Raw genomic sequence first — 54,436 nt, forward strand, 5'->3', positions numbered from 1 at the left:
TCCAGGGCTGCATTATCCGAAGGTCCTGGTGGCTGCAGGGGCAGCTCCCAGGATGGCTCACTCATTCGGCTGGCGAGTTGGTGTTGGCTGTTGGAAGGTGTTGCAGCTCTTCTCCATGGGCCTCTTCATGGATCGCTTCAGTGTCCTCAAGACATGGCAGCTGCCTTCCCCAGGGGTGGGTCAAGACACGAAGGTGAAAGCCACAGGGCCATTTATGACTTCCAGTGTGGCCTCTACCAGACTCTGTGTGGGCAGAGGCTACACGAAGGTTTGAAGACAAGGGGGCGAGAATCACTGGGGGCCCCCTGGGAGGCTGTCCACCACCACCAGTAGCTCTAACACTAACCAGTTTCCAAAAGACTTCTGTGATCTTCCAGTTTCTTCCAAACATTCCTTTGTTCCATTTTCATAACACCCAACTGCATTTATCACCTGACTAAAGGATTCTGCCTTCAGGTACAGATGCACAGAAATTCAGAGCTAAATAGCACTGTAGCAACCACCTACCCCAAGTCCAAATGCCTCTTGAGATTACTTACTAAAATGATAGGTTTAGGTGTTCTCTCCTCTCCAGACTGTAAACTCCTCGAGGAGAGGAACATGCCTTATTTTGATGCATTCCCAGTGCCCAGCACAAAGCCTGTAATGTAGGGGTACCCCTCGAACGTTGACCCCAGTGTTTTGACTCACCTCAGTTGAATCATTTCATTCTCTGGAGCTGCTCCCATTTGTATTGGACTGGTGATTTTTTTTTAATTTTTTATTTTTTATAAACATATATTTTTATCCCCAGGGGTACAGGTCTGTGAATCACCAGGTTTACACACTTCACAGCACTCACCAAAGCACATACCCTCCCCAATGTCCATAATCCCACCCCCTTCTCCCAAGCCCCCTCCCCCCAGCAACCCTCAGTTTGTTTTGTGAGATCAACTGGTGATTTTTAAGCAAGCCACTTGCCACTTTGTCGATGTGAAGAGCCTTTTCCCCCAGAGGAACGTGGTCATGTGGCTTGATAGCTTTTCATCCCTGCCTGGAAGCATATCCTTTTGGTTTGGGATAGAGACAGTCCATGGGCTCATGTACCATAGAAGCAGACCAGCCTGTAGTAGACCCTTGAAAGACAATGGTGGAATAAACTGTCATTCTGGGTCCTGTCTTTGAGCCAAGACCTGTTCAAGTATGCTTCCCAGCCATGCTGTGGGAAGGGAAAAGAGAGAGGACAATTGAACACAAAGAGACCCCTGACTCTGTGAATTAAATCTGAGCATTACTCCCTTGCTCAAAAGCCCCTTTCGTCCCCCACTTCCGACAGAACAAAACCCAAATTCCTTAGTCTGCATCCAGGACACTTTCCCTTTCATGGACTCCTTGCACCAGATAGGCATGCTGGCTCTATCCTGTCCAGAGCTGTTTTCTTTGCCCCTCACAATCCTTGGCCCCTTTGTGGCCTGTTTCAAGCAAACTCTAAGCCAGCACCCTCCAAAGACCTCTCACACTGAGTGTAAGTTGTTTCGGAAGTTGTATTCCAAAGAAACACTTGAAATTAAAACTATTTACCAAGATCCATTTTAACAAATTATGCTGGGTAATTTTTCTTAAAACATTTCCTCTAGTAGAGAATGGGAAATAGATGGTAAATGAATTAGTTGTGCCTTCTTGGGGTTTTATGTGATGTGCTAAATCACACTAGAGAGAAAACTGAGCCCAGGAGAAAGAGAGAGCTATCTGGTTGTCCTGTCAACGATTCCAACTACACCTTAAGTCTCACGTATCACTGTTCCTACTTCTCTGGAGCATAGAGACTGCACTGGGAGCCTCATTAAAATTCAGTCCTGTCTATCCAATCAGCCCCTTTCATGGTTAAAAGATGGGCCATAAAGGGAAAGTGCTAATACTGCTTTTCCAGAGGCACCTGTCTGATGCGGATCCAAGCAGGCAGTGTTTTCCCAGGTTGACTCCTTTGTTTGGAAAATGTTCGGAGACTTTGCTGAGAGCAGTCAATCACCCAGGAAGTACAGACAAGCCCATTCCTACCAAGTTACTCCTAAGTACACTGACCTCATTATTTGCCCATAAATGTGAACTGATATTTATTTAACGTGTCTATTTGTAGAGAGATTGCCGATTGGTCTGTGTGCCTGTCATCTCTCTGTCTACATTGTTATTGTCTGTTTCTTAAAAAAAGAGGGTGAAGGCTGAATGGTACAATATTACCTAACAGGCGCTGGGATACAGAGTGGGAGGTGACAGAAAGTGCAGGGAAAACCTACAGATCTCACCTGGCCAGGCCTGATTAACCAGACCCTGAGAGGCAGCAGGCTAGAATACCCCCAGCCCCTGCATCGTCCATCACAGCCACCCAGAGCTGTCACTTCCACGATGTTGCCTCCTGTTAGGTAGGCATTTTTCCCCCCTGCTTTACAGATTACAAGAGCCCTGGCTTGGAGTGGGAGGAGGGTCTTGGTCACATCAGAACTTTATAGAAAAATCATTTATTCCTAGTGGAGCTCAACTGCAGGGCCTGCTCTAGGTAAAGCCTGAAGTTGGTGGAGGTGAGTTCTGATCTCCTGCTCAGGACATGCGCAAACAGGGGTAAATATCCCTGAAACCAGCTGATCTCCAGGGTAGGTACTGAAAAGAGCACTGTCCCTCTAGTAGTGGCACTCTATGTGAGCAACAAGTGAGTATGGGTGACAACGCTGAATGCTCCCTTGGCTCTCCCCATCACATCGGACAGGCCACCCACCTGCTGTGTATGTGACAGACGCTGACCCTTCTACACATTGGGGACCAGGATTTGAAAAGAGCCCCCCTCGAGAAATCAAGCAGCACACCGGGGCTTCCCTCTAAGCTCTCTCTTAGGTACCTCCTTTGTAACCTTCATTCTCTCCCACCATATTGGCCATAAAGGAAGCCAAGCCTGAGACAGAAGCCAGCCCTCCCATTCCTACAAAACCCCTATCCCACAGGCCCTGGCCCAGCCCTCCCAGACCTCTCTCACTGACATGATTTATTGCTTTCATTAAACAGGATGCTCAGCTCAGTTCAACGGATTTCATGTCTTCCCTATGAGGAAACCCCCTTAGGAATCAAGCTGACATGGCGTCTGAAAGAAGAAAGAAGCTATGAATGAAAGCAAACTGCACGGTTTACCTTTCCCCTCCGGGGCCTTCTCTAACTTGACTGAGCTGGGCCAAGACCCAAAGGCATTTCTTTTTAACTTAATTATTTCCAGGGAACCATAGCTAGAAATCAGGCACACACATGTCTGCCCCCCATGGCAGGTACACTCTTGTTGGACGGCTGGGGTCCTGGGGGATCAGAAGTCTTATGGGTGATGGCAGCTCTCTTCCCCACACACAGATGCTTTTAGACAGCCAGTGATGAAAGGTCTCTTAGGTGGAGCCCACCGTGGGGGCTGAAGCAGACTCCCCTGCTGGCCCTGCTGGTATGTGGGGCAGAGGGGGGATGCTGCCAGCTTGGCCATGCTTCCCCAGGGCTGGCAGTCAGATTCCATCTCTGTCTGCCTCCAAGGATTTAGGCACTTTGATGACAGATAATTTCACCCTGCCCCAAATGATCAGAGCCTTTGTCAACAGCATCAGCATGGGAAGCCGGGTGGCCTTCGGCTCAGCTGTTTCCAGAACTGCTTCGTCATAGGCTTTTCTGGTTATTCACAAATTACTACACATGGTCTTCTCAGGCTAGAATCTTTCATGCGATTTAAAGGTGCGTGATAAAGATGCATTTGTCTCCCATGCCTCCAATACTTCTTTCCCCTGAGTCTCCCGCAGTCCTAGCACAATCAGACAAACATCCCATAGTCTCTTACTACTTGATGGGCAGAGAAAAGGGCCCTGGGTCCCTGTGTTGTCTCTTCCAGGTGTTTATAACTATGTGTTGCCTCACTCATTTGTTCATTTCCCACCTAAAAATAAGGCCATTCACATATTTTATGCCTGGGGGCATATGCAATAATGTAAGTGAAACTATCTAGAATTCCTCAGAAGGTAGAAGCTTTTATTCACTCACCCAATACTAACTGGGTGACCCTAGAGGCCGATGAAGGATTTGGAGTGACTGAAGGCCACTACTGTAACGATATTTCAGCAAAGTTCTGATGCTCGCCTCGGGTTCTGTGGCTCAGCTCTCAGATCTGTTAAGTGTGTTGGGTAGGAGGATACAGACAAGCATCCAGCCTGCTGAGTCTCCCAGGACAGGCCCGGAAGGCTCAGCCACCAGCCCAAGTGCCACAGGAGCCTGGGCGGAGGGTCATTCCTGTCCCAGAGCTGGAAAGGGAGGCTCCTGGCTGAGATGCTACCAGCTCATGCTCAGACGCAGTCTCTCCCTCCCTCACGCTCTGTCAGGATGCCTTTTGTGGAGAACATGTACAAACACTAGATGTAACATTTGAGACTCCATGGTCTTAATCCCTGAAGAAGAAGGACTGCATGGGTAGTTTAGAATCTTAAAAAGAACACTAATACCCTTTGCTCAGCACAGCAACTTTCTCAAAGCAACAGAAAAGGAGAGGCCATTACTAAATTGGTTCTCCCCACATCCCGCAGGCTCCCTCGGGGAGCACAGGGCTGGCCTAGCACGCACACCTATAAATATACTTGAGGTGCTCCAGGCTCAAAACCCCAAATCCACACCCTCCCACTCTGCGCCACTCCTTAGTTTCGACTTTCTTTTTCTTTGTTCTTCCCACCCCAGCTAAACTTCTCTAGAAAGGGCCGTCTACACTACACGGTCCTGCTAACACAACACACACTCCCACTTGCCCTTGAAAGTGCTCTCCCCCAGGCCACTAGCTGCCTCCCAATCGTCCAACGCAATGGCTGTTCAGTCCTGCTCACAGCCCTTTCTCCCCAAAGCTTCTGCAACACTGCACCCTCTTACTTTTCTCAATCTCCTTTTAGCTTTGGGTTCTTCCTTCTTGGTTTCCTTCACTGACTTTTTACCTCTTCTTCTTTAAATAATGATTTTCCCCAGGCATGTGATCTGAGCTCTGGCAAATAGATGTCCTCGGAACCTACCTTTGAGAAGGGAGCCAGGCTCAGAAAGGCATGGTCTTGTGGGCCCCATTCTGCTGAGGACAGATGTTGCTATGTCTAAGTCCTAGAGGTCATGCATAGGGTTCAGTAGTTCAAGCTGTGGTCCTCTGCCCAGTCGGAGACTGCCCTCTGCTTTCCACAACAATCCTTCTCTTGAGTTGCTCTTGAGTTGTATTATATCATCACACGTGCCAGCCTTGCCACGATCTTCACCCTGTATCTTGACTGAGCCTCCTAAATACCCCTCATTTTTGTCTCCTGCTGTGTTCCAGAACCACCGCATGAGCATAGGATCTCATTAGCTCTCATCTGCACCATGAAAACAGCCTCCAAATGAGTTTCTCTGCCTCTTACCTCATCCCTTCCAATAGAATTCATATGGCTGCCAGGGTGGTCTTTCCCAGATATAAGCTAACTCTGTTGTGCCCATATTTAAAACCTTCCAGTAGTTCCTTACTGCTTTCAGGATAAAATCCAAACCCTGTTACAAGACATCCAGGTTCCATCCCCCACTGCCACCCCACAGACCCATGCTCCAGCCATGCCCAGCTGCTGTGTCTCCTGCCCCTGCCATGCTGAGTTGTACATTGAGGCACCTGCTCACTGCCATCCCGGACTGCCCACTGCCATCCCGGAAGCTCCTGCCTGCTCCAGTCTCCCCCCCCCACCCCGCACCAGCAGTGATGACCCATCAGATGCCTGGTGGTCACTGGAAGGCATTCACACCTTAAGAGAATGCAAATGCCTGTTTCGCTGAGTCCTCCATCCAGTGTCCTGGAACAAAAGGAACTTGGGAACTTCCTTTTCCTCCTCCCTTCCTAACCCATTCGTTTATTTCCCCAGCACATAGGACCACTCAATGTTAGCTACCGTGCTAGGTGCCAGGGAGGAAGAGTCGACCATCCTCATGGAGCACAGGGCCAGCTGAACCCCCACTGTCTTAGGCTGGCCTACTTGCCTGGGTTTTCTGCACCATCTCCTGAATTCCCCTCCTGTCCCCCTCCTCACCCTTAATGGCCAGCTCCCACCTCCATCTTTCCTCTCTGCTCACAGAGGGTGGCATCCTAACTTCCCCTCTTTTCCTCTACCTGGCTTACTTCCATTTCTAACTCTGTCTTCCACCCATCTCTGAAAACTGCCTCCTCCTAGAGCCCTTTGGTGCTGTGCCCAACTCCATTCCTTGGACCAGAGGCCTTGACTATCAATGCCATTCTAGGCTGACCTGGAGTTGGCCACACTCAATGACCTCCTGTCTTTAATTTTTGGCTCTTCTGTATGGGGAAGAGTAGCTCCTTGGATCACCACCACTCTCAACCCCTCATTTACACCCCACTGTTGTTCACTTCTCTCTTCATTGGGTTACTACAAGCCTTGCTAGTTATAATTCCCCCTTCCCTCATGGTTTCCATGTCTGGAAAATTGTACTCTTCTTTCAGACTGTGGAAAAGTTGTCTCCTTTGAAATACCCTACCTTGCCCCTACATTTCCTGTACATTGTCTTTGAGGTATGCTCAAAGTTGGCTAACCCAACTCAACTGTACTTCTGACTTCCCACTCAACTGCAAACTCCAGGATTCTGGGTCTATGTCTTAAAGCATTACTGTACCCTTGTGCCTGGCCCACTATGTGACATAGAAGAGGATGTAAATATAAATGCAGTGAATATAAGGAGAAAATTCCAACCCCACATTGAATTCATGTCTCTAAATTAGATGACCTTCCCCATGTTCCCATGACTATCAACGGCATGTAAGTATTTATGCAAGGAGCAGGGAAAGCAAACAGCAATGCTAGCCTTCTCAGTCCTAGCTTCTAAACCTTACCCACCTTCCATTTCTCCTTTCCCCTTCACTCAGTAGCAAAATCGAATAACTGGCTCTTTGGGAGAAAAGCCCTGTTTTGTCATGTCGTCCATTTTTCCATGGTGTAAATACTCCCATCCTCGCTGACAGCAGCCTGCCCACCTGATGGCGCTAATCGTAGAGCTGGGAAGAGACGTGCATAATGACTCACAGGAAGTAGCACTAGGAGCCAGCTCCAGCCACCACCACCTGCCCTCCTCACCCCAATCAGTTCCCAGACCAGTGATCCCTCCCTGTGCCCCAACCTCAAGATACTTCCTCATCATCTCTTCATGCCTTCTTCCCACACCACACCTTTTCTCCAGGGGAATCTGTCTTCCCAGTGGTATAGTTTCCATTGCACGGGTTTTCCTGTGGCTGTTCTAACAAACTGCCATAGACCTCGTGGCTTAAAACAACACAAATGTATTCTCTCATATTCTGGAGGCTGGAAGTCTGAGATCGGTTTCACAGTATGAAATCAAGGTGTTGGCAGGGCCATATTCTTTCTGGGAGAATCTGTTCCTTGTCTCTTCCTGCTTCCGGTGATTGCCAGCATTCCTTGGCTTGTGGTTATACCACTCCAATCCTTGTGTCCCTGTGGCCATACTGCCTTTTCCTCTTCTGTCTGTGTCAAATCTCCCCCTGCCTCTAATATAGACACTTGTGATTGCATTTAAGGCCCTTTCAGATAATACAGGATAATGTCCCCATCTCACAATCCTTAATCATATCCACAAAGACCCTTTCCTTATAAGGTATCCCAACAGGTTCCAGAGATCTTTGGGAACCATTATTTAACATACCATATTCATTATTCTTAAAATGGCTGTGCCTTAAGAATATGCAATGGGAAAAGGACAGTCTCTTCAACAAAAGGTGTTTGGAAAACTGGATGGCGACTTGCAAAAGAATGATACTGGACCACTTTCTTACACCATACATAAAAATAAGGTCAAAATGGATAAGACCCCTAAATGTGAGCCTGGAAATCATAAAAATCCTTGAAGAGAACACAGGTAGAAATGTCTCTATCATTGATCATAGCAATATCCTTCTAGAAATGTCTCCTGAGGCAAGGGAAACAAAAGCAAAAATAAACTACTGGGACTACATCAAAATGAAAAGCTTCTGCACAGCAAAGGAAATGACCAACAAAACTAAAACACAATCTACTGAATGGGAGAAGATATTACAAATGATGCATCCTATAAAGGGTTAGTATCCAAAATATATAAAGAAATTCTACAACTTAACACCAAAAAACCAAATAACCCAATTTAAAAATGGGCAGAAGACATGAACAGACATTTCTCCAAAGAAGACATCCAGATGACCAACAGACATATGAGAAGATGCTTAGCATCACTTATTATCAAGGAAATGCAAACTGAAACCATAATGAGATATCACCTCACACCTGTCAGAATAACTAACATCAGCAACACAAGAAACAACAGGTATTGGCAAGAATGTGGAGAAAAAGTAACCCTTGTACACTGTTGGTAAGAATGTTAACTAGTGCAGCCACTTTGGAAAACAGTATGGAGGTTCCTCAACAAATTAGAAATAGAAACACCATACTATTCAGTAATGTCACTGCTGGGTATTTATCCAAAGAATAGGAAAACACTAATTGGAAAAGATATACACACACCTATGTTTATTGCAACATTATTTACAATAGTCAAATTGTGGAAGCAGCCACAGTGTCATCGATAGCTGAATGCATACAGAAGATGCGGATCATAAACATACAATGGAGTATGACTCAGCCATAAAAGGAATGAAATATTGCCATTCACAATAACATGGTTGGATCTCAAGGATATAAGTCTAAGTGAAATAAATCAGTCAAGGACAAATACCATACGGTTTCACTTATATGTGGAATTTAAGAACCAAAACAAAAGAACAAAGGGAAAAAAGAGGGAGAGACACAAACCAAAAAAGTAGACTTTTAAGTATAGAGAAAAGACAGGTGGTTACCAGAGGGGAGTTTGGGCAGGAGACGGGGTGGGGGTGGGAGGAGAAATGGGTGAAATAGGTGAAGGAGATTAAGAATACCCTTATCATGGGGCGCCTGGATGGCTCAGTGGGTTAAAGCCTCTGCTTTCGGCTCAGGTCATGATCCCAGGGTCCTGGGATCAAGCCCCTGGGTCGGGCTCTCTGCTCAGCAGGGAGCCTGCTTTCCTTCTTCTCTCTCTGCCTGCCTCTCTGCCTGTCAAATAAATTAAAAAAAAAAAAAAGAGTACCCTTATCATGATGAACACTGAGTAATACATGGAACTGTTAAATCACTATATTGTACACCTGCAACTAATGAAAACTGTATATTAACTACGTTGAAATTAAAAAAAAAAAAAAAAAAAAAAAGACGGGCACCTGGGTGGGTCAGTCAGTTAAGCATATGTGTTCAGCTCAGGTCATGATCCCAGGACCCTGGGATGGAGCCCGTATCAAGTTCCCTGCTCAGTGGGGAACCTGTTTCTCTCTTTCTCTCTCCCTTTGCCCCTCCCCACCCCCGCTTATGCACTCCTCCCTTCCCTCCCTCTCTCTGTCTCAAATAAATAAAATATTAAAAAAAGAAAAAAGGGGTGGGCACCTGGGTGCCTCAGTGGGTTAAGCCTCTGCCTTCGGCTCAGGTCATAATCTTAGGGTCCTGGGATAGAGCCCAGCATCGGGCTCTCCTCGGCAGGGAGCCTGCTTCCCCCTCTCTCTCTGCCTGCATCTCTGCCTACTTGTGATTTCTCTATCAAATAAATAAATAAAATCTGGAAAAAAAAAAAAGAAAAAAACTACCAAACAAATACCTAGGCCTTCCTCTACCAGTGTTGCGCATAGTACTTACTGAGCCAGAATGGAGAGCAAGCCTCAGCTTTCACTCTCACCAGTGTGCCTGTGCATTCTCCCATGCTTTCTCCCACTCACCTGGCCTTTTCCAGTCTGTTTGGTGTTCACCTCTGATGGCCCCTCAGCCATTAATAATCTCAATTTCCTGATGACAGTTTTTTGACTCACAACAAGTAACAGGTTAGCTTTCCAAAGAAAAACAAATGTGGAGTTATTTTAATGGTTAGATAACTCACTGAATATTAGCTTGTGAGTGCACTGTGTCTACACTGGTGTGTGTGTGTGTGGGGGGGCCTATGTCCTTCATCAGAACAGTTCTACAGAATGTGGAGAAGATAAAGACATGGCTCAATCAATCCCAAGGAAATGCTGATCAATGGCAGTAAATTATGTCAAGAACATATCTCTTTGGGGACTAGATATAATGGTCTCATAAGTGGCTCACTCATAAATGTTCTAGAATGTGTCATCACTAAAGTAACAGGAAACAAAGTAGGTTAATGGAATCTCCAAAGTGGACATTTCAATAATAGAAAACCAAAAATTTCTAAAAATCAGATTCCTTAACAGTGACTTGGAAACCACATGATATAGGTTGGCCACACCTTAAGAAAATCCAATTTCTAGAAACCCAAATTTATAAGAATGAAATTAGGAAGTACATTTTCACAGGAGTCTTACCAGGAAATGCTTCATTCCTATAAAACTCCTGAGTCAATTAAAATAGACCACGCAAAAATGTTTAATTTTCACTCACCAAATCAGGACCACGAGTATTGAGCAAAGTAAACTGCACCTGCACAAAAGGACTAATTTTATACTCATGAAAATCTTCGTTTTTGGTATTTACTTGTTCAGTGAGTCATCTGTTTAAAGGTGATCTTGATTTTATGCTTCTGCTTTGGTTAGAATGTTTCAGCTTAAAAGATATGTAATAAATGGGGTTTGCTTATCTTAAGATGAGACACCAGAATTGGTCTCAATTGAAAGAATTTGTACTCCAATTGAGCAAAGATTTTTCTTTCAACTCTCCTTTGATGCTTGGCACTGAAACAAGAAATCTAAAATTAGCTGCTTTCGGAAGCCAGGTGTGGGTTAAGTGGAAGCAATTCAGTTTGCCCCAGGAAGTCATAGAAATTGTTGCAATAGCAAATAGAGGTCTGGTCAAACTCCTTCCTTTATTAAAGCCAACTTTTCAGGATTCCTCCCTCTGTAAGGAACAGAAAACCACATTGTAGAGCTGAAAGGGACCAGAAAGAGCATCTCAGAAAATAATAAATGACTGGCCTCTCTGAGCCTATTATCTGCAAAATGGAGTCAAAGTACTTGCCAGCCTTAGAAGTTCTGAGAGGTTTAAGTGAGTGGGGTGTTTGTTTGTTTTTAAGATTTATTTATTTATTTTGAGAGAGTGAGCACATGAGTGCATTAGTGGGGGGAGGGGCAGAGGGAGAGCATCTTCAGGCAAACTGCCCTCTGAGTGTGGATACTGACCAGGGGCTCAATCCCACAATCCATGAGATCATGAAATCAAAAGTCAGACATGTAACTGAGGGAGCCACCCGAGCACTCCCAAGTGAGTGGGGTTTTTTGAACTATACACATGAGGCATGCTTTTTTCTTTTCTACTGTCATTTTGTTGGTTTTAAATCATGTCTACGTATTCTTCAATACTCTTCCCATCCATAAATCCCCTCCTTCTGAATATAGACAGGCAACCTTAGAGGCTTGCTTGTAACCAACAGAATATAGCCTGCTTCTGAGGCCCGGTCAGAAAAGGCAACTCAGCTTCCACCTGGTTCTCCTGAGACACTCACCCAAGGAGAAGCTGGGTGCCATATTACAAGTCCAACTATCCTGAGACCATCATGCCAGAGGGGAGCCATATATTGGCAATCCCAATCTTCAAGTCCATCCTAGGTCAGGCACCAGACATGTGACGGAGTGAGCCTTCAGATGATTCTAGCCTTCAGCCCTTGAGACACCCTAGATTTCAAACCTTCCCAGTTGATGTTCCAGACATCATGCAATAGGGATGAGCCCTCCTTGTCGTGCCCTTTCGGAATCCCTGACCCAGAGAATCCATAAGTGTAATAAAATGGTTGGTTCTGTTTTGCAACTAAATCTGTGCTATTTGTTACACAGCAATGGTAAAATGAACCACCATCCCAGGTAACAATGATCATAACAACCACAGGAACACCACCAAGCAGTAAAGACTCTGAGCCACGTACACTTGCAAGCACGGTCTACGTTTCCCTTACTTCATCCTGACCAGAACCGGGTGAGGAAGTCCTGAGTTTCCCATCTCACCACAAGGAAACAGATGATCAGAGAGGCTAATGATTTAGCTGAGCTCCATAGGGACTAGGTGGTGGGGCCAGGCCAGACACTCAGGTCTGGCCTGACTGCAAAGCCTACCACTGAGCTCTGGCCGGGTCTTCCCATGTGGTGGGTGACAGCCACACTGTCAAGGCAAACCTTTGGACTTCCACCACAAGAGTCTTCCCCTTATGCCCCATCTCTTTGGTTCCTCTAGTTCCTCTCTATTCCCCTTTGTCACCTACAACCCCCTTCTTTCGAGAGATGGAATAAAACTTCTTTATCTTTTTAACTTGGTCAACTTTCAGACTGGCCTGGCAGGGAGGTTTCTAGCATTTTGCTGGCAGCCATTATGCCTATCCTTAATGCTGAAACAGCCTTGTAGCCTTATCTCTGTGTGTGTGTGTGTGTGTGTGTGTGTGTGTGTGTGTGTGTGTGTGTGTTTTGCCTTATAAGCCAAGCCCATCAGATCTAGTTTTTCTGAGCTGCTGAGAGAAAATAACAATTTACAGAGCAACCTGTTCACACATCCTAATCTTAAAAACATGTTGTGTGACCTATTTGCTCTTGGCCCCCTGAGCCATTAGCACACTTGAGACAAATTATCTAGAGGGTTCTCCACACATTGGTGCCAGCTCTTCTGGCCGTCAGCCTCCAGACTGCTCCCACACAAGGGTGTGTGGCTCAGGCGGCTGCTCTGGCAGGCCTTCCCCAGCGAGAAGGGAAAACCCACACCAGCTTTGGCCTCGATACCCACAGATTCCTTGAATCTGCAGATCCGCCCAAAGGCCCTAGGGGAAAACATTTGTCTTTGAATGTCTTTAGGAACAGCACCCAGAATGCACCTCTTTGCCATGTATTTAAAGATCTACTCTGGCTTTTCACAGGTATTCTTGGAACACTACCCCCTGCATGCTCAGTTGGGTCAGCCCTCCCCAAGCACAAACCTTAGGCACCTCTCGCTGGCAAGAGGCCACCCTCTCTTCAAAGGCAGACATGAAAGAAGGTAGGCACTCACTTTTCCACTTCAAACGGTCAGTCCCGTGGAGTGTGAAGGGAGCTGGCTCATTTGTTCTAGCAGAAAAATCCCCTGTAGAGGTCACATGACTGCCGTGCTCCTAAAAAAGGCCATGCCCAACCAGCTAGCGCCTTGGAATGCAGAATGGCCCCAGAGCTCGTGTGTGGAGAGCTGGGAGCCTCGAGCATCTACCATGTGTCGGACATTGGCATTACTAAGTGAGACACATACGACAAATTCCTGCCCTCACTCATGGATGAGGACATTGGTCCTCAGTTGACATCTAGGTATACCAGTTAGCTGATGTCACAGGTATTTCGTTATTGATCATAGGAAGTACCAAAGATTTGAATGAAGAGCGGAGCTGTGGTTATAGATGGAAGATTGTTACTTTCACTTGTCTCAAAAGGAAAAAACCCTGGAAAGGGGCAAAATGGTGAATGTCACACTTGGAGTGTCATCTGTTTTATGTCTTGAGGGGAAAGGCTGACAACTGCCCTGAGTCCAATGATGGCAGGTTGTGGGCCTGCTACACATGCAGCCACACTCTGCACAACCAACAAACTAGCCTCCTCTATCCTTTCCCATAGAGAATGGACCACTAGCCATAGATTCAGAAGTGGTCAAAGCAAAAGAAATGGTTATCTTCTGACTCCGGCAAGATTTTGTTCACTTGTAGTTTGTTTAGGAAAAGACTAGTTAGTGTACTAGTTGTGGCTGTGGTGATTTGTTACTATGACCACCACCTCTCTAGTTGATCTCTTACAGGTGACCCCTGACCAGCCAGGTGGTAAATCTGTGCTAAGTCAATCTCTTCAGTAAGAATGATGCTGTTTATTTCCATAGTGCTTTAAACTTACAGAACATTTTCAGGTCCATTGGCTCTGGTCAGTTCAAGTTGAAGATACTCTGAAGTAGGTGTTATCTATACATGAAGAAATAATCTTGGAGAGGTCTTGCTCCAAGTCCATGGTAGTTGAGTGACAGCTGAGATTCAAACCCAGATCTATTTCCATACTGTGTTTCACGTATTTACCCCAGTTACATTACCCCCAGCCTCAGGCGCGTGAGGAACGGAGGTGCAGCTATGTCTTTGCTAAAACATCTACAATGAACAGCTGCTGGTTTCATAGTGTCAGATGGAGGTTTTACCAGCTCCTGGAGGCCTGTTTCTCCATAGTGGGGATACATCAACCTCTCTCTGCCTGGCCTATCTTCTTAGTTTCATCTGGTGAGGCAGCCCTCCCATAGAATTTCCTCCGCTTTAGGGACACATACACCTCCCCCCATACCCGCACATTCACGACTATTCCAGACATGGCAGAGGGGAGGGGAGAGTACTTCCCCCTTAGAGCTTTAACAGGCCATTCAAATCACAGGTCCAAGAGCCTGAGAGCCTACAAGGCTTACTTCCAGCTCCTGGAAGGCCAGACCCCTGCCAGCTGACATGCTCGCCTACTACTGGGGGAGGCGGCATTTGGGCTCTTCTGCATGCGAACTTAAGGGGACTTTACTATGACTTTAGTCCCAGAAGATTTTGCAGAGAAAGAATAAAAAACTCTCCCACAGTTTTGCCCCTTCCTACACACACACGTACACACACGCCCCTACCCTAGATCCGGCATCCACTCTGTGACTGAGGTGTTCCACCCAGGGAGTCACCTTCAGCAGGGGAGAATGTGGGGCCTATAACATGACATGGGAACTGCTCATCATGGGCCATTTAAAGCCAAGGACTTTTCACCCCTCAGTCAAAGTGTTTCTCAATCAAAGTGCTTATTGAACTTCAAACTGAATGGCCATTTAGAGGCTGACTGCAGCACTCCCACAGTCAAAGAAATGAAACTTTTGGCTTTGTTAATGCTGAGTCTTGGCTCAAGGTTTGAAGGCTGCATGGAATTTTGCCCTGTACTTGCAAACATTTGGAGAACTGCTCAGTCAGCCTTCCGGGAAAAACATGCCCTTGTCCTCCTGTAGGCCTTCAGCTTGGGTCTTGTCAACACAGGGATCATTGAGAACCCAGCTCTAAAGCTCCGCCTTCCTTTGTTCTCTGAACATGAAGGGCAAGATGCAGAGTAATCAGAAAACAAATGACGGACTCATGGTTATTGGTGGGGTTGCCTTCCATGTTTATAGAACTTCACCTTTCTGGAGGTCCTGCAGGAGATCACTGGGCCCACAATACATCTCAGAGGCCAATCTGAGCCAGACTTTTATCCCCATTATGTGGATGAAGAGTAAGAAATTTATAAATATATAATGATGTATGGAGCGAAAGTGTGTATGTGTGAATGGGCACGCGAGGTCATGTATGCATGCTCGGAAAGGAGGAAATATTTCATCATGTACAATTATCCAAGATGACATCTGATGATAGGGGCTTTTGTATCATTTTAATTTTTTGTTTCATATTCCATATCAGGGTTATCTGGGGTGATACTGACTCCAGGGCTCAGACCAAACAGAGCGGGAACCCCCACAAGCAGGAGCCAGCCTGCAGCTGAAGTTCACTGCCCTTGACAAATAAGCAAGGGGAGAATATATCCCTTGTCATGGTGGCTCTCCTATCTAGAGCCTCTGATAACTTGTGTGGGTGGTGGAGAACCATCAACGGCACAGACAGAATGCAAAGGATTAATGATCAGAATTTTAGCTATGTGTAACATTAAAGGACCAAATGAAGAGGATTTTTAACTGCATCCAGTTTCTAGAATTGAGGATTTTTCCCACCCTGTGTGTTAGTGTCCTTACTAGCATGAGTTTCCACTCTTCCAGAAAACAATGTCTGGCCCAGGTCATCCAAGGGTTATTCTTGGAGAACCCACTCTCAACATTCTCCCCTCTATCTCTGCAATACCAGTCCTCCAACTAGTACAGAGCGTTCCTTCCCTATATGCTTGAACCAGTCCCCTGGCCAACCTGGAGAGTGGTCATTTACTTCATATTACACACGTTATTGTAAACCTTGCATTTTCCTTTTCCTACTGCCTGGAAGCTCCTAGGTTTGGTAAAATAGGTGACGAAGCAGATTAGTATCTTATGCTTATTTTCCAACTTGAACTGAAAGTATTCTAAAATATATATTTTAATATACATTTTATTTTTAAACAAAACATTTAACAGAAACTGAAGAGGCCTAGGTTGGTTCCTCAGAGGTAATAAATCATTTGGACAGAAGTGTGTCTGTGCCCACTGACCCTCCTCCATAAAGCACACCCCAGGGAACGCCCAGCTGCAGCTTCTGGAAAGGACTAGAATCATCTTTGGCACGAACAACACTCAGAGAGTCCCATGGCATCTGTAACTCTTGCCCTGCATTCCCAGGGCTGCCATGCCAGGCTCTATGTAAAAGTTAGCCTCAAATGTAGGGCTGCCTGGCCTTAGAAAATTTGCACTCTAGGCTTGGGGGGTCTCCTAGAAAAGGAGAGGGAGAGATGCTGAGCTGTACAGGGAGGGGCATGAGGAAATGAGGCATATACAGTGGTGGGCTATGGTTTCAGCTCAGCTCCCAGGTCAGAAAATCAGTATGGTAGGGGGAGTGAGGGAAGAAGGCTCAAATAGGTTCAGTCCAGTTGTAACAGAGGCCTCAGATAACCCCACAGGCAGCTCTGAAGCTGGGTGGGCCCTTCAGAAAGATCCCGAATGGAGGAGAAAGCCCCAGAGCCTGGAACCCCTGCATCATCCAGTCACTGGATATAGTTATCCCTGGCCTGGGGGGTAAGGCAGGGCCCTTTGGCTAAGGGCAATGTCTAGGCAGGGACTCAGCTGCCCCCTCTCAATGGAGGACACTCCTGGCAGTCAGGAGGATGAGTGCCTCTGTTCTGAAGAGAAATCTGGGCAGCACTTTTCTGCCAGGGACCAGAGAAAGAGGAGAATGAAGCAGTGGCCTCTAGTTCCCACTGTTTCAGGTCAACCCCTTGACCTGACCTGTCAGCAGATGAAGCTAAGGGAGTAGATCAAAGTTTCCCGGGAGCCCCACAAGTGGCTGGAAAAAGAACAAGCATCAGCTGGTTGCTGCTGGGCAGGCCTGGCCTGCAGAAGATGAACAGGCTGCCATCTTGGGGAGGAAGACCTGCCTTACTTAAGTGGAGAGTCCAACACAGCCAAATAATTCATCTGAGAGAGTCCCTAATTGGGAGCTAGTTCTAGGATGGTCTAAATCTACACCACTGTGGGCAGCTCAGTTAAGCACCAACTCTTGATTTGGCTCAGGTCCTAATCTTAGGGCTGTGGGATAAAGGTCCAAGTGGGGCTCCGTGCTCAGGGTGGAGTCTGCTTGGGATTCTCTCCCCGTTTCCCTCTGCCTTGCTCTCTTTCTAAAATAAATAAATAAATCATCACTCAACCAATCATCAATCAATAGATCTACACCACTTCACCAGATTCCCAAAAGTTATTGTACCCAATTCTGCTTTAAGCTTCCCGACGTATGTCACTTTTAAAGCATGACAGACTTACAGGGAACCTGGGAGGAAAACATATAAGAAATGTTTTGAGAAATACCAACCAAAGCCAGGAGCAATGTCTGCTTATCTTTTTTTTTTTTCCCCAAGATATATTATTTATTTATTTATGTATTTAATAAAGACAGAGTGAGCACATGAGTCGGAGGAAGGGCAGAGGGAGAGAGAATCTAAAGCGGACTCCCTGCGGAGCACAGAGCCCAACAGAGGGCTCCATTCCATCACCCTGAGATCCTGACCTGAGTCAAAACCAAGAGTCAGATGCCCAAATGACTGAGCCATCCAGGCACCCCTCTGCCTATCTTTTTATCTTTCTTAAATGTATTTCTCTTCTTCCTCCAAATAAGCTGAATTCACCAAGTCACTTAATCTGGCCCAATTTGGCTCCCCCTCTCTGTTCACCCACTTGGCACCTTTGCCACATCTTTATTTTTCCATCTCATTTGGCAGAGACAGAGGATGGTGGCTGAGGAGAAGATGTGTGAGAACAGAAAGGGAGAGAAATCCTGCCCTTTGCCACTGCCAACCTGTCTCCCGGACAGTAGGAGAGTGGTTGGCTAGGGCAGGTGAACTGCGGAAGCTTCTGGGCCTGCATACCCCAGTTGAGAGCACACCCCATTCTCTATCCCCTACGCAACTCTGCAGAATTGGCTCTAATACCAGCTTATCATTGTCCCCCAAACTAATCTCACAAGAGGACAGGCTGATGCAACATGAAGCCTGTGACACAGTTAAACTAGTCCCTGGCAACAGCATTCAAAGTGTGGCAAGGGTGAAATATTGCCCTACTGCTTGAAAGAGACTTTGTCACCAACAAAGGGCCACCGTGACAACAGGAAGGCCCCAAAAGCTGGGTGCAGTGTAGACAGAAGAGAGCTCTCTCCCCCTTGTGAAAGACCATGAGGTTTAACCCTCCAGTGCTTGGCTCATGCCTAAGCCCCACCCCCACATGGGCACCCATGAGGGGCAAGCGGCTCTTGGCTGGAAGGCTGCATGCTGGGCAGGTCAGGGATGGTGCCTGGGCCTTTCACTGAGTGACTTCTGGTGCAGTCACTGAAGGTACAAGTGACTGGTACAAGTGACTAGAGGTGCAGAGTGCCACAGGAACCTTACAGGTAATTTGCTCTTTCCAAGCCTACTGCATTTTCTTCAGTTTTCATTCCAGCTGCATCAATTAAAATTTTAAAAATCAAATGACAAATATTTATCGAAAACCCATGAATGCCAACAGTCTCTGAAAAACCCTGGGTCTGTTCTCACACTGCTTCCACCCATCAGGTCCTCCTCCCTCTTCTCTGCTGAGATACCCCCTCAGGACCCAGCCTGACATCCACCCCTTTCTCCAACTCAACTTCCCTTCCTCTCTCTTTACCTTCTGCAACACGTTACCATCTCACTTGTGTGGCCCCAAATGTCTTATCTTCTCTCGACCTTTTCAGGCTCCCACCACCCCTGGTCTAATGGCAGCTCCTTTCCTGCTCTTCCTACATTTTGTTTTGCCTCTTCCAATCTGTTCTCCACACTGAAGTGTTTGTTCCAAAACACAGACACAAAAGACAGATACGATCATCTGGTCCATACTGGTCCATATGTTTCTATAATAGCTGACACTGAATGCTCCCTGTGTGCCAAGCTCTGTTCTAAGTGCTCTACCTGGAGAACTTGTGTAAAGCTCACAGTAACTCTATGAAGCAGATATTATTTCTCCCATTTCACAGAAGAGGAAACCATGCCCAGAGAGGGTAAGTAATCTGCCCAAGATCCAGTAAGTGGCACACAACCACTAAGCAGTAGAGCCAGCCTGCCAACCCAAGCAAATAGGGTTACGAACACCACCCCCTCAAGCAATGCACTGTAATTACACCACTTCCTGATGGCTCTCCACAGCTCTCTGGATAAAGTCCAAACTCCTCAGTACTCCTGGCCCCTCATTTTAAACTCACCCCTTTCACTTGTTGGTGGGTGCTTTACTTCTCTAGCCCCCAGTTGTGTGCTGCTAAAGGGTCAGCACTGATGACTAACATCTGCCCTTCAGTGTCTGTAGTGTCAGTCCTCCCACCATGGCCCATTTTGGGATGTGAAAATGGCATCCCTGAATGCAGAGCTGGGGAGAGATGGGCACAACGAGCTCGCAGGAGTAGCCCCGGACTGAGGCACACTACATACTCCACCCATCTCTAATGCCCACTGTGACTCTGCCTGCCAAGGATGGTCCCCTGGACCACACACCACCCATCCCCCGATCACTGACCTATGGTTCACATGTAGATCTGGAAAGTTCCACCAGAAGTCCACATTCATTTCCTCCTGCTCACCACCCACCGCTGACAGTCTGAGGGCAGGGCTGAGAACACTGACAAGGCCATGAAGGCTGCTGACCACGCTTCAGCAGGCATTTGTCCCCTGCATCGCTCCCACAGCACCTGCCCTCCACCCAGAACACCCAACCTGCTGCAGTTATGTCTTCACTCCTCAGACATAGGCGCAAGCCCCAGAGCATCACTACTACTCTAGCTACCCATAGAAGTCCTGGCCTCTTATTTATGAACAGCTACCTGGGGCTCATCTGGGGCTCATCCCAAGCCTTTCTTCTTCTCAATCCATCCACACCACCACGCTCCCATGTCTTCTTGTTTCCTGACGGGATGATTTCCAAATATGGATGCTGTTGGTCCTCCACTCCGACATGCCCCAGGCACCTCACACTCAGCACCATTCAGGCCTCATCCATCCTCTTTATCCACAGACCCGGTCTTTCTTCTACAGTCCCAACCTCTGGGACCACCCCCCACCCCGAGTGTCCTTCCCGCGGCAGCCCACTTGTGTTGTTGTATCTCCTGTCTCCAAGGGACTCACCCATAAACTGGGCAGCTCCAGGGTGGTCCTGCTCAGAGGCTGGACAATCTCCCTAACGTCAGGCATGAGCTAGAATGGACACCCCAAGAGCAAGTCCTTAGGGAAGGGATCCCTGCTGCCTCGTCCCAGCTCCTAATTAGAGACCAGGTAATTTAACCCAAGTCAAGTACTTGCGTTCCCTTCATGTGTCCCAGATGCAAAGGGAAATAATCCACTTCCACTGAGCATGGCTTGGGAATGACATTTCCTTATTAAATATTTAATATGATATGGTGTAAACCCTATACACCATTTAAGAATGCCAGTTTTTACAGGTTCGTGAATGAAAGTTAATGCTTCCATGAGGCCCCAGCAATTTTCCCTGTTCTTGGTCATTCTGAATCTTGTGGTACCTGGGACCACGTCTGTGATCACCAGGCAGCATTCTTGAAAAAAGCACCGGGTCAGAGATCTGTGGGGCAGACCCAGAGAATATTACCCAGAGGTGTCCCTGGCTTCACAACCGAGCCATCAAACTTGCATGGGTGACTCCCCCCAACCAATGCACAGCCATGTGGAACCACACCAGGCAGTGACTTATAAGCACTTCAGAGAAGTGACAAGCTGGGACAAATGTATTAGGTGGCACTAAGAGGGTGTGTGCGTGGGAGGGAGGGACTGCCCTGGGCTGTGTCAGAGATGGTCCCGATAATGACAGGGCTGCCCTTCCAGCCACACCCAGACAGGAGTGTGCCAGGAAGTGGGCGGCCCTAACTCTCTGAAGGTTTATCAGCACTCTCTTTCTGACTGTAGGAATGTTGGCCACTTCTGCTGCCTGGTCCGCTGACCTCTGCCTATGGCAGCCCAGCCCAGGCTTTGGAGCACACCCCGATGGGTGGCTGGGTGGCCAAGCACATCCGCCCCCCCACCCCCTGACACTTCCCTTGGGGCTCCCCTCCTTCTCAAAGCCCTCTTCAGGTTATTTAGGTAACCGCAGGGTCTTATTCCTTTGGATGGTGTCAGCTGGAATCCTGTCATGATAAACCAATTGTGCTGGATCTTTCATGTCTCTCTGTTGGAGATTTCCAGGGAATTTCTCTAGTGCTTATCTGATTAACTGGGGGCCAATTCACTAAGCTCCCAAGTCATGGAATCTGCTTTAAGCTTTGAGGCACTGAAACAAAGATGCTTAGACAAAGATGGCGGAGATAAGAATTCATAGTCCTACAAAGGCTAGGCTGTAGAGATAGAGAAAGAGAAAGACCTTAGGACAGAATTCATACAGCTATGCCGCTAGGGAGGGGCGGGTACTCAATCCTAAATGGCAAATGGGTGACAGAGTGAAAGAGGCCTCCTTTTCTATTTAACTAGCCACATCATTAAATAGCCACATCACAGCAGTTGAATGATTACCAATCTGGTTCAAGATTATCCACAACCAACAAGAACTAAGATCTACAAGAAACCAAGCACTCAGGGTGGAAACTGGGAAGAAGCACAAGGCCGGAAGAAAAAATTTTTGTGTATGAGGGTTGCTACTTTGGGGGATTTGAACCATGTGAATGCGTTACTCCTTAAAGAAATTAAATGCAAAAGATCTACAGAAAGTTTGATTTACGCCACTAGTTTGAAAAAAAAAATACATAACATCCAATTCAACATTTCAATTAGGCAGATCTCTCGAAATTAGAGGTTACAAAAGTACCTGTTTCAAAGTATGTAAACCACCACCTGTCAAGGAGTCCCGAGCCCTTTTGCGCTCTTAGTCTGGGGACAGGGACGTTGAGGGGCTCAGGCCTTTTAGGGTGCTCAGTGACCATCTCCATGCCTGGTAGGACTAGGTGGTGAGCAAGTCACTTCCTACAAGGCCATAATATCAGAGTCAGTGGCCAGGGTAGTGATTAATGATCTTATTTGCAGAGAGAAACCCTCAGGGAGAAGCCAAGTGCCAAGAAGAGAGGCTGGCGAGGCCCTGCCCAACAGACTGAGAGAGGCAGGAGGGATGTGGAAGGCTGCCAAAAAAGCAGGTATGCAGATAGGAGGCAACCCGTAGTGGAATCCATGCCAAAAGGATGAGATAAGTGAAGAAAGAAAATTGCACCCTGATGGGTTTTAGCTGAGAAGTGTGGTGTACAAAACTAACACAGTCCACGGGGGGCAAATCAGACAGGCGCTGGCCACTTCAAGCCGGGTTGGACAAGTATCTCTGGGAGAATGCCAGGAAAAACACTATTGCCTGCCCCCCCACCCCGCCCCATGTTATTTACAGAGAGAGATGTGCCAAACTTTGATAAAGTGGAGAAGTTAAAACTAGAGCCAAAATTGTGATCTGGTCACCCCAAGGAAGAACGCATGCACAAAATAAGAGGGGACTGTGTTTAAAAAGTCAGCAGCTATGACAGATTTGCTTTCAGCCATGCGCCATCCCAGAGCCCCCGTGGGGATGTTCAGTTAGGGCAGCCTCAGAGGGAGGAAGGCCAGAAGGGCTCTTTGGAGCCTCTCCTTTCATGGAGATAAGGTGTCTGGCAGCCTCCAGAATGGGGCCCTTTAGGGAAGAGATGCAGGTTCCCCTCAAGCCGTAAAATCTTTCCTCTGGTTCCCAGGGCAGTTATAGTAGGTCACCCATGGGGACTGAACAGCCACAGAGGAAAACCAGCTCTTTTAGCTCAAAGGCCATCCTCTCCTGACCTGCTCATGGCCAGCAGGCTGCAAGACGTGAGATCTGAGAGTTACCACAGGTCCCCAAGGGCCTTGAGCACTGGCTCAGAAAGGCCCTGGAGCATCCCGAGCTCTGTGGGATAAGGGCAACACACACACTTCCAAGACAAGCAAAGAGAGCTGGCTCTATAATTTCCTAACACCAGGGGAGGAGGCAGAGGAGTGCAGACCATGTAACTTCCCGAAAAGCGCAGCTGGCCAGCTCACCCACACTGTGAGGTTACAACTCCCTAAACTAATTAAAAGGCAGAGCATGAGAATGTCTGGATCGCTGCATAAGCATCTCTTGGGGAAAATATGTCTATGGTGTTGCATACCCAGTGCTCCCTCTGCACTTCCAGGAGCCAAGCTGGACACAGGTGATTATGGCTTCAAACAAAATAGGTGTGTAGGGGTGAGTGAGTATTAACGTGTGTGTGTGGTGGGGGGATAGATGGGGGGTAGAGAAAGAGGACGATGGGTGGATAAGAACCCAGGCAGAAAGAATTACAGTGATGGGCAACACTGAAAGCAGGCTACCATCTTCCCTCCAACTCTCCTCAAGGATGCCACAGGCAACAGACTCACAGGGCATCACAAATCAGTGTGGCCATTAGAGAAAAAAACCAACCAACCAACAGACACACAACAAAAACAGAAACCAGAAAAAATTTAAAACCAAAAAACCCTACAACCTATAAGGGGGTGTTTTAGCATTTTAGTTGGTGTTTTTGCTTGCTTCCTTTCTTTCTTTCTAAGCAAAAACTATCGTTTGAGTTTAACCCTGCCAGGAGCCAGAATGGGCTAAATCAACATTGAGAGTTTCTTCTGCTTTGTGAATTATGAAAAGGAAAATTCTAATTCTTTCCTTGTAATCACACTCTCTCAGGTTTGGAGAAATCCCATGGTGCAGGGGGACCGAAGCAATTGTGTATCTGTGAATTAAGGGTGCCTGTCAGCAGGGTGCCCCCTCAGGAGCCCTGCCCACCTAGAGGGCCACCAAGAGTTATTTCATGAGAGTGTCCGGAATACAGCTGAGCTGCAGGATGTCAGATAAAACTCCCACACCAAGAAAGAAGCAGAGGTAGCGTGCCTCCCATCTCTTCCCTGGGGAGGGCCCTGGAGAAGGCTGGACTTTATCCGAGACCGTGATGAATTACACTATCTGGGTTTATGAGAAAGAAAGGACAAAGGCTTTTGGGCAAGATATTGGGGTGTGTGTGTGTGCATGTGTGAGTGTTAACTGTCCCTTGGCGCTGGTCCACTGGGAATCCATCCCAAATCCTTGACAAAGAAGATTCTGAGCTGAAACAGCAAGAACCCCTTGAGTCATCTAATAGCCCTGACCTTAGTCACAGGTGTGGAGTACCAGAAAGGAAGTGTGGCTCCAGCAATGGCAGAGGCAGTTGGGGCTGACACAGGCCACCCAGAGGCAGAGAGTCAAGTAGGGCTCTGACTCCAGCCTCCGGAAAACTTGGATGGTGGCTAAACACTGCGGAAGGCTCCTAGACTCTTTTGTCAGGCAAAAGCTGGGCTGTGCCATCAGTGGTCTTGGACTTCCGCGGACTTTCTGAGGAGGAAGATCAGAGCCAAATGTATTTTTGCTGCCACCTTGATGCCCCTCCCTCAGCCAGGCATCAGGTGGACCGTGCTCTACACATAGGACAACATTGTGTGTCCTGGTAAATCAGAGGGTCAGAAGCACATCAGAGGGTCAGAACTCAGAGAACAAGAAACTGCAGAAAAAGAAACCTGTCTTCTGAGGAAAAGAAACTACGGATTCAAAAGCTTACCATCGATGCATCCAACTTCCACTTGGTGGGGAGACTACCCATAAGCAGGGAATTATTGAGGAGGGAGGGAGGACAGGAGGCTGTGGGAACATCCCCCCCACACACACAGGCCCACCCTGCCCTCAGGTTTCAAGAGAATTAACAAGCTGTTTCAGGACCCCCAAAGGCAAGATGTCCATGTCATCTGGTACACACACACCCCCTTTGGCTCTTCTGTGTCAACGGTTGTCCTCTCCTGCCCCTTCCACCCAGGCCCGGCTTTCAGGGGAAGCTCTGAAAAACTTGTGAGCTGTTCAGAGATCAGCTGGAGACTCTGTAGGCAGACTCTGTGTCCCCAGGTCCTGCCCTCACCCAGTATGAACAAAACTAGGCAGTGTTTGAGTACTTCATATACTCGTGTACTGTATTTCCAGCCTATCTTTACAAGGCTAATTCTGCTTCTATGTCTACTTTAGAGATGAGGAAACCAAGTTAGTCATGAAAAGAGGAAGTGACTTACTTGTCTGAGGTCACACAGACAATCTAGTCCCATGGCCATCCCCACAGCCATGCATGTCTTCAAATCCATGCTCTGAAGGACCTTTCGTATTATCAGGATGAACATCTCACCCAACCCAAGAATCCTTTTAATCATACTCCTGGGATGGTGCTGGGGCTCTTCTTGGCCAGGGAACTCTCTAGGCCCCCAGGGAGCTAGCCCTTCTCTGTAAAGGCATCCACACTTGGCATGCCACAGTATTCTCCAAAGCTGCTTTGAAGACTACACTGTGTCTGTGTCCCTCCTGCCAGAGGCTAATTCTCCCCTCCAGACAGGGTAGAGTAAACCGTGTCCCACATGCCCATGGAAGCCCTTGACAGAAAGGTGGGTTATCAGGCCACCCCTGATGCTCTCTTCTCCTGGCAGTCAACCTTACCTCCACAGCCCACACCATCCTTGTTCCTATTCTCCGAATGTACTTGTTTCCCTAGCCTTCCACGGGTTTTGTAAGTATTTACTTAGTGCCTACCAGAAATATGGTACATGTGGGGTGTGCACAGGCAAAGCACAATTCCTGTCTTGAGGCGCCATCTTGAAATGGGAGGGTGGATGGAGTGCCCGCAGGTGGCTGCTCTATGGTTGGGGTCAGCATAGATGGGGGCAGGGGGTGTGCTCTGAGCTCAGGGGATGGAGACACTGACAGGTGGCAGGGCACACACTCATGTGGGTGTATGCACATGCTGTATGAGTGTGTGTGAGTGTTCAAAACTGCATTCTAGAGGAAGGAGGAAGCCCAGGTTTGGGAACTACTAGAGTCCAGGTTGTGGAGGACCGGAAGTAGGTTTGAGAGATCAACAGGGGCCAGATCATGAAGGCCGATGTATGAGACTATTCTGAGGGTGTTAAGGGAGCTATTGAAGGCCAGTAAGCCAGGAGAGCAAAACAATCAAATTTAAATTTTAAGAATAATTACCCTGATTGTAGATTGGAGAGAAGCCCGGAATGCAGACAGGACTGGAGGCAGGAGACACCATAGCCCTTTCAAGCAGAGCACAGGACTCTAACCTCCCTTACACGGAAAACTGAGCTCCTATCAATGGGCCTGGGATGACAAGCTAACCAGCATTCACAGCTCACTCCTGTTTCATAGCCACGGACGACTGAAAAATTCCCTATACGTACAGCAATGTCGGCTCTCTCCCAGCATCTACCTCTACCACCGACTGTTTCAAATTTAATCTTGGCAATTTCGGTTCTTTCTTTCGGGCTATTAAAAATCTGTGTGCATCTTGATTCAACCTCTTCATTTTTACTTAAGGGGAGTTACTGAAGGATTTGCCAAAGGACACGTGGTTAATCAGTGGTGGCAGGAATGCCAGAAATCTGAGCCCGGGTTTTCTGACCCCTACGCCAGGCAGCCTGTTACTCTGCGTCTCCAGGAAATTGATCTGTTAAGAGGAACTGGAATCAAGATGAACTAGAAGCAGCTTACTCGGAAGAACAGGTCTCAGTTTACAGACCCCCCGAGGCAGGAAGGGAGGACCCCGTATCCCTTTCTAGTATTTCCTCCTGCTGACTGAAAGGATCCCCCGGTTTGAATCTAGGATCAACAGGGATGGCGTTACATGTCCCGAGGCAGCTGAAGGTCACAGTTGTTCAAAGCCAATCACTGAGGCACTTGACAATGTCAGAAGGCTGAAAGAATTTCATAGGGTGAAAAAAACTCTCACAAGCGAATGAATGCTTAACAAAAGCTCCTCTATGGGACTGAACTAGTTCAGGACGTAAAAGCTGTTCAGGGAGACTGGACAGGTGATGGGAAAGAGGACACCCATGGGGGTGGGGGCGGGGAAGGGAGCTGCAAACAGAAACTTCTCTAGATGAATGCCCAGAGAATCAGGGTCCTTCTTAGTTGGGATCTAATGCATTTCTGTCTCTGGACAGAATTTCTTCAGTGACTGGTTTCCCCTGGGCCCTGCTCACTCATCTCTGACCCTCAGTACCACATATGAGCAGTAGACTATATGCAGAGCCCTGTGCCCAGACTAACCAGCGTCCTAGGTCTATCCATCCCCCCACCACGCAGGCCACACCATTAGCTCTTTTCCTCTTGATGTCAATGCCTTCTTTCCTTCCTTCTTTCTAAAAACACAACAGACTTCTGCTTCTAACCAGCTCATACTGCATGCACTCTGTGAACTCATAGGAACCCCACCCCTTCCCAGGACCCAATTCTTTCCCTATAAGCCATCCCCTCGTTCTGCACTTGAATCCCGACCTCAAGTTTCTCAAGTGCAAGGCTCTTTCTGTTCTTAAGCCAAATGCCATTACGGAAAATCAAACCTGTCAGACAAGCACGGATTTTATTGATCCCTTCAAAAAAAGCATATGCTCATTCCTCTAGTAATACCTTTTCATTGGCCCCATTTCATAAAGGGACCTGAAAGCAATGAGGAGTAATTCCAAAATATGCTCGTCAGGTGGACACGATCAATGCGAACAAACCTGCACCTACTTTTCAAATACCAGGCACCACAAGCATTTTCAGAAGCAGCAGATCAAGTCCGTGCATTTTGCTCCGAGCCCCGAAGCTGGAAGAGCCCCACACAGTCTGGACCGAGTCCTTGACCTCTCCCAAATCCTTTCCCCGTGGTCTAACAAAACTTTCCTCCGTGAAGCGCTGGCCTGAACTTATCCAGTTCAGGAGATCAGGCAGCAAGAGCTTCACTAAAGCCATTGACCAGAGAATACTTTTTTCAAGAGAATTTTCTATAGCTGGCTATCTGGTTTCTCACACATCTTCAGTGACACCTGAAAAGCTCTGTTGAAGTGAGATGTATTTGTCTGTGTCTGGGTTACTCAAATTGCTTCTCTTACTTGCCAGGAAATTCTGATTTCTGGCAAGAGATGCCCACACATGAGGTCCCACACAGTGGAAAAGAAAAGCCTCACTGACAGAGGTTTCCAAAGGATTAAACACAAACCATGTTTAAAGGAAGGAAGGAAGGGAAAAGAAAAAAAGAAAAAACTAAAATAAAAGCTTCCTCAGCTTACCCACCCAGCACGCCACCTTTCACAGAGATGCTCGGCACTGAGCTGCTCTTGACCATCAGCTACTGGTCCACACCATTCTGGTGCCTTAACTTCTAACATCACTGGCAGAGTCAGCGCGGCATCCAGGTGAATGTGAGGCGCCGCACACCGCTCAGCCCCAGCCTCCTCCCAAGCCCGCGGAGCGTACCTGACGGCGCCATGCTGACGCCTTCCCTGTCCCCGCCTGGGGCAGCACACACGGCTGGCTCGGAGGGGCTCGGCCACCCTCAACCCCTCTCGGCTGTCCGCTCTCGGCTGCACACCCACCTCAGGAGCCACATACGCGCCCTCCTGCGCAGCTTCTAGCTGCCCAGTAGCTGGAGAACCAGCGGGCGAGTCAGTCAGGTCTGGGCGGTTTGCTGTGATTGCTTCGCGCCGCAGGCCGCTTCCTGTCCTGAACCGGAAGAATGAAGGAGGGTTTGGGGCTTTTTGGGTTTTGCTTTTTAGGACAGAGAGATTTTCAACAAGGTTCCTTTTCTATGTGTGTACAAGAAGGTGCACTGCGCTGTTAACTGTAAGAGGAAATAACTGAGGAAACCTACCGGCCAAATGGCGACTGAAATAAATTCTGGAGCTGTAGGCCCCTCCCACTCCCGTGTGCCGGGCACGTGTTCCCAGACCTCCCGTGGATGCCGGAAACCATGGTTGGTACCAAACCCGATTTATACTACATGGGTATACGTACCTGTGATAGAGTCTATAAATTAGGCCCGGCAAGAGATTAATAGTGAAGTAATAATTATTTATTAATAATAAAATAGAACAATTATACCGATAGAGTGTATAGTGTATATAGCTTACTTTTAGAAATGTTATGTGAAGGTGGTCTCTCTCAAAATACCTTATTGTACTGCCTTACGGTTCTTCTGGTGATGATGTGAGATGATAAACACCCACCTCAGACGATGAAGTGAGGTGAAGGATGTAGGCATTGTGACGCAGTGTTCACTACCTGTGACCCTCGGGCCATAGGATCATCTGCTTCCTTCCAGATGGCAGGTGACCCCAGGGAACTGAAACTGGGGGCCCTACTGTGTTTCCATATAGCGGAATGGAAAAGAAAAGAATCTAGGTTTGCTAGGTTTGCTGTAAAAAGGTTTCTAAGATATACTGCTGGGTGGTGGCAAAAAAGCAAGTTGCAGGTATTATTTGCAATATGGTCCAAATTGTGTTTTTGTTTATGCTGAGAAAAATGTCTAGAGTGATTCACAAGAAATTTGGAACAATGGAGGCTCTGGGGAGAAGAATTGGGGTAGAGGAGTAATCTTACTTTGGGGGCACTTTTTGGATTTTCTTCCCTCCCTTTCATTCTTTCTTCCTTCCTTCCTTTCTTTCTTTTTAAATTTTTGGAAGGGGGAGGGAGAGGATGGGCAGAAGGAGTGGGAGAGAGAATCTTAAGCCAGCTCCACATCCAGCACAGAGTCTGACTCCGGGCTTGTTCTCACAACCCTGAGATCATGACCTGAGCCAAAACCAAGAGTCAGACACTTAACTGACTGAGCCACCCAGGGGTCTAATAAAAGTAGTTTTATAATAAAAGAAGTTTTTAAAAATTCCTTTCTTGTCTAATGAAAAATATCTTTGTCACCTGGCCAGGAGCTTCTGACAAACAAAATTTGTCCATTAGCAATCAAACTGCAGTGGGTGATTTTGAAAAGAGAAACCCACATCCCATAAAAGTATATTGAATAGTAGAGCTCAGGGAGATTGGGGCAGAGAGGTGTCTTCAGGAGACAGATTCTGATACTGCCCCAAATTGAGAAACACTAATTGAACATAGTGGATTTTTATTTTGATAATTTTATAAACTAGAAAATTTCAGCAGATAGAGAAGACAGTACAATGAACCCTCTCTCATGCACCCAACACCAAGTCTCATGAAATAAGATGGTTAATCCTGTTTCATACCTAAACAACCCCCACCTTTTTTCCACCTTCTAAACATCATGTCACCTTAGCTGAAGGTATGTGTTCTAATAAATTAACAATTCTTTTTTAAACATTTTTAAAATTTTTAAAAATTATCAATAATCCCTTTATATCATTAAATATCAATTAAGTATTCAAATTTTCAAAGTCTATACATTGTATTGGGTTGCTATGTCTGTTATGTCCATTTTAATTTACAAGTTTCTCTCCCTCGGTTTTGTTCTTGCAACCTATTTGTTGAAGAAGCCAAGTCATTTGTCCTACAGAATTTCCCACGTACCAGACTTTGCTGATTATATGCCTGTGGTATTTCTGAGTATGCTCTTCTGCCTTTCAGTTTCCTATAAATTGGTAGTTAGATCTCTACTTGTCTGATTAGAGTCTAATTCTTTGGCAATAATATATAATGTCTTGTGTCTTTCTGTGATACTAACTGCTCTTGAGGATTATTATTGTTTGAATTGTGTCCCCCTAAAAGACATGTTGGAGAACTAACCCCCATGCCTGTGTATATAATCAGGTTAAAATGAGGCCCACCCTAATCCAGCCCTTGTGAGGAGGAACACTTGAACACAAACAGACTTAAGAAGACAACCATGTAACCAGAGAGGTAGATATTGGAGTGTTGCATCTGCAAGCCAAGGAATGCCAAGGTTTGCCAGAAAACACCAGAAGCTCAAAGAGGAACAGAAGGTCCCTTCCCTTCAGAGGGAAGGTAGTACTGCCAACACCTTGATTTTGGACTTCTCCAGAACTGTGAGCCAAGAGATTTCTGTTTGAAGCCACCAGTTTGTGGTACCAGTTTGTGGTACTAGTGTGGCCACCCTAGGAAACTAGTATGACTGTCATTGTCCATTATTTCTTTAAAGGTTTGCAAAATGATGACATTCCTTCTAGATACTCTTGTAAAAAGAAACATCCCCTCTTCTACTATTTGGTTACCTTGAAGTTTAACTTATGTGGCAAAAGTAAATTCTTTCTCTTTACTCAACTGTTCTCTGAAAAAATGAGTTGGTTTTTCATCGTCTATAGGTGAACGATGGCATTATTTTCCTATCCTTATGAACTTGTGAATTTTCAACATGACTCATGTGTTCGATCCTTTTTGGTTTTTCTTATTCGTGTTTAAATTGTCCCATTTGTGACCACTGAAAGCTTTGACAAGTGGACTTCTGAGTCCTTTTGGCGTGATCCCAGAAATTTCGGGTACATGTGGTGCTCCAGACCCATCATGTGTATTCCTGCCTCTGACTAGAACCACTCATTTCCCCAAGGAGCCCTGATTCCATTTAGTGGGAAATACTATTCAGAGACTATGATCTTGCACCAGCGGCATGCATTGTATTTGATTGGTCATTTTTTTCTGAGCCTTTTTAGGGAACAGAACTATGAAATAGAGTTTTCAAAATAAGAAAATGTATCATCAGTTCATACTAATATATATATTTTTTATTTGATGGAGAGAGAGAGCAAGCACAAGTAACGGGAGCAGCAGGCAGAGAGGGAGAAGCAGGCCTCCTGCCAAGCAGGAGCCCAATGCGGGGCTCGATCCCAGGACCCTGGGATCATGACCTGAGCTAAAGGCAGACAGTCAACGACTGAGCCACCCAGGTGCCCTCCTACTAATATTTTTCCAAATTTAAGATTATAAAATGTTTACTAAATTTTTAAAATATGTATTTTTAATTGAAGTATAATAAACCTAGCGTTATATTAGTTTCAGGTATATAATATAGTGATTCAACAAATCTATACATTACTCAGTAATATTACTCAGCTTATCACAATAAATGTATTCTTGATGCCCTTCACCTATTTCACCCATCCCTCCACCTTCCTCCCTCTGACAACTATCAGTTTGTTTTCTGTACTTGAGTCTGTTTTTTTTATTTATCTCTTTTTTTCCCCTAAGATTTTATTTATTTATTTGACAGAGAGAGAGAGATCATAAGTAGACAGAGAGGCAGGCAGAGAGAGAGGGGGAAGCAGGCTCCCCACTGAGCAGAGAGCCTGATGCGGGGCTTGATCCCAGGACCCTGAGATCATGACCTAAGCCAAAGGCAGAGGCTTAACCCACTGAGCCACCCAGTTACCCCTGTTTATCTGTTTTTCTTGGTTTTGCTTCTTAAATTCCACATGAGTGAAATCATGTGGTATTTGTCTTTCTCTGTTTGACCTATTTTACTTACCATTATACACTCTAGGTCCATCCATGTTGTTGCAAATGACAGGATCTCATTCTCTTTTAAGGCTGAGTAATATTCCATTGTATATACAGCACATCTTCTTTATCCATTCATCTATAGATGGACACTTGTGTTTCTTTCATATCTTGGCTCTTATAATGCTTCAATAAACATGGGGGGGTATATATCTTTTCGAATTAGTGGGGTTTTTTTGTTTTTTTTTTTTTTTAAGATTTTACTTATTTATTTGTCAGAGAGAGAGAGAGCACAGGCAGAGTGGCAGGCAGAGTCAGAGGGAGAGGCAGGCTCCCTGTGGGGCAAGGAGCCCGATGTGGGACTCGATCCCAGGACTCTGGGATCATGACCTGAGCCGAAGGCAGCTGCTTAACCAACTGAGCCACCCAGGCGTCCCTCAAATTAGTGTTTTTATTTTCTCTGGGTAAATACCCGTCAGTGGCATTACTGGATATTACAGTATTTCTAATCTTAATTTAAAAAATATATATATTTGGGGCGCCTGGGTGGCTCAGTGGGTTAAAGCCTCTGCCTTCGGCTCAGGTCATGATCCCGGGGTCCTGGGATCGAGCCCCGCATCGGGCTCTCTGCTCAGCAGAGAGCCTGCTTCCTCCTCTCTCTCTGCCTGCCTCTCTGCCTACTTGTGACCTCTGTCTGTCAAATAAATAAATAAATCTTAAAAAAAAAAAAAAAAAAAATATATATATATATATATATATATATATATATATATATATATTTAATTTGGGGTTCCTGGGTGGCTCAGTCATTAAGTGTCTGCCTTCGGCTCGGGTCATGATCCCAGGGTCCTGGGATCAAGCCTCACATTAGTCTCCCTGCTCAGTGGGAAGCCTGCTTCTCCCTTTCCCACTTTCCCTTACTTGTGTTCCCTCTCTCACTGTGTCTCTCTGTCAAATAAATAAATAAAATCTTTAAAAAATATATTTAATTTATCTATTTGACAGAGAGAGAAAAATCACGTAGGCAGAGAGGCAGGCAAAGAGAGAGGGGGAAGTAGGCTCCCTGCTGAGCAGAGAACTTGATGTGGGGCTTGATCCTAGGACCCTAAGATCATGACCTGAGCGGAAGGCAGAGGCCCAACCCACAGAGCCACCCAGGCGCCTAATCTTAGTTTTTGGAGCAACCTCAATACTTATTTCCATAGAGGCTGCACCAGTTTGCATTCCCACCAACAGGGCACAGAGGATTCCTTTTTCTCTACATCTATCCAACACTGGTTACTCGTCTTTTTTAGTCTAGCCATTCTGACAGGTGTGAGATGGTATCTCATGGTTTTGATTTGCATTTCCCTAATGATTAGTGATGTTGAGCATGTTTTCATGTATCTGTTGGCCATTCATATGTCTTCTTTGAAAAGATGACTATTCAGGTCCTCTGCCCATTTTTAATCAGATTATTGGGGTTTGTTTTATTTTTGTGTGTGGGTTTTTGTGTGTGTGTGTGTGTTGAGCTGTGTAAGTTATGTATTTTGGACACTTATCAGATATATCATTTGCAAATATCTTCTCCCATTCACTGGGCTGCCTTGTCATCTTATTGATGGTTTCCTTCACTGTACAAAGGTATTTAAATTTGTAGTCCTAATAGTTGATTTTTTATTTAGTTTCCATTGCCTCAGGAGACATATCTAGGAAAATGTTGCTGCAGCCAGTGTCAAAGAAATTACTGCCTATAGTTTCTTCTAGGAGTTTTATGTTTCAGATCTTCAACCCATTTTGACCTTATTTTTGCATGTGGTATAATAAAGTGATCCAGTTTTATTCTTTTTTTTTTTTTTTTTTAAAGAGAGAGAGAGAGAGCGCACACACACAAGTAGGGGGAGCAGCAGGCAGAGGGAGAAGCAGGCCTTCTGCTGAGCAGGGAGCCTGATGCGGGGCTTGATCCTAGGACCCTGGAATCATGACCTGAGCCGAAAGCAGACACTTAACGACTGAGCCACCCAGGCGCCCTCCAGTTTTATTCTTTTGCATGTGGCTGTACTGTTTTCCCAACACCATTTGTTGAAGAGACTGTCTTTTCCCCAGTGTGTGCTCTTGCCCCCTTTGTCATAGAATAATTGACCATGCAAGTGTGGGTTTATTTCTGTGCTCTCTATTCTGTTCCATTGATTTGCATGTCTATTTTTGTGCTAGTACCATTCTTTTTTGATTACTATAGCTTTGTAGTATATCTTGAAATCTGGAATTGTGATACTTCCAGCTTTTTTCTTCTTTCTAAAGATTGCTTTAGCTATTGGGAATAGCTCCATGCAAATTTTAGGATTATTTGTTCTAACTCTGTGAAAAATGTTCTTGGTATTTTGATAGGGATTGCATTAAATCCGTATATTGCATTGGGTAGTATGGACATTTTATTTTACTTTATTTTTAAGATTTTATTTATTTAACAGAGAGAGAGAGATCATAAGTAGGCAGAGAGGCAGGCAGAGGGACAGGGGGAAGCAGGCTCTCCACTGAGCAGAGAGCTCAATGTGGGGCTTCATCCCAGGACCCCGAGATCATGACTCAAGCAGAACGCAGAGCCTCAACCCACTGGGCCACCCAGGTGCCCCAATATGGACATTTTAACAATATTTGTTCTCCTAATCCATGAGTATGGAATAGAATGTCTTGTCATTTGTGTCATCTTGCATTTCTTTCATCAGTGTTTTATAGTTTTCAAACTACAGACCTTTCACCTCCTTGGTTAAGTTTATTCCCAGGTATTTTACTCTTTTTGGTGCAATTATAAATGAGATTATTTTCTGAATTTCTCTTTCCACTACTTCATTATGTACATAGAGAAATGCAACAGATTTCTGCATATTAGTTTTGTATCCTGCAACTTCACTGAATTCATTTATTAGTCTTAGTAATGTTTTTGGTGGAGTGTTTAGTGTTTTCTATATTTAGTATCTTGTCATCTGCCAATAATGAAAGATTTACTTCTTCCTTACCAATTTGGATGCCTTTTATTCCTTTTTCCTTTATGATGGCTACAGATTGACTTCTAGTACTGTGTTGAATAAAAGTAGTGGGAGTGGACATCCTTGTCTTATTCCTAATCTCAGGGGAAAAGTTATCAGTTTTTCACCATTGAGTATGATGGATTCTTCATATATGGACTTTATTATGGTTATTATTTTAAGGTATGTTCCCTCTAAACCTACTTTGTTGAAAGTTTTTATCATGAATGTTGTACTTCATCAGATCTTTTTCGGTTTCTATTGAGATAATCATGTAGTTTTTCTCCTTTCTCTTATTAATAAGATGTATCTTTTTTTAAAAAAGATTTTATTCATCTATTTGACAGAGATCACAAGTAGGCAGAGAGGCAGGCAGAGAGAGAGAGAGAGAGGAGGAAGCAGGCTCCCCACTGAGCAGAGAGCCTGATGCGCGGTGCAATCCCAGGATCCTGGGATCATGACCCAAGCTGAAGGCAGAGGCTCCAACCCACTGCGTCACCCAGGTGCCCCGTCTTATTAATGAGATGTATCTTGTTGGTTGATTTGTAAATCTCATATCACCCTTGTAGCTCTGGAATAAATCCCACTTGATTGTTGTAAGTGATTTTTAAAAATTTATTATTGGATTCAGTTTACCAATATTTTGTTGAGGATTTTTACGTCTGTGTTCATGAGGAATATTGGCTTATAGTTTGTTTTGTTTTGTTTTGTTTGTAGTTTCTGGTTTTGGTATCGGGGTAATACAGGCCTCATAGAATGACTTTGGAAGCTTTCCTTCCTTTTCTATTTTTTTGAATAGTTTAAGAAGAATAGGTATTGACGCTTCTTTAAGTGCTTGGTAGAATTCACCTGTGAAGCCATCTTGTTTGGGACTTCTGTGTGTTGGGATTTTGATTTCTGGTTCAAATTCATTGCTGGTAATAGGTCTGTTCAAATTTTCTTCCTGATTCAGTTTTGGGAAGTTATACACTTCTAGGAATTTATCCATTTCTTCTAGGTTGTCCAGTTTGCTAGCATATAGTTTTTCATAGTATTCTTTTATAATCCTTTGTATTTTTCTGGTGTCAGCTGTTATTTCTCCTCCTTTGTTCTCATTTTGAGTCCTCTTTTTTGTGTGTGTGTTTGAGGAGTCTGGTTAAAGTTTTATCAGTTTTATTTATCTTTTCAAAGTAACAGCTCCTGGCTTCATTGATCGTTTCTATTTTTTTGTCTCTTTCATTTACTTCTTGTCTAATCTTTATTTTTTCCTCCCCTCTACCAGCTTTGAGCTTTGTTTGTTCTTTTTTAGCTCCTTAAAATAAACTTTTCAAAATAACAAAATGTATCATAGGTTTACACTAATATTTTCCATTCAAATTTAGGATTATAGAATGTTTATGAATTTTTTTATTCTATATATCTCATCTCTTATCATAAAACTCTTGGTTTCTATTAACATTAACATAATTACTTATTGGATTTATTCTGTAATATACAGCTAAGTTTCAAAATAGTAATATCAATATTCTTACTAACAACATGAATATTGAAAACCCTAAGATTTTTCAAGTTCTTTTTGCCTTAGGATATCTCCCACTAGGGTGTATTACAACTTACTCGGTTAAAAGTCTCTTGAAATAATTCCTGTGTGTGTGATTAGCCACCAACTAAAGATACTGTTGTGCCTCATTTTATTATTTTATTGAACTTTGCTTTATTGTGCTTCACAGATACTGCCTTTTTTTTTTAACAAGTTGAATCAAACAAGTCTGTTGGCACCATTTTTTTAATAAAGATTTTATTTATTTATTTGACAGAGAGAAATCACAAGTAGATGGAGAGGAAGGCAGAGAGAGAGAGGGAAGCAGGCTCTCTGCTGAGCAGAGAGCCCGATGCGGACCTTGATCCCAGGACCCTGAGATCATGACCTGAGCCGAAGGCAGCGGCTTAACCCACTGAGCCACCCAGGCGCCCAGTTGGCACCATTTTTTCCGACAACATTTGCTCACTTCATGTCTCTGTGTCACATTTTGATCTTTCTCACAATATTTCCAATTTTTTCATTATTATTATATCTGAATGCGCTATCTCATGGTAAAACTTTCATGGATGAGGAGTTGCTTCTGGTGCATGAGCAAGGACAGTGGTACTTAAAGATGGACTCTACTCCTGGTGAAGATGCTGTGAAGACAGTTGAAATGACAACAGAGGATTTAGAATATGACACACACTTAGTTGATAAAGCAGCAGCAGGGTTTGAGAGGACAGACTTCAATTGTGAATGAAGTTCTACTGTGGGTAAAATGTTATCAAACAGCATCACATGCTACAGAGAAATCGTTCATGAAAGGAAGATTTAATCGATGTGGCCAACTTCATTGTTGTCATAGTCTAAGAAATTGTCACAGCCACACCAGCCTCCAGCACCCACTGCCCTGGTCAGTCAGCAGCCATCAACATTGAGGCAAGACCCTCCACCAGCAAAAAGATTACAACTCTCCAAAAACTTCAATGATGGTTAGTGTTTTTTAGTAATAATCTTGGTTGGCTGGATGCAACTCAGAAAGGATTCTGTGTCCAGTATGATGACCCAGCTTCCCCTGAGCACCCTGAAAGCAGATGGAGCCATAAAGCTGTTGAAGTTTTAAATGAAAACAACCTTTGGACCAGCAACTTCACCTGTATGAGTTTACCAAATCACCAAAAAATACACCATAAATATGTTCAAGGATGTTTATTACAACATAATTTATGATAGTGGTGGAAAAAAGAAAACCTGGTAATAACTCAAATATCCATCACTAGAAGATGGATCAAATCATGGAACATCCAGATAATGGAAAACTACACACATGTTCAGAAGAAAAACAATCTGGATATATTATCGTAGCACATCCTTTAAAATAAAGTAACAAAGCAAGGTGAAAAATAATGGCTAGAATACAATCATATGGGTATAAACCTGAAAAGGAGTTAGGTGATGCAAAAACAGATCTATATGTCATTATACATGCAAGTAAAGGCACCTTAGTTTTCTAGAGGAATACACTGGTAACAGATTCCAATGTGTATTTTTAGGGGACGGCCTGGCAGGGAGAAGGAAATGGAGAATTTTAAATTTTGCATCTTTCTAAAGTCCTAAAGTTGTTTCATTGTGCACATATTACTATTATTTTTCATGAACCAAATAATTTTTTAAAAAATAATGGCTGGCTAGAATCTACTTAGGAGAACACAATCAGACAGATCTTGAATGTGAGATATCCAAGGAGAGAAAAAATTCAATGTCATGAAAAACAAGAGTAAGGAACTATATTAGGTTAAAATGGACTTGAGAGACAGAACTATCCAATATAATGTATATACCTTAATTATATTTGGGGTGAAAAATAACTATAAAAGACATTTGGGGAACAAGTACAAAATTTCAGTATGAACTGTGTATAAGATGATGCTATTGGATTCTTGATTTCCCTAGGTGTGATAATGGAGTGGCGGTGATATGATGGAATATCTTCATTCTCAGGTAATACACACTGATTTTAGGGCAAGTCAACATATCTGCAACTTGCTGTCAACAAAAGAAATTACTCAGCCAAAAGAAATCAGAGAATGTGTGCACAAATGTCACAAAATATTAACAATTAATGAATCTATGTGGAGGGCTATACGTGTTCATTGTTTTATGAACCTACAAAAAACTTGAAGGCTTTCTGTAGACTGAATTTTTGTCTTAGGAAAGGTTCAGGGGAAAAGTAATGCTGCTGTTGCCAGGAGACCCATAAATGACTGGTGATTATGAGCTTATTGATCTTAGCCCAGGTTAAACCATGAGGAAAAAACCATGAAGCCACCAGAACTCTGGGGAGGCTAGATTCACCTGGGTTCTGGGACAGCTCTCACCTCCAGAAATCGAGGCCCCCTGGTATCTCTCCACCCTCACTGTGCACCCAGAGCAGGGCTCAAGCTCTTGGTTTGACCCATCCATCCAGTTTCACAGTTACTGCAAGAGCTTACCTCAAACACCACCTCAGGTGGCTGCAGTGGGGACAAGTTCCAGTGGGTCAACCTGCCTGGTATGACTCCGCCTCTAGCAAGCAGAGTGGGTTTCTTGGTGGCAAAGAGGTGGTTGGCTGGGGACAGAGCCTCGAGGGGCTACAGTTAATCCACACATCTGTTGGACCCCCACTGGGGCTGGACACTGCACTGCTACTGGTTAGGATAAGATGTAAATACAATGAATGGTGCTGTGAGGCACGCACTTTCCTGAGCATCTTAGCCATCCACATGGCTAAGCCAGCCTAGATACTACAACTCTCTTTCCCAATAAAGAAACAGATCCTCAAATGGGCTAATTGGCTTGCCCAGGGACACACAGCTTATGGTGTTGGAGCTGGGACTCCAACTTGGTTGTCTCTGGTCACAACCTTAACCTCTTTTCCCTGTTCCTGTCTGGTTTCCAGCCACCTGGGCCTTCTGGTTCCTCAAGCAAGCCCCATTCCTCAAGTCTCAGGAACATTCCCTGATATATTCTTTTCCCCAACCCTTCTTTGTCCAGCTAAATCCTTCCCATTGCTCAGCTTACACTCAGCTATCATTCCTCAAGGGAAGCTTTTCTGAAAGTGGCTCTTCCCCTATTGTCCATATCCTACTCTCATATAATCGCATTAATTATCAATCCTCCCACAAACTCTGAATGTCTTTTTAATAAAAAAAACTTCCAGCCTTGGTATGGAATCATGGTAGGGTCCCAATTTTCTGACTCAGACCCTAGGTTCTGATATCTTGGCCAACATCCGAGAAAGCAGGTTAGGAGGAAGGGCAAGATGGGGGAAGGGAGTGGTTAAGGCAAATAGCAGAGTTTCCAGCAATCAGATTTAATTGTATAAAACTTTGAGAGAGACCCTGTGGGCCCACAACTTTTGGGCGATTCACTTTTTTTTGGAGGCGTGGTGGCGGTTAACAGAGGCATTGTAGCAACAACTGAGAGATCAGGTTCCCGAGGGCCACACATGTGCCTGTAGACAAGTGTGCTGTGCTCTCCCCCTTCGTCACCCCAGGCATTCATGCATCTGTTCACAAATATTTTCTGCACCCTGCTGGTGTCAGGCACTGCTCTAGGCTCAGGGGAATAAGGCAAAGAACAAAAGGAAGCTCCTGACCTCCTGGGGCTTACATCCTAGTAGGGATGACAGTTAACTGATAAATACAGAATGTGTCAGTGGGGGGTGGGGAGGGGTGGAGATAGACGTGGAATGACACAGATCAATCAGAGTAAGAGGAGAGCAAGTGAGAGGAAGGGCTGTGTGGGTACAGGGCTCAGAGCAGGCCCCTCTCGGAGAGGAACCTGTTGACAAAGGCGAGCTGAACAGACTAGGGTGTTTCTGGGATTGGATTAGTCATGCCAACAGAATGTCATTGGAAACCTGAGCCTCTTCCTTCAGCACTGTTAAGTAACTGCTAGTATTTAAGTCGTCCCAGAAAGGAGGACAAACCTCCCATTGCCCATACATGCACTTCACTGAAGCTTTTTACACCAAGGCAATGGTGTGTGGCAGCTACAGTTTCCACCTACCCCACACCCACAGTGCCACCAGGCTTCTCAATGCAGGCCCCTCTTCCTCCTCCCTTAGCCCCAGGGCAGGAACAACCCTACCCCAGCATCTCATTCAGAATTGAGGCCAACTCATCCTAGCGGTGACGGTGATGCAGGTTCCTGTTGCCCTTGGTCTCCACCCAAAAGGCAAACCCCTCAGGGTAATGCCTCCTCTGCTCTCAGCTCCACACTGTTTTCACCATCCTACCCACTAACCTCTGGTCCCCATTGCTCCTGAACTCCCCCCGACCCCTTCCCTGAAAGTCCCCTGGGGCCCACACCCAAGACTGTCCCCACAGTGCTCCTCTGCATCTCTGGGAGGACCCCTACCAGCCTCCCTTCACCATCTTCTCCAGGGAAGCCTGAGCATTCCACCACATCTGGGGGACCCCAAGAGGACCAGCCATCCTAGCTCTCCTGGTGCTTTGCTTGTCCCCTCCTTCATAAAAACATCTGCTGATTCTCATGCCTTTTCTCCCCTCTGCTTTTCCTCATCGATCCCCCTGTCAAATTCTGGGTCCCCCATAACGGTTATTGAGAAATTGGCTCCTACTGTGCCCAACCACTCCAGCACTTCCAACCACCTCAGAGAATGTGAAAATCTAGCTGATGAATCTCTTAAAACTCCCTGGCTTCTTCCAATGCAATGACCTGTATCTATTTTCTACTCAGCCACCCACAGCAATTAAGTGGTCCCAAGCACAGAAACTGGAAAAGAAAATAAAGATGGGCCAACAGGAAGCAGCAGAAGCAAAAACAAAATGGCGGAGGAGACAGGATTTTTCCCTAGAAATGGCTGGGCAGCTCAGAACTCCCTTTTCAGGGTGGGGTCAACAGGCTTTATGGGTGATTTCACTTGGTTTAAAAATGTACTGCACTGGTCAGAAATGAGAGCATTCTAGTTAATAGAACATGTTTGTATAAAGACAATGAATCACGCATACATTATTAAACATACAAAGATGAATAAATTATATTGAAACTTCAGGGACTATCACTTAACCCTTATTTGCTGAACAACAACATCCCTCACATTTACAGAATCCTTTTACGAATTTTATTTCATGTGATCTGAAAATGGGCCTGTCCTGCCATGCCCCCCCACCCCCGCCCCGACCACCACCCAGTAGGATCCTGCAATGACTCAGGCTCACTGTTCAGGACTCCAGACATCAGTGCATTGTGTTAGCTGAGACTGGCTTGACCGAAACATCACCTAGTTCTAAACATGAATGAACGTCTGCCAACAACAAAAATTACTCCCATAAATGTTGGGGGGAATAAAGTTGTAGAAGAATAGATTCAATATGAACATTTCTATAAAATTTAAAACACATGAAATTGATGGGATACCTGGGTGGCTCTGTTGGTTAAGTGGCTGCCTTGGCTCAGGTCATGAGTCCCACATGGGGGGTCCCTGCTAGTGAGGAGCCTGCTTCTCCCTCTCCCTCTGTCTGCTGCTCCCCTGCTTATGCCATCTCTTTCTCTCTGACAAATGCTCTCTGACAAAAGAATAAAATCTTCCCCAAAAATCTTCTTTGACAAAAAATAAAACACATGAAGTTGAATAGTATATTATCTAGGGACACCTATACAGATGCTGTGGTAGATTATACTTCCCAGACATGGCCACAACAAGATGTCTGGTTCCATCTGTTCTTATAGAACCCTGCCACTCCTCCCGCAGGAGGCATAGTCAGTGTCCCCTCCCCTCAAACTCAGGTGGGAATTTGTGACTACTTCAACCAAGAGACACTATGTAACTTCTGAGCCTAGGTCTGGTTTTGTCTCCTGGGATGCTCACCCTTGGGACTCAGCCACCATGTTGCAAGGAAGCCTGGGCCACATGGAGAGGGCCATGTGGAGAAAACTAAAACCCCAGGCCTCAGCCCAGTTCCAGCAGTGAGCTGGTGAGTCACTTGGAAGTAGATCCAAGAGCCCTCCATCAAGCAGGTCCAGCTGATGCTATGTGAAGCAGAGAGGAGCTTTCCCTATAGCGTCCTGCCCAAATTACAGATTGGAGGCTGGGGGGGGTGGGGTTTGTTCCTGTTGTATGCCACTAATCTTTGAGGTAAGCAGCAACAGATATCTCGAATAGATGGTAAAAACTCTAACAAACAACAAGAATGAGAACACAAAAGGAGCCCAGACTAATGGGAGAGGTTGGGGAATGTGACTGAGCAGGGGCATGTGGGGGACTGCCTGCCATAGAACGTTCCAGCCTGGCGACCGAGTCTACCCTCATGCCTGAGTGAGACCACAGACCTCTCCTATTCCTAAGCACCTGCTGTGTAGACGGTGAGCAGTTCTGTGGGGGCATGAAAGAGCTGAAGGAGAAGCTCCAAGGGCAAGAAGCGGGCACACCAGGCCCCTCCTGCCTGCTGCCCTCTCCGTGCAGGTCCTGTGCGTCCTGAGGGGCTAGACAGAAGCTGCGCAGTGAGGGATCTCCTTGGGCTATGCTCTTCTGGTTGTTGAATCAACACTTAGAGTTATCTGTTGACATTTTGGAAACAAAACCAAGAACCCTTGAAAGGACAAAGTGAACACTGTGCCTCTGAGCCATTAGGAATATTCAGAACTGATCCTGAACAGGGCTGTGAACACTGGATACTTATCTTCCGAAGAGAAGGTCTTTGTGCAGACTTGGCTCTCCACAAGATCATGGTGGGGGCACAAGCCAACAGTGACGCTCCCCACATGAGCTTCTCCTGCTCCTACTGAGAATTCCATGTTATGTGGATCGGGAGGTTGTCAGGCAGTGAAGATAGCAAACGCGAGCTCTCAAGAGGAAGTCTGCTCCATGGGGGTTGGGGGGTGGGGAGGATTCCTGGAAGGGCCAGTCTGGGGTGTGTGTGTGTGTGTGTGTGTGTGTGTGTGTGTGTGTGGCAGGTGACTCTAGAACTCAGCAGCAGGATCACTGTGAAAACTGGGGCACATCATTCATTCCTGTTCTTCAAATGAGCAGACAGCTGAAGCAGCCCTTCGAACAAGCAACAGTGACCTATTGATCTCTACCAAAGAGAGAGCAGATTTTAAAAGAAAACAAGGCCAAAAGGTAGCTTTCTATAAAAAGTGCTTTGAAAATTTCAAAAAGGAAAAGATATCACTATTATTTGTTATTTTTCTATGGTAGAATCTGGGTCCTTTTTAAAAAAAAAAAAAAATATTTATTTATGTATTTTAGAGAGAAAGAGAACTGCCAGGGAAGCAGGAAGAGACAGGGGGAAAGGGAGAGGGAGAATCTCTCAAGCAGACTCAGAGCTGAGCACGGAGGCCCACAGCAGAGCCAAGCTTAAGGCTCAATCCCATGACCCTGAGATCATGACCTGAGCGGAAATCAAGAGTTAGATGCTTGGCAGCCCTGTGTGTCTTGTTGTTAAGCGTCTGCCTTCCACTCAGTTCATGATCCCAAGATCCTGGGATCGAGTCCTGCATCAAGCTCCCTGCTCAGTGGGAAGCCTGCTTCTCTCTCTCCGACTCCCCATGCTTGTGTTCCCTCTCTTCTTGTCAAATAAATAAATAAAATGTAAAAAAAAAAAAAAAAAAAAGAGTTAGATGCTTAACTAAACCATCCAGGTACCCCTAAGGTTGGTTTGTTTGGTTTTTTTGTTTGTTTGTTTTTTTAGCAGAAAGCCTCAAAGTCTTAAAATGCTTGTGAGACATAAAATGTAATGAGTGAAGGGTGATAGGGAGTGGTGGGGACTATAGCAAATAGACTGAGGACAAGCCTTTTACTGAGGCTGCCACCACCACTCCACCTCAGCCTCTTGCTGAGATGAGGAGAGCTTGCCCTAGATGTAGTCAATCTCCTGGTTATGAAGACAAGCCAGAAATTCAGACACTTGGGTAAAAATTCACAATTTCCAAAATAATACACCCGCTAAACCAAACATGTGTATGAGAGGCATCTGGATATGTGAAGAGGTATAAAACTATCTCACAGGTTTGCAAAGAGGATGAAGTGAGGTAGACTAGAACCAATGATAATTAATTACTAATATTCATCAGGAAAACCTATAAACAACAAAAATAGGTCAGAGTCCATTTGCTAGATTTTTCAAAGACAGACGCAACAGTATCTGCCATCCCCAAGCTATTTTTACTATGCAATCTTAACACTCCTTCGGGTGGTGGGGCTACTTTCCTTCTGAACCTGAGGAGGACAGCATGACATCCTGAAGCGATAGGATGGCAGAGGGATACTAGGGGACTTCTGAAGCTAGGTCATAAAAAATGCCACGCAGGTCTGCCTTGCTCTCTGGAGATGCTCACTCTGTCACCCTGCCTCCATGCTAGGAGGGAGCCCAAGCAACCTACAGAAGCCCATGTCGAAGGGAACCAGAGCACCCAGCCCACACATGCATCTGGGCCCCACACCAAAGCCAGCTCCAACTCACAGCATGAGCAAGCCGTCTCTGAAGTGGGTCCTCCACTCTAAATTGAGCAGCCCAGCTGAAACCATGTAGAACAGAGATGCACCAACCCTGCTCAGACAGGCCCAAATGGCAGATTCTTAGCAAGATAAATTCACGTTATTGTTTTAAGTCATTAAGATTTGGGTGTTTTTTCACACGGTAAAAGATAACTGGATCAGGTTCAAAAAAAGAAACTATTAGCCAGAGACACCCCTAGAAGAGTAAAGAAAGAGATCCAAGGCCCATTCGGGACCTCCTAAAGCACCAGAAGTCATGTTTTATATTTCAAAAGGAAAAGGTGTTTTTCTTCCAGATTTCCAAGGCTGAGACAGAACCCACTGAGACAAGTAGTGGAAGGGAACACACACTCTGAGTCCCAGTTCAACCCCACAGTCAGACTGAGGAAGGTGTTGTAACCCTTCCATGTCGTAGTGCCAGTCCAAATCATTTTCAAGTTTAAAGACCATTTTCTATAAACAAATTTTTTATACAAATTTAAAAAGCATTTTTAATAAAATTTTAAAAATTTTATTTTATTTATGTATACCTTCTCATACTACTCTCTATGTCTGACTTTCTTCGAGGGGGGCCTGGGAAGCTGCATTTTTCCAACCACTCTCCAGAGGATGATTTTGTACCAATTTACATGTACCCATCTCCCATGTAACCCTTTCAGACATTTTCTTAGGTTCTATTTTTTAGAAGAAAGCTCATGGCATAAAATTTAAGCAGCCCATGGCTCTGTCAGGGGAAGGAACAGGTGTGACTGCAGAGCCACAGGCTGCTGAAATGTTATGCCATGAACCTTTTACTGAGAAATAAAGCCCAAGAAAGTGTCTCCATATGTAGAAGTACATAGCAATTTGCTTATCTATTCATCAGTTGGACATCTGGGTTGTTTCTAGTTTTGAGCCCTTTTGTACAGCAACAAGATGTTATGAACACTTCTGTACAAGTCTTTGCTTGGGAATGTTTCCGTTTTTCTTGAGAAAATACCTCGGCATGGCATAAGTAATCACCGATGCACATGAAGATTTAGCTACCTGTCTCTACATTTGCTCCAGTCTACCGCGCAACCATGTTACGGAGTACCACATGGTGATTTAAAGGGATATTTGAGCCTTCCAGCTCAGGTTAGAGACTTAGCATACATCTTTGCCTTCTTAGACTCCACCGTTAAAATAACAATACACAGGGTAAAATGGCATAGACCACAATAAAAAAGAAAACAAGAGCAGGGGCCATCAACACTCAGAGATTTCAACAAATCTGTTGGACACAGCAAGGGTCAGGTGAATATGGACAATACAGCCAGGGGACTGGACTGCACCCAGTGAGGGCACAATCTGTCCACAGACACTGAGAGGCACCTCAGCCTGCAAATGAAAAGGATTCCAGAAAGCAGACATGGCAGATGGGGCTGAAGACCCCTAGATGTCACTCACACAGCAGCCGGGGGCCTGTCAATTTCTCTCTGTCAAACACTGAAGGCCTCCTTCTGAATGAATCGTACAGGCTGCCTGGGGAGAACGAGGGCAGCCAATGGTGAGTTTGGAAGTCCAGAATGCAGAGTCCAGAGTCCTTCTGCATTCCTCCCTTCTGGAATTCCTAACAAGGACAACAACAGCAACAACCTGTCTTCCTGCCAGCTTTCTCTAGAGAGAAACCTGGGAGTGCACCAAGTGTGCCTTGGCTCTTCAAACTTCCCATCAGCCTCCTGACTGCCCCAATCTTAAATAGGAATGAAAATCCAAGAGCAAATAGACATGGGAGGAAAGTCGGCAATAGAAAAAAATTAAGAAAAAAAGGCAGGCCATGATTGTAGAGGAAATAAGAGATCATTCATAGAACAGAAGAGGATTAGACAAAAACTTCTGAAAACTTCAAAGACAACTGGGAAAATGTCACAGTGATAAAACAAGAAAAGGTGTTATGAAAAAGAAATAATCCAAGAACAGAGTTCTTTAAAATTCAATATATGTTTGGGATGCCTGGGTGGCTCAGTCAGTAAAGCATCCAACACTTGGTCTCAAATAAGGTCTTGATCTCAAGGCCATGAGTTCAAGCCCTACATTGGGCGCCACACTGGGCACAGAGCCTCCTTAAAAAACAAAATTCAAAATATATTTGACAAAAATGCCGCTAATAATAATAATAGGGTTACACGATGAAGTTGGAGAAATCTCCCACGTACAGATTTTAAGATTTTAAAATAAATGCAAAACATGGCAGAAGACGAAGGAGAGAAAAGGGTGATCTAGAGGTTTGAGATCTAAATAACAGGAATTCCACAAAGAGAAAAGAAAGTAAAAATAAATATAAAAATAGTAAATAACTTTCTAAAATGATGAAGGGCATGTCTTTGGTTGCCCGGGCCCAGTGCATGCCCAGCACAAAGAAACGGAAAACTATCCATCCATGGCCATAATCACTAGAAACTGTCAGAACACCAGGAAAAAGGAACAGATGCTAGAAAATTCCAGAGAGAGAAAAACCAAGTCCACTCTGAGGGATTTGATATCGAACTCAGAATTGTATACGTAGGCAATTCAGGAAGCAAGGGAAAAGCAGAGTAAAGTCATTTGTGGTATGTTAAGTATTCTTCATTTGACAGAGATCACAAGTAGGCAGAGAGGGAGGCAGAGAGAGGAGGTGGGAAGCAGGCTCCCCTTTGAGCAGAGAGCCCGACGGGGGGCTCAATCCCAGGACCCTGGGATCATGACCTGAGCCGAAGGCAGAGGCTTTAACCCATTGAGCTGCCCAGGCACCCCATGAAAGTATTCTTAATTTTACCTCTGGCACAGTTTACCCCAGGGAGTTACCTAAGGACACACACCAGCAAAAGGAGAAAGGAAATGAAGGAGGCGGCAGCTCCGGGGTTCCTAAGAAAGGTGACCTATTCACTGAGAGCTGTGAAGGGAAACCACCTACAGACCGAGGGAGCCAAGAACATGAAGATTCACAATGACAGAGGGCTGCAGGGAGAAGGTTCCAGCTTTGTTTTTTGTTTTGCCTTCTTTTTGGAGAGGAGGTGGAAAGGAGAGAGAACCAGTAGAAAAATCGCATGAACGAAAGCCCGGGGAAACATGGTGTGAGGATCAGATGAAGAAAATCGGTGGAATGTAAAAATAAATAAATAAATAAATACATTTGTTCCCAAAACGTTCTTTTCTGAGGATGGGACATTGGCCCTATCAAGAAGCATAAACTTGGTTACTGCTTTGATCTGCCGTGAACTGTATTTCCATAGCGGACATGGAATAAACATCATTTTCTGGTTTCCAACTCTTAGACTCCACCTTAGACAAGCGTAAACAGCATAGTGATTTCTGAATAAAATGTGTAAGCATAGAAGAGTCTGACCGAGGTTGGGAGGTGGAAGGAAAGGTAGGAGGGAGTACCCTGTCCTTACCTTACAAAGCAAAGAGAAAAGAGATACTATCTTTAGTTGACTGAACAGGAAATGGGGGTTAACTGTTTTCTTTGAAGTTGCAGGGACCGGGAAGCTCTGGGAATGGGGACCTCGCTATATTTAGAAGAGTGGGGGAGGAGATAGGAGCCGGATAGCAGTGCCCTGATCCTCATCTATTACAGTAGGAGGTCAACAGAAAGCACTGAGGTTGCTAAATAATAAAGAGCATCTGGTTTAGAAACGTGGAGCTAACCCCCAAATGAATTCTAAACAGAACTATGGGGGGAGGGGGCACGTGACTCTCAGTTTTCACTCTACAGTCTTCTTCGGTGTGGTTGGATCTGAAACCATTTGTATACATTCCTAATTAAAATCTTCAATGAGGAATTTCTCAGATACACAGTTTCTAAGACTGTGCAAGGAAGGCAGGCGTCTAGGGCCATACCACCCTGAACGCGCCCGATCTCGTCTGATCTCGGAAGCTAAGCAGGGTCGGGCCTGGTTAGTACTTGGATGGGAGACTGTGCAAGGAATTTCTCAGATACACAGTTTCTAAGACTGCGCGGAACATCACAGCCGGCCGCATGCAAAGTTAGAGGGATACAAAGCCAGTTAGTGCTGAAGTCATCCCTGGGTCTTTGAAAAGCAAATTGTTTCATTTCCTTTTTTTTTTTTAATTGTATGTATGTATGTATGTATGTATTTAAAGTGAGTGCAGGTGTCAGAGCATGGGGAGGGGCAGAGGAAGAGGTTGAGAATCTCAAACAGACTCCCCTCTGAGTGTGGAGCTGGGGCCCAGGACCCCGCCATCATCAGGACCTGAGCTGAAATTAAGAGTCAGCTATGTAACTGACTGAGCCACCCAGGTACCCCCATTTTCTTCTTTAAAACTTATACATAAACACATCTTCCATAACAATTATTTTTTTATTATAAGAGTAAAAAACTAACTTTTAAAGATAATCCCGTAAGTTTCTCCTGGGGGCACAAGCTATCTCCGGGGCAGGGAGGGGGGCTGAGGGGAGGGGCACCGCGTGATATTCCAGTAGCTGATGCCCGATCTGAAGGGTCATCTCTCCCCACTCTCCCCTTCTCGATGCAAGTAACTGGCCCTGATCAGCCCCATCTGATATCAGGGTCAGGAACCCTACGATTCCTGCATGGCTGCAAACATATTTATACAAATCTTGCCCACCTACAGCGTCAGCCTTTTCCATGTCAGGGCCAGTAGCCAGCAGCCCTCCACCTTCCTCCACCGGTTCCAGGATCCCCTACAACCACCTGGGCTGAGCTCACTGGGCTCTCACCTATGTCTTGCACCCAGAAAGGACTGGTCAGCGAGTTACTAAGCTCTGTCCAAATATGAAGGTCTCTGATCTTCAAAACAAACTCATTTGTGGCTAATGAAACAGGGTGGACTTTTTGCTGTAACATCCTCCGTATTAGGATAGAGATACATGGCATGGAGCTGTACAGCAGAGCTGGAATTCACTTCCCTGCATCTCATTCATCTGTCCATTTTATAAACAAGAAATCAAGACCCCCGGAGGCTCAGTCGCTTGCCCAAGGTCAAGATTCCCAGTCTTTTGTCTATAGAAGAATTTCAAAGGGAAGATAATTAAGATGTCTCAGGTTCTTTGAGCTACAAGTAACAGAATCTCCATTTTAAGCCAAAAGAAAAAAAAATTAACAGAAAAATACTAGAATCCAAGGGCATGAAGTGCAGCTTGGGAGGGATCAGAGCAAGATAGAAAATGCCTGTGTGTAGCTTCTCTCCCGCGGCCATTCTCCCTCACTGGCTGATGCACAAACATGGCTCCCAGGGCCCAGCCCTGCACGGATACACCTCAGATGCAAGGATGGATCATGCTAGACAGACATGGGGTTTGGACCAGCATCAACTTGAGGTGGGAAGCGGGGATACGTGGAGTATCTTTGTTGCAGGCTAATGCTCTAACAAATGTTACATGCTACTGATCTACACATCCCACTGGGGCCTATTAGTACAGGTACTGGCCTCATTTTAAAGGCAAGGTACCAAGGTTCGGAGCAGATAAGCGCATGACTATTATGGAGCACGACTATGAGTCTCCTGCCTCTTAGTATAAGACACTTTCCTTCCTGCTCCTCCTCTCTCATGTGAGATGATCCCGTTGGCATTGGGAGCCTGGGAAGAGATTCCATGTCTATTTGCCATTCTTTGGGAAGACCTGCAGTTATATGATGCTCGGTGTTTGCCACTCAAAGCTACCAGTGGGCTTTTCTGGGTCCTCGGAACAACAGTGGGAAGAAGTGACTTTACCCTCTTGCTGCCTTTAGTGGCTCCATCCATTTCCTGGCATTTGGTCTCCATTCAGGAATGTGCCAGGGCAAGCTCCTCCTGGCTCCCAAGAGCCAGTTGCTCTAGTTTCTGGAATTTCACAAGCTAGCTGACATCATGTTGGTTGCTTGAAATTTGCCATTGTGGAACAATTTTACAGCCTGGAAACTGACAAATGCTACCAATCAGGGTTCTCCCGCACCCCCTGTCAGTTACCAAATATTTACTAGCACATGATGGTCTCCATCTGCCCACTTCCTGCCTGCAAGACTACTGAAGATGTTCATGTGAAAACTCACACTTAATTTTCAGTTCCAAACATCCTCTAATGGATTTTTAAAACTATCTTTGCAAACATGAATGCTTCGTATCAGTTTCGGCCGTGACTCCAGACCAAATGCCTATGAGAACAAACGGATTCTTTGTCTTGCTCAGCATCCCCACCCTCCAACCACCCCTTTAGCTATAACACTTAAATGTCCTTGTTTTCCTCACTTACTGCTGTGTCTCTACCTCAGGTCCTTATCTCCAGTGGAGCCTGCTGCTGGGACCCCTATCTGGTTTCCCTCCCTCCACCCTTGGTATCTCTACCTGGTTGATCTTCTGGAAGCTCTGTCTCTATCATGCGTCCGGTCAGAGGCTCCAACTGGCTCCCAATAGCTCAAACTCTTGACCTGAGGCTCACATCCCTCACCAATCTTCGGGTCCATTATTTTCCAGGGAGGGCAAATCATGAACATGGACTGGGCTGGTCTTGGCTCATGTGTATCCCCTCTCTCTAGAAGGCCGTCCTTCACCCCATTCTTCTCCGAAACCCAGTTTAAGGGTCATCTCATCCATGAGGTTGTCTGTCATTCATCCCCACTGTTCAGCCAGAGGTGACCCTGTTGCCCTTGGACCTGTGAGAGTATTTGAGTTGAGGCTCGCCAGGTTCCCTCATAGGTGTCTGCTCTAAGGTGTCTGGACAAATCATGGGCTACAGCCTTGCAACTCAGCGTGGGGTTCACACTGGCTGCACCTGGCGCTCTATTAGAAATGTAAAATTTCCATCCCCATCCCAGGTCTATGTGAACCAGAATTCTGGGGTGGATGAGAGAGGGACCCCTCCAGGTGATTCTAACACACATTGGTCTAGACCCTTCCCAGGGGTTTTGTTCTACTTAACATCCTTTTTCATGGCTCCTCCTTATAGTATGGTAATGTTTTCCCTGCTCATTCAGATTCTAGAAGTCTCCCCTTCTAGAAGGATTGCCCAACAAGGCCGAAGGTGGTGGTTTCACCTGCCCCTAGTCACAGGCCTCTTCTGTATTTCAAAGGCCCAGGAATGCTCCCTGTGTTCCCAGCCCCTACTGACATGTGGAGCCCTGAGCTTCTGCATTCAGCAAGGTGCTCTGTTCCTCCTCCACATATAGGCATGAATCACTATCACTTTCCTCAGGACATTTGCAGCAACAGCCGTCTTTTACCTCAGGCAAATGGTACCTGTTACCAGGTACATGTTATCCGGTCAGCTTTGTGTGCAGCCACTGTGGTCAGCCCAGGGCAAAAGACACTGGCTCCAAAGAGGAAAGACCTCTCTCTGCCTGGAATCAGGCATGGTTACCACGTGACTCAACCTATGGAGAACTAGGACTGCCCCTTTCCCCTTCTGTGGCAACTTTTTATTTGGATATATTTTCAAAGTTATAGAAAAATTACAAATACAGTATAAGGAAATACCATGCACTTGTTACCCAGATTCACCCATCACTTACATTTTACTCTTTCTTTTGCTGTATTACTGTTTTTCCTTTTCTTTTTTTAAGATTTTATTTATTTGAGAGTCAGAACATCAGAAGTTTGGGGAGGAAGGGAGAGAGCGGGAGAAAGGGAGGGAGAGGTACAGGCAGATTCCATGCCCAGCAGTGAGCCCAACAAGATGCTCAATCTCACGACCCTGAGATCAAGACCCTGGGATCATGATCTGAGGTAGAACTAAATGTCTGATGTCCTACCAAGTGAGCAACCCAGGCACCCCACTTTCTGTTTTTTTTTTTTTTTTTTAAGATTTTATTGATTTATTTGACAGAGAACACAAGTAGGCAGAGGGGCAGGTAGAGAGAGAGAGAGGAGCAGGCTCCCTGCTGAGCAGAGAGCCCCGATGCACACACGCAGCTTGATCCCAGGACCCAGGGATCATGACCTGAGCCAAAGACAGAGGCTTTAACCCACTGAGCCACCCGGGTGCCCCCTTTCTGTTTTTTCTTAATTTTAAAAGTTAGGGGCACCCGGGTGGCTCAATGGGTTGAGCCTTTGCCTTCGGCTCAGGTCATGATCTCAGGGTTCTGGGATTAAACCCTGCATGGGGTTCTCTGCTCAGCAGGGAGCCTGCTTCCCTCCCTCTCTCTCTCTCTGCCTACTTGTGATCTCTGTCTGTCAAATAAATAAACAAAATATTAAAAAAAAAAAAAAAGAAGTTAGGCACCTTCACCCCTAAATATTTCCTAGAATAAGAATATTCTCTCATATAAACAGTACCATTATCAACTTTAGGAAATTGAACATTGCTAGAATACACAGTCCAAATTCAAACTTCATCAGTTGTCCCCAAAAATGTCCTTTTACATCCATTGCTTTTTTTTCCCCATCAAAGATCAATCATGCATTACATGTGGTTGTCATGCCCATTTAGTCTTTTTTAATTTGGAACAGTTCCTCTGCCATTCTCTGAGTTTTTTGACCTTGATATTTTATTTCATTTCTCTCTCTCTTTCTTTCTTTTTAAGTAACCTTGCATGGCCCAACACAGGGCTCGAACTCACAACCCTGAGATCAATACCTGAGTTAGGACAGAGTCAGACTAATCAACTGGGCCAACCGGGTACCCCTTGACCTGGACATTTTTGAAGGCCCTAGCCAGTTATTTAGTTAAGACTGTTCCTGAATTTAGATTTTTATCTGGTATTTCAGTATTAGATTTAGGTAAGCTCTTTTTTTGCAGGAAAATCACAGGAGATGATGTTCTCCCTTCCCGGCCTTTACCCAGAAGCTAGCTTTGAGCTCTGGCAAGGCAAATACACAGCTTCTTTGTGAAGGCTTCCCTCTGCTGGCCACTTCCAGCAGTGCAGCTGCTGTGCCTCGGCTCTGAAGATCCTGGTGGGCCTGAAGCCCTGAAATACAGATGCTGACA

The 54,436-nt window shown here is 45.5% G+C and overlaps 2 long non-coding RNA genes across 2 annotated transcripts; one reads left to right on the forward strand and one right to left on the reverse strand.

The window, feature by feature from the left end:
• Positions 1 to 938: 938 nt before the first annotated feature.
• LOC309843316 lies at positions 939 to 29,346 on the reverse strand. Its single transcript, XR_014300057.1, has 3 exons — positions 29,292 to 29,346; positions 28,599 to 28,844; positions 939 to 1,115 (listed from the first exon to the last, which is right to left on the reverse strand). It is a non-coding gene; the product is annotated as an uncharacterized lncRNA (long non-coding RNA).
• Positions 29,347 to 29,425: 79 nt separating this feature from the next.
• LOC309843315 lies at positions 29,426 to 42,054 on the forward strand. Its single transcript, XR_014300056.1, has 3 exons — positions 29,426 to 29,592; positions 39,003 to 39,050; positions 41,793 to 42,054. It is a non-coding gene; the product is annotated as an uncharacterized lncRNA (long non-coding RNA).
• The last annotated feature ends 12,382 nt before the right edge of the window (positions 42,055 to 54,436 follow it).

Source organism: Mustela nivalis (assembly GCF_964662115.1).
Source record: "Mustela nivalis genome assembly, chromosome: 10".
Classification (NCBI taxonomy): Eukaryota; Metazoa; Chordata; class Mammalia; order Carnivora; family Mustelidae; genus Mustela; species Mustela nivalis.